General features: G+C 37.4%; 2 protein-coding genes across 4 annotated transcripts; one reads left to right on the forward strand and one right to left on the reverse strand.

The window, feature by feature from the left end:
- Positions 1–4,910: 4,910 nt before the first annotated feature.
- Positions 4,911–46,049, reverse strand: LOC127414269 (phospholipid-transporting ATPase VD-like). 3 transcript variants are annotated; one of them, XM_051652185.1, is made up of 24 exons: positions 45,813–46,049; positions 43,971–44,346; positions 41,924–42,118; positions 33,761–33,965; positions 32,369–32,454; positions 31,468–31,574; positions 31,177–31,308; positions 30,350–30,462; positions 27,280–27,532; positions 23,878–24,089; positions 21,811–21,987; positions 19,421–20,048; positions 18,953–19,050; positions 17,234–17,360; positions 16,949–17,133; positions 16,452–16,490; positions 16,217–16,352; positions 16,049–16,125; positions 14,432–14,557; positions 14,097–14,297; positions 13,873–13,953; positions 7,363–7,467; positions 6,648–6,835; positions 4,911–6,238 (listed from the first exon to the last, which is right to left on the reverse strand). In XM_051652185.1, the coding sequence occupies exons 2-24, from the start codon at positions 44,255–44,257 to the stop codon at positions 6,010–6,012; spliced, it is 3,987 nt and encodes a 1,328-aa protein (XP_051508145.1). In that variant the 5' UTR covers positions 44,258–44,346; positions 45,813–46,049; the 3' UTR covers positions 4,911–6,009. The 3 variants fall into 3 exon arrangements, with proteins under 3 accessions (XP_051508145.1, XP_051508144.1, XP_051508146.1); XM_051652184.1 differs by having other exon boundaries at positions 16,217–16,490; positions 45,813–46,044; XM_051652186.1 differs by lacking the exons at positions 41,924–42,118; positions 43,971–44,346; positions 45,813–46,049 and adding an exon at positions 38,803–40,565 and having other exon boundaries at positions 16,217–16,490.
- Positions 46,050–46,437: 388 nt separating this feature from the next.
- Positions 46,438–51,009, forward strand: LOC127414276 (COMM domain-containing protein 8-like). The gene is made up of 5 exons (XM_051652196.1): positions 46,438–46,742; positions 48,570–48,725; positions 49,087–49,239; positions 49,378–49,533; positions 50,500–51,009. Exons 1-5 carry the CDS (start codon positions 46,698–46,700, stop codon positions 50,518–50,520), a joined length of 531 nt encoding a protein of 176 aa, XP_051508156.1. The 5' UTR covers positions 46,438–46,697; the 3' UTR covers positions 50,521–51,009.
- The last annotated feature ends 21,080 nt before the right edge of the window (positions 51,010–72,089 follow it).

The raw sequence follows: 72,089 nt of genomic DNA on the forward strand, positions 1-72,089 counted from the left end.
TTTTGCTCATTCGTCAGTTTAGGGAGATCTAATTGTTCCACAAAGTTCCTAATATCTTCATCAGTAGAAGACGTGGAACTATAGCGATCAAGATAGAACTCTTTAAAAGCATTATTAATATCAATAGCCGAGGTAAATATTTCACCACAAGCAGATTTCACTGAGGGAATGATACAAAAAGACTCTCTCTGCTTTATATATCTAGCCAAAAGTTTTCCTGCTTTATCACCTGACTCAAAGTATGACTGTCTTGCCCTGAATAACCAAAACTCCACTTTCTGTGACAGAATAGTATTATATCTGTATTTCAAACGAGTCAATTCTCTGAGGCCATCAGATGACATACGGCGCTTCAGCTCTGCCTCTGCACTTTTAATATTTCCTTCCAACTCCACGAGTTCTTGTCCTTTGGATTTTTTGATGAATGAGGCGTACTGTATGATCCGACCCCTAAGAACCGCCTTAAGTGCCTCCCAAGCCACGCCCACAGAGGATACCGAGGACCAGTTGGTCTCCATATAAACACTGATTTCAGTCTTTAACATTTGTTGGAAATCAGGATTTTGCAAAAGGGACACATTAAGGCGTCAACTATAAGATTTATTTTTTTCTATATGTGGCATCACCTTTAAACTCACCAGAGCATGATCCGAGACTAAGATATTTCCAATTGAGCAATCAACAACAGATGAAATGAGGGATATGGATATTAAAAAAAAATCTATTCTAGAATAAATCTTGTGGGTGAAAAATTTATAGTCCCTACCAGATGGGTTCAAAAGTCTCCAAATGTCTGTAAGACCAAGATTTTTACACATCCTGTGAAGCGTCAGTGTTGCTCTAGGGGGTTTACACACTTTTGCTTCACTATGATCAAGGACAGAGTCCATCAAAAGATTAAAGTCTCCTCCCAATATTATATCATGAGGGGTGCCAACAGTTTGCAACATCCCTTCAAGATCTATAAAAAAGCCCTGATCATCAGCGTTAGGTGCGTAAATATTAGCCAAAATCAACCTTTGCCCTTGAATTTCAGCTAAAACAATAATTACTCTTCCTAATTTATCTTTGCTCTGTTTGAGACATTTGAATTGTAGATGTTTATTTACCAATATAATGACTCCCTTGCTCTTACTTGAGCCAACACTAAAGAAAACATGTCCACCCCATATCTTCCCAAATTTTTCAGCTTCCTGCGGGGAGAGATCATATTTCTTACGTTTAAGAAAAGAAATAACCTTCCTTCTTTTTATGGGGTGACCCAACCCATTCACATTCCACGTGGAGAGAGATAGTACACTCATATTAACATTTGACATTTTGATATAGAAGAAAAAATAAATTGTGTGTCAAAAACAAAATTATATAGACCACATTCCCGAATAGTGAAACAATCAACCCCTGAACAAAACAAACCGGCGACAATCCCTCTAAACTCAAAAGGTCCATGAACGCCCACGAGCCCCCACGACAACTTTGCCATCGGATTGCTCAATTTTGCCTCACAAATTTGTGAGGCAAAATTACATAACAGAAAATACTTTGTAAAATAAACCCAGTCAATAGGAAGAATGAACACTAAGAATGTGTAGATTCATTCACAGAACTGTTTTAAAGGTGTGATCTTCCACAAGACAAATTCCAGCTGATATAAAACCGTTCATATTCCTCGGACAGACAAACGAGTGTTCAGTGAGCCAGCTGTTACGAGTTCTGCGGATGACGTAATCATTCCAATGTCCCATAAAAAAAAAAAAACTCAACAAAACAAACTCCAGCCAGCAGGAGGAATAAGCACGAAGAACGAACAGATTAATGCACAGCTGTTCCAAAGGAGTGTTATTCAATAGAACAAGCTCCAGCCGCTAGGCGGAACCAATACAAAAAGAAACAACACCAGCATCCCGGTTCCCCGGATGGTCGAGTCAATTCACTCGGAGGCTGCATAAAAGTATATACCATGACTTACATAATCCGTCGGCTTCATAAAAAACATCCTTTGTGTGAGCAGCATGTAGATATTTTGCGGTCATCCGTAGTGTCCACTCTCAATCTGTCCGGGAACTTCAATGCAAAAGTAATCTTTTATCAATGCAAAAGTTTCTTTAAGGAAAAGTGTTATTCACAAAACAAGCTCCAGCCGCTCGGCGGAGCCAACGCAAAAAATCCAAAATGTCGCCCAGCATCCTCAAGAGTTAGTATAGCGAGTCAGGCCCACTCACATGAGAAACATCCAATGGTTTACTCAGTCATTGATTCTATAAAAGACATTGCCAGATTTGGACATGTGAATACTTTGCGACCGACCTTCGTTTCTATTCTCAGTTTTGGCAGAAAAACTAGATGTTTTTCTAATGTAAGAGTTTCTTACATTCCTTGAACCGATCACGTTTCTCTCTCGTCGAACTCGCAAAGTCTGGGAACAAGAAAATATTATGGTTCTTCCAAGAAATCTTCCCTTTGCTCCTCGCCTGGCGCAACACAAGATCTTTATCGGATGATCTCAGAAATCTGTCCAGAATCGATCTGGGCCTGTCTTCCTCAGCAGATCTGTGAGATGGGACTCTGTGAGCTCGCTCAATTTCCAGCTTGTGGCCTGTTATGTCGAGCAGACTCGGGAAAAACTCGTCTAGGAATTTCACCATATCTCTGCCCTCCTCAAGCTCAAGAATTCCAACAATTCGAACGTTATTCCTGCGGCTTCTATTCTCAAGATCTTCAAGCTTTTCAAGGAGATGTTCCAGATCAACTTTGGTCGCGGGTGGATTAGCGGCTAATTCTCTCTCTGAAGATTCCAGAAAATCGATTCGTTTTTCAACATCAGTCACTCTTGTACTTAACTCGGAGAATTTTATTTCCATCGCCGTGATCGATCGACGTATTACAGCGAGATCTTCCAAGTCAGCAAGAATCTTCGTCAACATCACCGACATGTTGGACAACTGACGCTGGATCTCCTCTCTTGCCGCGCCATCCAAATCGAGTCCCCGGTCTGTAGGCCTGTCGGGGCTTTCATCCTGAACATGAAAGTGTCTTTTAATGTCTCCCGAGCCCGAGGATTTTGACTTCTTTGCCATATTTTGCAACAAAAGGCAAATGTGTAACTGGGTGTAACAAATTTCACCAGATTATAATATGAAAATAATTGAAAATTCAGCAAAGTGCGCAGAACTCGTCGTTCACACGTCTGCTCCTTGCATGGCGTCCAGGGTGTCCCTATATCAGATATTATTAATAAAACAACTCATTGCGTGGGCATTTTTTGCCCCCATATTTTGAATTTCTGGGATATTTTTGTTAATTTATACAAAAATCCCCGTTAATTTCTGACACTATTGGCATAGTATATTCTCATACATGAATGAATGGCTTTTTTCCAGATTTAAATGAAATATGCAGAAAATCACAGTATTACAGTTCTTGTATAGTCACAGGGCAGAAAGTCTTGGAGAAGCTAGAGAAGAGAGGACACCACTGCTGTGCTCAGGATGCTGTGCCCTGCGGGCTTCCGTCGTGCTGTGCACAGTGTGTTTTAGTTTATAAACAAATTTAGCGCTTATAAATTTTTTCTTCCCAAAAATTCAGAAATGTTATGTATTTTTTTTGTACTTGAAAAATAACTGTAGTGAAGTGGAATACTTAATTTTTAATCAACTCAAGTACTATTATTTATTTATACCTAAAAAAGTATTGTAACTAGAGTAGTTGTAATTCGTTACTTTCCAACTCTGGATTTAATGCTTAACTACCCTAACATAAGAAGAACCAAGAGCTGAAGTGTTATTAAGGGAAGAAAAAAAGTATATGGCCCACAGATGAATGCCATCACAAACTAGAGAATCAGAAGCAGAAAGTCACAATTTAGAAAAAATAAGGTTATAAAAAGGAAAGAAAAGGGGGCAAATATCCATTCATGAAGTAACCAAAACTAATAATAATAATGCAGTTTCAAATGTTTTTTTTATTTTTTTTGCATTTGATTTGTTATAGTCTGAAAACAGAACTAATATGTGTCACACAGACCTTACTGGAGGCCTGGGCAGCTATTGATGCTGACTACCACCCCTGGAGTCACGAGTTCGAATCCAGGGCGTGCTGAGTGACTCCAGCCAAGTCTCCTAAGCAACCAAATTGGCCCGGTTGCTAGGGAGGGTAGAGTCACATGGGGTAACCTCCTCGTGGTCGCGATTAATGGTTCTCGCTCTCAATGGGGCGTGTGGTAAGTTATGCGTGGATCGCGGAGAGCAGCATGAGCCTCCACATGCGGAGTCTCCGCTGTGTCATGCACAACGAGCCATGTGATAAGATGCGCGGATTGACTGTCTCAGAAGTGGAGGCAACTGAGACTTGTCCTCCGCCAGCCGGATTGATGTAACCGCACCACCACGAGGACCTACCAAGTAGTGGGAATTGGGCATGCCAAATTGGGAGAAAAGGGGCTAATTATTATTTTTATTTTTTTTAAATCAGCATTAAGTCATCATTTTATTTGTACAGTGCTTTTCAAAGTCGTTTCAAAGCAGCTGTACAAAAAATTATACTATGACAGAAAATAAAGCTGTAATGTCTAAGTCATCATTGTGCGATTTGATAATTTTATTGTAGATTGTGCCTTAATAAGTCAATAATATTTGTATTTAGACCCCCTAGTGAGCAAACGACCGTTGCAAGGAACAACAACAACAAACAAAAACTCCACAAGATGTTGGTTAATGGAGAAAAAATAACCCTGGGAAAATCAAGGCTCACTTTGGGAGCCAGTACCCTTCTGGCTAAACAGCATAATATAATGCCAATAATTAAGTTAATTATAAATTAGTAATGACAGATTATCAGAAAGTGTCCCACTTGTATTTGCCCTACCTGTTGTGTACACATTTACAGTACTCATTCATGTCAAACAAAACAGACAAGTTTTGAGTGGTTTATTACAAATTTTGAAAATAGTACAAATGGCTTACATGAGATTTTCAGTGATAAATGACAACAAATAATACGTTTCCAAGTCAGTCACGTGAAATCATCCAAGATCAATTATCACTTTCAAAACTCAAGCAAACATTTTTGCCATAAGAATATTTTTTTTGCATTAAAAGCAAACTAGCGTTAGTTTGTCATAAAATACTGAATCTGCCCATTTGTGATTCATCTGGTAGACATGTTTGCTTTTCAGCATGAACACAGGAATTGAGTATAAAAGGACATTAAGTCACAAACACATTAGCTCATTTTTCTTTTCATTTCAGTTTATTCCTGAGCAGGAAAAATTCATACTGTCCTAACTGTAAAGGCATTGCAGTATGTTCTCCATGATAAGATTTTAAAGAGCAAGAAACAGTAATGCATTTCCTAATTACTTAGAGACTACCAGATCAGCAAAAATAAGTATGTGCAAATATAGTGACACTTTTTCATCCCAACATTCAGGCTGCTCATCCCTTCAATTCACTTCTTTCATTTTAAGTGTCCATCAAACAGTGATTATTAGTCACCTGAAAATGTTCAATTGATGCTACTGGAATTGTAATATGTTTCAATCATTTTTCATATTTAACCATGTCTGCAGACTAGCTCAAACAGAGAAGAAGATGGTAATTTACAGGCTGATTGAATGTAAAAGTTTAAAATAAGATTGTGTGGGAGTTATGCCTGTATTTGGTGTCAAGGGAAATGAGAATCTCATATGTAATTTAAAAGGCCACAGGCACAGCCTGTGATGTGTAAACAAATCTCTGCTTATCAGTCAGGAGACGCTAGACCACATTTAAGTCTATATAAAACCGACATCACAATGGACTCAGAGTTTGCAATGCAGTCCAGCTGTAAGCTCCAGCCCCCGAAGGCAAAAGAACCCAGGTATTTGAAAACACTCTCGTTGTTCAGAGGAAAGCCAGCTCTGAGGTCTGATTGGTCAGAGTACCTGCCAATCATTAAAGTGCAAAAATAAAGGGTCATTATTTCAACTAATGACCATGCTTATAAGGTTAAAGGCAGCGATTTTGTTATCGGTCAGGAGAGAACAGCGCCTGCTTCTGGAATACAGTCTGTTAAATTGGGGGCATCAGCATTCACAGTGAGGCTTTGAGGGATGTGTCTGGGGGACAATTTTTTAGTGGCTTTGTTGTCCCTCCACTGCCGAACACGAGAGAAATAGTCTTCTGGAGGAAGTTTCTCCATTTTCTGAGCTCTCACCAGGTCAGAAGGACAGAAGGTGTTACAAAAGACACGAAGCAGCATCCTGTGACAGAGGAACAGATATGTGAGAAAAGCCAAGGGTTAAAAAATACATCACATAAATTCTGCTCCGAAACCTTTTGAACTCTTGGACTGTCTACAATAGAGTTTGACATTAGCATGTTGCTTAGCTAAAAATGCGACACTTTAATAAGGACAAATATTTCTTAAAACAGTCTATTTCTAATTCAATTGAACTTTAACTTTTAATTATAAATATATTTCTTTCAATACTGAAAAGTTATCTTAGAAGGCATCAAAATTATCTACTCTATCCTTTTGGAAACATTCACATCAGGAGTGCACCTGAGATGCCTTAAAATGCTGTCTAGGTAGGTAGCTCACTATGCTTCGGTACTTTGGTACTGGTATTGTGAATGATAAAAGAATGAGAAGATATGTGTGTGTTGTACCTTGGCAGCAGTGCCAGGACTGTGGTAAGTCCACATACGAAATAGTAGAGTGGGTCAGACATCATTTTTGTCTCAATGCCAATGGGGTTTGCAGGGGAACTGCATGTCACACATATAACGCTGAACACGAAAACAAAGACATAATAGAACAGGGCACTGAAGAGCAGCAATCCAGCGTGTAGCCATGTCTGCAAAAATCACAAAAAACCATCATTAGCAGAAGATACACAGACACTACTCCAGACATATAGACATTAGTTACTGTGGTACATTGTGCAAATTGTGTTACAAAATCTGGTTTTGAATGCAATAATTATCCTAAAGATTTACTTTACATGTTACACTGCAGTCTAGTAACAATGGAGCCTTTTTACACTTCCGGGTTTTGGAACGCATAAGTAAAAAATTGCAGCGTAAACTTCGAAAGCGGTGAATGAGAGTAAACGGAAGACCACAGCAAATATAATTTTTGCTTACCCATTTGCTCCAACATCAAAAGAAAAATGCCACGATTACATTTCCACAACTTTCCAAATGAAAAAAGAATAATAAAAAAAAACATTTTAAAATAATTTAAAAATTGCAAATATAAAAAAGTTTGCCAGATTCACACAGCTAAATAGGGTGGAAACGCATCACAGTCTGTGAAAAGGGTCCAACCATATTGTGGACACATTTGCGTAGCACAACATTTTGTGAAAGCTGATAGGCTCACCAGTGTGCGGCTCTCAATGACTTGATGCAGGAGGATGATGAGGAGGGCGGAGCCGTTAATTGGAGAGCCAAAGGAGAATACTCCAATATCAGACCCTGCATATGCCTTCATAGAATACAAAAGACAGTATGTAATAGTTTATATATAAACTTGTTCTGAAAATTTTAATGATAAATTACATTTCAAATGGATGGCTAGAGATGTTTCTGGCAAGGTAAATTGCAAATACAAAATTTAAAGGTGAAGTGTGTAATTTCTGCGGCACTAGCGTAACCAAATGTAAAAGGTGACCTGTTTTCAAACAGGTTCCCAAACTCTCCCACCGTATCCCACTGGGGTTCAGCCAGTGCTGCTGTGTCAGGCTGGGCAACATGCCCAGACAAACCAAGCAATATTTTGATAGTACCACAGTGTTTACATTTTTTTCAGGGGAATCAACCTAAATGGCTTAATTATAATATGCTGCCCTGTATAGGCAAAATGCAGTAATTACACCAACACTGAAAATAATGGCTTCAAAGTTTTGTTTTATTGTCCATCCAAATGTGTTGTACATACACACAAGATAATGCACTGATTAGATATGAATACAGTTGAGACATAGGACCAATCATAGTCTATGGCTGCATTTACACTGTCAACCAATTCAGATTTTTGTTTAACACCGATATCTAGCACAGATCGGATCTTTGCTGCATTGGTGTAAACATCAAAAACACTTATGAGATTGGACTTTTTGGCATCCGCTTTGAGCCACTTCCAAGTGGTTCTAAATCTGATACACATCCAATATCTGGACATCTGACCTATGTCTAAACACTCGTATCTGATTCTCCTTGTATTTCAGACACTGATATCTGCTGAAACAGAATTTTCTTATTCATTCACTGAGTGCCCAACGTGGTCTTCTGCTGTTGTAGCCCATCTGCCTCAAGGTTCGACGTGTTGTGCATTGAGATGCTATTCTGCTCACTACAATTGTACAGAGCGTTATCTGAGTTACCATAGCCTTTCAGTCAGCTCCAACAAGTCTGGCTATTCTCTGGTGACCTCTCTCATCAACAAGGCGTTTCTGTCTGCAGAACTACCGCTCATTAGATGTTTTTTGTTTTTGGCACCACTCGGAGTAAACTCTAGAGACTGTTGTGCATGAAAATCCCAGGAGATCAGCAGTTACAGAAATACTCAAACCAGCCCATCCAGCACCAACAATCATGCCACCGTCGAAATCACTGAGATCACAATTTTCCCCATTCTGATGGCTGATGTGAACATTAACTGAAGCTTCTGACTCATATCTGCATGATTTTATGCATTGCACTGCTGCCACACAATTGGCTAATTAGATAATGGCATGAATAAGTAGGTGTACCGGTGTTCCTAATAAAGTGCTCGGTGAGTGTACTGTATATCCGTGCAAGTATAACAACGTTATTCTGGAGATACGAGATGTCAAGCAATTATTAAAAGTCAAACATGCATTTTGCATCAAAGAGACAAACATGACAAACATTAGAAGAAATTAGCTTAAATCAGGAAGTTTCACGGTACACTCAAGGCTGATTTGGCATGCATTATATTTTTACATAATGTGGAGGATATCAAAGAGAATTCTTTAGTTGAATTACATGTGCGGAGAGTATTTATTCTTGCCACAACTCTCTAGTATTTCCTGAAGAGAATAGCGGTAACAGAAGATGTTTTAGATTATTCTTAAAGGAATATTTCGGGTTCAATAAAAGTTAAGCTCAATCGACAGCATTTGTGGCATAATGATGATTACCACAAAAATTACTTTCGACATCTCTCTCTTTCTTAAAAAAAAAAAAAAAAAAAAAAAAAAAGGCAAAAATTTAGTTACAGTGAGGCACTTAAAATGGAAGAGAATGGGGACAATCCATAAACAGTTAAATACTCACTGTTTCAAAAGTATAGCCACAAGAGATAAACAATATCATGTTAACATGATTTCAGTGTGATAAAATCACTTACCTTTTCTGTGTAAAGTTATAGCCAATTTTACATCTTTGTTGTCATGGCGACGTAATCTCAACAAACCCTAAAACAACTGTAAATAATACAATTTAAACAACTTTGCAGCTCAAATAATACATGAGTTTAACAGAAGAGTTAATGCAAGCGCATTTATAAAATTATAAGCTTCACTTTTCTGTGTTTAAATCAACCAAAAATTGGTCCCATTCACTTCCATTGTAAGTGCCTTACTGTAACCTCAATTATTGCTTTTTTTAAAGAAGAAAAATTAATTTTTGTGGCAATCAATATTATGATACAAATGCTGTTGATTGAGCTTAACTTGTATTGAACCCGGAACATTCCTTTAACCACATATACAGTAGTTCTGAATAGATGTACACTCTTATAGAGCATTAACTCTTAATAGGGGATGTGGATATAAATGTGGTCAAAGTTACATGACAGACAGATGGGCTATGTTGTGAAATCATCACTTGGTAGCGCTCAGTTTGGTTAATTAATGCATGCATGAGAATCCTTACATATGAATCGTGGAGGGAGTCATCTTTGAAGAATGAATTGTATCTTGTGATGTTTTTTTGATTGTTCTAAGATCAATTGCAAGTAACAAAATAGCATGTAACATGAACAATTGCTGCTCATGTTAAACATATTAGGATTGTGACTTATGTTCTAACCATGCTAAATGATGCTGACTTACAGCCTAGTGCATCTTGGAGGGTAATTATTGTAAACAAGCAGGACCGATTTTTTTTATTTATTTTTTTGATATGGTCAAAAGATCAGATCTGTGCAGTATAAATGCAGCCTATGAGATCTGATGTGACCTAATGTGTAGTTACTGCACTTTGCCTTTGCACGGCAGTATAGTTTTCTCTGCATATTAAGGTGGGATAGGAAACAAATTTGCGCACTTCACCTTTAACCCTCTGGGGTTGACGGATGCGCTGGCGTGTCTTGCTGGTTTTTTTCCTCATAACAGCAGAAACAACTTAAAATACTCCATTTTTGGGCATACAGATAAGTGTAAGACATCATTAGAAACTATAAAGGGTCTACTTTTATTTGTGTACACTCACAATAACAACAAAACCTTGTGCTTTTGTAAAATAAAAAAATAATAAACAGGGTGCGCTTTCAGCCGTCTCTGTCTCTGCGAGCATCTTTCTAAAACACGTCAAAAAAATGAACTGAAACTCCGCGAATACTTATCACACAAACATGAAACATATGTCTAAAGAAAACTTAAAATGTCCACTTTTAACTAAAACAATTCAAATTTAAAACAAATATTCTCCTGCAATGTATACTGTATGAAACTAAAGAGATGTACAGTTTCTCCTGGCTCAGCTAATTATTGCTAATGTGATCACACCCACGCGCAGTGCGCTCTATTCATACGGTAATGTGCTGAGGCGATCAATGCAAATGGTAAACGCCCCCAACAATGCCTTAAAAAGCATCAAGTTCATTCACTTTTCTGCGCGTTTGGAAGATGGCATGCTACACAGGTGAGGAAGCTCCTGGATAGTGATGAAGAGCTCACATTTTCCTCAGAAGAAGAGCGGGAATCCGATGAGGAATGTTTGAAGAGCGACTTGATCCAGCCGAAGATACAATTTCGGATGAGTAAGTCATTTAGTTTTACTTACATATTAGTTGACATGCTATTTTATATAAATATGTACATATTTTACCAGTTGGACAATTTCCAGACTTGCCAGCCAGGATTCAGGGTATTGAAATATGTCTTAATAGGCAAGTTTTAGTTACATTTAAATGTTGTTTCGGCTAAAGCCGGTACTTAAATTGTATGCTGTATGATATAAATATGATATGTAATATGAAATAAAAATAATATGAATGTTTAGATAATATTTTAACTAGTGTTTATGCTGCCTCATTATCATCAACGAAGCTTGTGCTTGCAATTATCTGTTCGGGTGTAAATATGTAAAATGTGCTGTAAATATGCCCATATTAGAAAATCAGCATATCAGAATGATTTCTGAAGGATCATGTGACACTGAAGACTGCAGTAATGATGCTGAAAATTCAGCTTTGATCACAGGAATAAATTGCATTTGACAATATATTCAAATAGAAAAGTTATTTTAAATTGTACAAATATTTCACAATATCACTGTTTTTGCTGTATTTTGGATCAAATAAATGCAGCCTTGGTGAGCAGAAGAGACTTCTTTTAAAAACATTAAAAAATCTTACAGATCTAAAACTTTTATACGGTAGTATAGGTCTAAAGTTTTTAAGTGAAGTCTTTATGTAAAGAAAATGTATAGTCAGATTACTTCTTTTAACTTAAACTTGATTTTGTGAATAAGCTACAAACATTCATTCTCTCTCAGGGGAGGGGTCTTTGTCTCTTCAGGTGTGAATCACATCAATATTCGTGATCATCCACACCTCCTCGCATATGGCCTTTCTAACACTAAAAGTGTCTTACAAAAGTTAAATGACTACATTTTGTATGAATGAGCGATCAGGATGGTTTTCACATCACTTTATAGCAAAAACTCTAGGCTACATGATCCAGTTCTCAAAAGTCTTGTTAACAAATGTTTAGTATGTGTTATATGGCCTTATTTCAGTGACAAAATTTTTTTGTTTTTTCAAAAACCACGCATACATACATGTTGCTCACATACAGGTGCATCTCAATAAATTAGAATGTCGTGGAAAAGTTCATTTATTTCAGTAATTCAACTCAAATTGTGAAACTCGTGTATTAAATAAATTCAATGCACACAGACTGAAGTAGTTTAAGTCTTTGGTTCTTTTAATTGTGATGATTTTGGCTCACATTTAACAAAAACCCACCAATTCACTATCTCAAAAAATTAGAATACATCATAAGACCAATAAAAAAAACATTTTTAGTGAATTGTTGGCCTTCTGGAAAGTATGTTCATTTACTGTATATGAACTCAGTACTTGGTAGGGGCTCCTTTTGCTTTAATTACTGCCTCAATTCGGCGTGGCATGGAGGTGATCAGTTTGTGGCACTGCTGAGGTGGTATGGAAGCCCAGGTTTCTTTGACAGTGGCCTTCAGCTCATCTGCATTTTTTGGTCTCTTGTTTCTCATTTTCCTCTTGACAATACCCCATGGATTCTCTATGGGGTTCAGGTCTGGTGAGTTTGCTGGCCAGTCAAGCACACCAACACCATGGTCATTTAACCAACTTTTGGTGCTTTTGGCAGTGTGGGCAGGTGCCAAATCCTGCTGGAAAATGAAATCAGCATCTTTAAAAAGCTGGTCAGCAGAAGGAAGCATGAAGTGCTCCAAAATTTCTTGGTAAACGGGTGCAGTGACTTTGGTTTTCAAAAAACACAATGGACCAACACCAGCAGATGACATTGCACCCCAAATCATCACAGACTGTGGACACTTAACACTGGACTTCAAGCAACTTGGGCTATGAGCTTCTCCACCCTTCCTCCAGACTCTAGGACCTTGGTTTCCAAATGAAACACAGAACTTGCTCTCATCTGAAAAGAGGACTTTGGACCACTGGGCAGCAGTCCAGTTCTTCTTCTCCTTAGCCCAGGTAAGACGCCTCTGATGTTGTCTGTGGTTCAGGAGTGGCTTAACAAGAGGAATACGACAACTGTAGCCAAATTCCTTGACATGCCTTGACTCCAGCCTCAGTCCATTCCTTGTGAAGTTCACCCAAATTCTTGAATCGATTTTGCTTGACAATCATAAGGCTGCGGTTCTCTCGGTTGGTTGTGCATCTTTTTCTTCCACACTTTTTCCTCCCACTCAACTTTCTGTTAACATGCTTGGATACAGCACTCTGTGAACAGCCAGCTTCTTTGGCAGTGAATGTTTGTGGCTTACCCTCCTTGTGAAGGGTGTCAATGATTGTCTTCTGGACAACTGTCAGATCAGCAGTCTTCCCCATGATTTTGTAGCCTAGTGAACCAAACTGAGAGACCATTTTGAAGGCTCAGGAAACCTTTGCAGGTGTTTTGAGTTGATTAGCTGATTGGCATGTCAAAATATTCTAATTTTTTGAGATAGTGAATTGGTGGGTTTTTGTTAAATGTGAGCCAAAATCATCACAATTAAAAGAACCAAAGACTTAAACTACTTCAGTCTGTGTGCATTGAATTTATTTAATACACGAGTTTCACAATTTGAGTTGAATTACTGAAATAAATGAACTTTTCCACAACATTCTAATTTATTGAGATGCACCTGTATTATTGTAGCCCAGTTTGTGCTGAATACAGTGTTATCAGACTTAAGCCATTAATATATGTTTTTAAGCAACTGAAATAAGCACAAATGTCAAGGCATTTCAAAACTTCTCCAGGGCCCAAAACACCCTCAGACCCCAGAGGTTAAACAAACTTGCTCATTTTTCATATATAAGAAACTTTTCACATTTCCTGTTTTTGGGCACACCCAAGATATTGAATGTCAATAGGGAATAGTGCAAAATAGCTCAATTAAAATAAGTCACATGAAGAACGTGAGTATGACTTACAAAGTAAGGTATGAAGAAGCACACTAAGCTCTGATAAAAAGCATCCAGCATGGTCAGCCAGAATGTTGAGGGAAGGTAGGCCTGAAAGTCACACATATACAGTCAAGCAACCACAAACAAGCCACCATAATATTCATACTATCTATAACATTTAAAAAAAAAAAACACAAGATCACAACAGAAAAGCAGAGAAGAGAATAGTGTGTAAGGGAAAGAACGTCCACCTGAGAGTTCTGTCCAGACTGGTAGAGATCAGGGAGGTCTAGGAGTGTCCCGCTAGAGACATCTTTGTCCAGCACGCCGTAAACAAGTGGAGGGACAGAGGTGAAGAGCAGGTTAAAGAAGATTAGAACCCAAGAGTTGGTCATAGTGCTGCCTGAAAACCCACAGAAAAACTGGTACCAGAACAACAGGTTCACAAACATCTACATGGAAAGAGGAAACAGAAGAGGCACAATGAGGACAGCACAGGTTTATCAGCAAATACATTAAAATATTTATACAGACTGCTATAATAAGGGCTGTATGAGGAACTGAGTAATTGTGAATGTAACCATACCACATTCTTGTAGAAGAAATAGAGGATCATGTTGGCCAAGCGTGCATAGCACCAATGACCGTGAACCAAAATCAGCTTTCTCAAATACTTAAATCTCGAGATGGCAAAGTCACTGGACATCACTGCCTAAAGACAGAGGGAGAGGATAGAAGACCTTTAGTCTGATTAATATTAATTATGTCTTTCATAAAACTGTAAAAAAGGGAGTCCTTGTTTCAGTTTTTATACAGTAGATCTCTGTTATTAATTGTACACTGAACTCTAGTAACTGTTAAAGGTGCAATATATAAAATTTTTCATGTAATATTCGCCTTTTTTTTTGCCAATGTGTGAATGGCTTGTAACGCAACTTAAAAAATGAGCCCTTCCCGGACTTCCTAGGTTGCCTATCAAAGCCTGTAGACTGATTTTCATGTGAAGGGACGTTTATTTGCGCTCCCGAGAGCCTTGCCTCAGACAGTAATAGCTTCTCTTCCACTATTCAACAGCGACAACAAACTGCAACACTAGGTAACATTATCTTAGAGATAGAATCCAGCAAATGTCCGGCTCCCAGCACAACACCAACTCCTACACAAACTAAGATTAAGCCAAAAAACAACAACAACAACAAAAAAAAACAAAAAAAAAAACAACAACATTTATCTACTGAATTCCGACTGGCTAAGCAGAAACGGGATCGTGGTCGAGTGAATATTAGAGTGAACATTGGCAGGGCATTTGATTCCTGGAGGGACCTTCATTAGGTTTTGGGGATCAAAACCGACCCGGAACTGGCGTTCTTCTTATTGGACAGGTAAGATTACATAACTGCAAATCTGTGTAATTTTAGCTAACTTGATCTTGCCTGCACAGTAACTGTCATAAACAATGCTCATCTGTAATTATTCAGCAAAGTAAACTACAATAACACATGAAATGAATGCAAGACAATGTACAAGATAATGCAAAAAGACCAATTCATTAGTGCAATGTAACTTGGTTATACAGGAAATATATACAATCTATTATTATAAAACAATAGCGCATCGATATATCAAAATGACAGTTGTGATGGAATCACATCAATACTGAATTGTGTCAACATATTTATAATGTACAGTCTATTTTATAAACAGCTACTGTCATCATCCACCAAATTTAGCTAACAGCTATTGATAAAACTGGCTAGCTAGCTAACGCCGACATTAACTGCATTTATACGATAGCCTATGTATCATGCAAGAAAAGTGGTTACTTCAAACTACAGTCTGGCATAGTCAGACCTATATCCACACTTTATTTTAGCCCTGTTCCAGCACTTGAGAGTCAAATATAATATACAGTCTCAAAGTTTGTAGTAAAACAATCAGAACTGAGTAATTTTAATTATGCTACCTCATCTGTCTGCACGATGTCTGTGAATCATGTTGTCTCTTTGTACGTTATCTCATTGTTTTGGTCGATGCTCGCTCGTGTCCCTATGGAGTGTGTGCACGAGCAACAGGTAGCTGGCTGCAGTTCACTTAACAGCCACAGGTGTCATTAATAACAAGGGTTTCTGAATCTTACATACTGCACCTTTAAATTATTCAATGTGTTAATATATTCTGAACAGGATCAAAGAAGTGCATGTACCTGCATGCCCTCCTGGCCCGAAATGCCGATACCCACATCTGCCACTTGAATCATACTAACATCATTTGCTCCATCACCTGAGTATGAGCAACACATGTTACATTTCACATTCGACTATACACCTTCATTCCACAAAAGCCAATCACATTTTTCACTGCACTTACTGACCTATAGCCAGGGTCATAACTTTCAGTTTATTTCTGACGAGCTGTACCACTTGGCTCTTCTGCAGGGGGGTGGATCTGCAGCATATGACTGAGCGACAGCAGCATGTGAGCTCCAGGAACGGCCCCTGTAGCTCCTTCTGCAGAGCAAAGTCCAGGGTGCGGCCATCAATGACCAGCACAAAGTCACAACTGCTCCAATCATCTTCAGACTCGCCTCCCTTTGTGAACGGTCTTACCTCATGTTGTAACTCATGAAGTAGAGCCTCACTAGCCTCCTGATTGATAAAACAAGCACAAAAAGCCATTCAGATTTCAATCATTCAAAATGTCCAAGCATTTCAATTTAAAATGAATGGGGACAAAATAAATAGGGACTGTGGCGGTCGAACACCAAAAAAAGACAAAAAAGGACACTAAAAGTATTATAAATATGTTACATACAACTAACGTGCTACATTTTATATATAGTTTTTTAGCTAATAACTTGCATTTGAATTTTGGGCTGCTCCTCACACAAATCTAATGTGACTCCAGAAGACTTATAAACCACTTTCATGGTGCTTTTGTCATTTTGGAGCCTGACAGACCCAGTTGCCAATAATTTAACTTAGACAATCAGCAAAATATCTTTGTGTTTGAGGGAAAAAATAAATAGAGCTTTGGGACAACACGAAGGTGAGTAAATTATGAAAGCATTTTTCATCCCCGCCCCCCCCCCCCCAACCACCCTTACCTTGTTGTCACAATTGAATGTGAGTAGCTGGTCTGTAGGTCTGAGGAGTTTGCAAGCAAAAGCAATATTAATAGCAGTCTCTTGTTTGTCCCCTGTGAGGACCCATACTTTAATCCCAGCTTCCTGCAGAGCTTCAATGGTCTCAGGAACTTCCTCCTGGAGGCGGTCTACTATACCCGTCGCTCCTACGAGCCAAAAAAGGATTTAAATGACTCATAAAAGCAACACATGATATGATATAAATGGAAATTCTGATTGTTTTTCTTCATTGTTTCGGTGTCTCACCCAGTAATGTAAGATTTGTTTCCAGTCTCTCGGCAGATTCAAGCAGAAGCTCTTCTCTGTTTTCAATGCTGGTCTCGGCAAACTCATGTCTCTTCAACCAGACTTTGTATTCCTGCTCTTCCAAAACCTGTCAATCATACGCCGACAATTTCCTTTATGATTGTATTGCACAGCTTGCATAAGCAGCACATAAGATGCACATGTTCATATAAACAGTGTAACACTGCGCATGTAAGCAATGCAGTAATGCATAGCAGAAGCGAAGCTACAAGTAGACCTATTTAATAACACCATTTTTTTCAATACAGGCCTTTTGTATTCCATGTTTGAAATAAAAATATCTTTCTGGCTTGAAGCATGTTACATACGCAGTGACAGGCATCCAAACAGCACTTTCTATTCAGTAAATCCTGATCCAGACCATTTAAGCAGTTTATGGCAACACTTTGGGGTTTGTTTTGGTTCGTTCTGTATCCAGTAGATTAATTACTATTTGGATGTAAATATGATCATTGAAGAACAAGATTGTAGTAGTTCTCAATAGTCCACTCCTGAAAACCATTTTATAATTTATGGCTGTTATCTATGGAACAAAGTTATTAAGTAAAAGTTTACATTTCACCTATTTCAAGGTGCATTTCATAACGTATTTCAAGACGTTTTCATGTTAAGGTGCATTACCTGTTGTTTTTCAAGGCACATTTCATGTTGTTTTTATTTTACATACATGCATTTTGTGCCCTATTTATGTATTTGAACTCACTTTTTATTGTACTTTTACTTGCAACATTTCACAGTTTAAAATTATTTCATGATGTTTTTTTCATTTTCATTTAATTTCAAGGTGTCTTTCATGATTATTTCAATTAAAGATTTTTAATTTAAAGATATACTGCATATCATTTTTCTATTTTCCAAGAGTAAATGAAAACATTTTCAACATTATTTTAAATATATATACATACATATGTGTGTGTGTGTGTGTGTGTGTGTGTATATATATATATATATATATGTATAGGTATATGTGTGTGTATATGTGTACATGCAGTATAAACTTTTGTCTGTTTAATTCCTCTGCTGTTATCAAAGGACTTACTCAATGTGGTAACCCATAAATCAAGTTATGTATCCACAATCTACTGTATAACAGAGGCCTGTTTTTGTTTTCTAGTCTCCAGTGTTTTCACTCGCATTGGCGTATTTTCTTAGTGGATAATGTGATGTTTAGCATATTAAATTTGTAAAAAAAAAACAAACAAAAAACATGTGAATCCAAAGTGCCGATACTTTAGAGAATCGTGATGACCATTTTTTGACAGTGCCTTACTCGTCAAAGTTTAAGGAGTGGGCTGGGATGACATGAACTGACGTTAGTTACGTTGATATCATTAACTACTTTGAACTGATGAACCTGGACTCATTTTTACTACAACTAACACTTAAAGTGGTTGTTGTTCTCCATCTGGAACGCTCATATTGGTAGTTTCTTATGAAGACCGTAACTAGAAAAAAGTCCAATTGCAATTAGGATTATCTTGGCACCACCCAGTGGTTAGTTAGGATAACTGTGGATAGAGCCGCAGCTCGGTTATGCAGCTAAATGCTGTCAGTGTGAAAGCACAATGCATGCTACTCTCAGATCAAGTTTGACATTCAAGTATGCAGACAGATGATAATAAAAGTTGCAGAGAGGGGAAGTGAAAGAGAAAGGTGTACTTTTTTAGCCACACAGAGAGTGCGTAGTCCCTCTCTTGCATACTGGTCCAGGTGTCTCTGTGTCCGCTCTATAACCTCCCTAGAGATACCATCTTCACCTGCAAAACCATGTACACATACAAGTCAAAACAGAGAGATATGCATACCATGTTCAAGGTGAAAAATGTTTAACAATGAGATGATATTGCATCCAACTATACATAACAAGTTACACATATTTAAAGGGATAGTTCACCCAAAAATTAACATTTTGTCATCATTTCCTCAACCTCATGCTGTTCCAACAACATATTATTTTAATTCTTCCATGAAAGACAAAAATTAGATGTTAGGCATGGAAACAGAAGCACAGACATTCTGCCTAAGGTTTCCTTTTGTGTATCATGGAAGAAACAAATGCAGGGTTGGAATGGGGGTAAACGACAAAACGGGTGAACTATTCCTTTAGTGAGACTTCACCTCTCATACCTTCATCAGCCAGCTCCATGATAACATTATCAGCTCCTTTAGTGTACACCACCACCTCTCCAGTGAAGGGATGCCGCACTACCACAGACATCCTCTTGCGTGCAGAATGAAACGGTAGTACATGTAACAGAGGGATGGTGAGTGGCCCAGTGCCTGGAACAGCCACAAGGATTTGCTCTGGGGACCGGCCCAGCAGAGTGCACCCATAAGCCTTTGCTGCTTGCACCAATGCTGCCTCATCTGGACTCTCTGCCTCATACAGCAACTCTTCTGCCTCATCCTCATCATCACTGTCAGTCTCATCAGCACCATCATCTTTGGCCTGCTGTAAGTCCTCCACATTCTCTCCCCATGCCCCACTGTGCATCAGTGCCGGAGTCGAGGGGGAGGAGGAAGTGTTTGAAGAGGCGCAAATGGGTGTGGTAGGTGACTGTGGAGTCGTGATGAGTGTTTGTGGAGCAAAGTAAGATGTTGAACGACACCGGAAGAAGAGTTTCTTGGTCAGGCTAGAAGGGGTGTCTGTACTATGGTTTGGTGAATATGGAAAGCTAGGCAGATTCAGTTTCTGCAACAGGGCCTTCTTCTCCTCCAGAAAGCGCAGGGGAGTGCGGACCACAGGCATCTGAACCTGATATCATATTGTATATTCACATATATGCATAGAAACACAGACACACACCATGTCTCCAGTCACTTTAGGTGGCACAAGCAGTGTTGCCAATATGGGGAATTTATCACCAAATTTAGCTAATTTTTCATGGTTGCTGCGGCTTTTAATGATGTTTTGCGACAAGGAGCTATTTTGGCTATATTTATATATACACGCAAAGTCATAATATATGATAAAATCCAATCAGAGGCAGGTGCATATGGAGTCATTTGCATCAAGGAATTTGTCTGTTGCCCAAACTGATTCATTTTAATAATAATAATAAAAAATAAAAAAAAATGATTAAAATTGTGATTGGCCCACACTTAATTGGTGAACTTGTTTTATGCTCTTTTTATAAGCTTTTATAATATATACACACATAATGTATGTAGGCCTATATATAGTGTGTTTATAGTGTGACTGTGAAAAATTTTGACTTTTTAGGGTGGTTCTGGAGATTTTCTAAGGGAGGAGTTTGGCAACACAGGGCACAAGCAGTCATCACTTTCATAATCCATAAGGTATATTACAGTTCATACTGTCTAAAAGCTGGCATGCTTATTTATTTAGGAATATTTTGGTCATAATTTCAATTTTGCTGATACAGGAATTAGAAAACCTGTAATTAGTTGAATAAAGCTACTTATTGTACAGGGAACTCTCTAACTTGGATGCATTGCTAAATTAACATTTTATATTAACAATATTAGGCCAGCTCTGTTGTTGATTCACTCGTTTAAAAGATCATTTGAGATTCTTTAGTTAGCTAGTTCATCAAAAATGTGTAAAAGCGAAAATTAATAAATGTTAAGCAAAAACCTTTTTAGAACGACTGAAAAAAAAAAACATTGCTTACCAGTATAATCTTGGGATTTTAAGAATTGATACTGATTCTTAACCAGTGCTAATGCATAGTATTTATTTCATGTCAATACATTGAAGACGCAAATTTCTGCTCAGGTGGTCATAATTACATGGTATAAGTGACCAGCAATTTTGCAATATCCACTGAAGGGCTTATGTTCAGCTTTAAATGGTTTACATATTATGTAAATTTGATTTTTTAACTATAAAACGGTAGACTAAAGTAATAAAAAACACATGTTAGGTGAGGCATGAATTTGTATTTATAGGGATAGTTCACCCAAAAATGAGCTCTGTAGGTCCATTCAAGGAAAGTGAATGGTGGCCAAAACTTAGAAGCACATAAAGGCATCATAAAAGTCATCCATATCCAAATCCATGTCTTCAGAAGCGATATGATAGGTGTGGGTGAGAAACAGATCAATATTTAAGTTCTTTTTAATATAAATCTTCACTTTCACATTCTTCTTTTGTCTTTTTGGTGATTCTTCATGCATATCGGTACCTACTGGTCAAAGGTGGAGATTTATAGTAAAAAAGGACTTGCCATAAAGGTCTCACCCACACCCATCACATCACTTCTGAAGATATGGATTTAAACACTGGAGTCGTATGGATTACTTTTATGCTGCTTTTATGTGCTTTGTGGAGCTTCAAAAGTTTGGCATCCATTCACTTGCATTGTATGGACCTACAGAGCTGAAATACTCTTCTAAAAATCATAATTTATGTTCAGCAGAAAGAAAGTCATAAACATCTGGGAAGGCATGAGGGTGAATAAATGAGAGAATTTCCAATTTTGGGTGAACTATTCCTTTAATTTGATTTTGGGAGAAATCAGCTGAATAAGGAAAAAAAAAGTCTTGGATCGTACCATGTGTCTTGGCTGAGTGGGTGAGGAAACTACCACAGTGTTGCATACAGCCAGAGCAAGAAAGAAGTCCAGGATGTGTGAGAGTTCAGCAGCTTCCTGTCGGTGAGGGGAACACATTGGGGAAGACAAGGCACCCAGCCTCACCTGTAACTGAGGGTCTGGAACAACAGCACACTCCTATAGGAAACATGTAAAGTGTTTATAAATCACAGCACTGAGATCAGATTGTTTTGTAAAATGGCCACTAAACTGTATATTTGACTGTTGTCTTTATGTTACGCCCCCATTAGTCTAGGGGTGATGAAGGGGCATAAACATAAACTGGGGCAGATTAGGTAGAGCAATCTCCTACTAAATAAACTCAGGAAGACCACGAAACAAAGGCTTGAAGTGCAATCACCAAAGTGTTTACTAGTGCTTGAAGATATTTACATATTTACTATGGCATCAAACATGATCCAACAAAACAATCATTACAAAAAGAGAAAAAAAAAGATTGCCCAAGCAAAGAACCAAACAAAACCCATAAGCCAGTTAGCTGAAGTCAGGGAAGTCTACCTTATTAAACAGAAACACAACAAAATAAAATCTACCTACTCTGACTAAAACAAAAAGTACAATAGCTGGCAAACATGCCTTACCTGATGTTTCTAATATGAAGCACTACGTGATGCAAAATGTGCTGGGCCCCTGACCAGTTCCCAATTAAAAAAAAATAAAAAAATAAAAACACAATTCTAAAATGTCAGAAGACCTAGTCCAATAACGAGAGGAAGCAAAGTATGGAGCAGTACAAAAAAAAAAAAAAAAAAAAAAAACACACATGCACAAACAATCCAGCCAGCCAAACAAGCTAATATCTTCCGCCATCTTGGATCTTTATATAGGGTTGGAAGATCTCAGGTCCCCACACGTAACTGGTTACTGGTCAAGAGCCTGCCTGTGATTGGCTGAAGCAGGTAGGCACCTGTAGCAGGGAATGCACACAAATACAAGAAAATACCACAAGATATGCCTGGAGGGCGTAACACCATGGTAACGTACTGTAGAGGTCTACATTCCCGATTAGATTTCTTGTGGTGCGGGACTAAATGTACGAGCTGAAGGCTGTCATGCTGAATTCTGAATCCTAGTATGGTTTTGGTCAGAGGTAGGTAGGTGTAGGAGTAGGCTTTAGATATAGTGACCAATAAGGTAGCAAGGAGTAAAAATCTGGTGGGGAGTCAGATTTCAGCACAAGAGCGACATACATGCTTTGTGGCCAGATTTTGGAACAGAGATGGTTGGCGTTGAAACCGTTGTTAGTAAACGACATACTGTTCCTACATGGTTATTTAAAATAGTTTTTTTTACACTTAATTTTATTTTACAGTATACAGTTTTCATTTAACGTTCATACGTATAGGCCTACTTTTGAGTGACAAAGAGGACCCATTAAACCTAAACATGAAAAGACAAACAAACTATGTTGAGATATAATGATACTGTATAAGAAACAGCTCACAACTGTCTTGCGAGAAAGTTGTATTGAAGATAAATATGTTATCTTACTAATCCCAAAAATAGAGTAACTTGGATTCGCGGATTAATAATAAAACACAAATTAATACTGTAATGTTTTTGCAGTGCTCGTCTTATAAGGCCAATTGTTTTCTAAGTTGTAATGTCCTATTTTTCCTAGTGGAAGCTTTAAGCTAGTCTCCAAGATCATAATAAAAATCAGTTGAATTCATTATTTTATGTCCATTGATTTATTTGGTAAGAGGCTGTGTAATAAGCAGGATAATACACAGTCAGCCAGTCATTATTGCAAAATAAACCCTCTCAAACCCTTTCTTGTTGGTTTCTGATCTCCCAGTCAGGGTTTATCTTGCAATAATGACCAGATGGCTGAACATTATCCCTTACATACACAACTGCATTTCTGTGTGTCTGTGACAATAAATACTTGTTGAGGTGTGGCACAGTGAATTACACTGAAATTAATGGATGCCTAATACAGCTTGGAAAAGTAATAAAGTGAAGAAAAAGTACAATAAATGCAAAAGATAGCAGTGTGTTTCTCACCATGGTGCTGCTGAAAGCTCCAGGTGTGTGTCTGCGGAGTGTGTCATGGGGGGAATGTGTGTCAGATTCTGCAGTGAGGGTATTGAGGGACACTGAACTCCGGTTGCAGCTGAGTGATTTACAGCTCAGAGACTTTCTGCTAGAGCGTGATCTCAGGGTGTGAGAGGGATCTGCATCACCACAGGCCTGCTCATACTGTTCCAGAGATACCGCTAAAGACACACACCCAAACACGGTAAAGACCATACCACAAATAAATATATAAAAGGAGTAGTCCACCCAAAAATGAACAGCCTGTCATTATTCACTTCAAACCTGTATGCTGTTTTTTTTCTCTCTCCATGTAACACAAAATGAGAATTTTGAAGTATTTTCACATAGATCTTTCTGTAAAAGGTTTGAGAGCTGCATTAAAGGTAAAGATTATCAGTAAATAAAGACTTAATTTCTCACATAACACCATTATATGGCTTAAAATAACTTGGGATATAGCGCACTAACCATATAGTACTACCTTTGCTATTTGTGATGTTTTTAATGCTTTTTGGGAGTTTAACAGCCCGCACCTAATCAGAGATGTTTGTACATGATTTTGCCTTTCTATTAACTATTTTCAGAATGCAAAGCGAAACGAAATGCTTTAAAAGTTTTAGACTTTATGAAGTAATTTAAGCTTCATGTTAAAATATGTTTTATTTTTTTTTTTAAATATGAACCAGTATACAAATGTACAGTATATATTCAATTATTAAATAAATAAAATGCCACTGTGTAAATTTCTTTTATTTCAACTCCCTTATTAGAATCAAGCGAATTTACAGGAAAATAACACAAGCATTAGCTAGTTTCAAACAGAATGCCAGGGATTTAAATGTTTTTAAAAGTTTATTATAATAACTAAAGCCTTTATAAAATCACAGAATTTTTGTTCATGGAACCAGAGCAACCTGCAGATTTATGACGTATGGTCCGGTTCTGGCCCGCTTGGCAGTGAAGTGTCCATCAGTTGAACCATATGGAAATGCTCATTTAAAGGGCCCTTCGAAGCAGCTATTTATGAGCCCTTTGGTTTAGAACGACCTTTCAACATGGCGGCCACAATCGTTCACCCTTCGAAGTGCCCTTCGGAGGCGGATTTATCCCGTATGGAACGCAGGGAATGTAATCAGTGTTGTAGCGTTTCTCTATAAATGAACATTATGTTTTCTGCATACACCGTGATAGTGTGCTAAAGTACAGAATGAAAATAAGCACTGGTCTCCTTGTTTCATACCAACCTACAATTACGTCAATGGTTGCCAGGAAAGCAGATTCAGCTGACTCACCAGCACACATGGTATGTTATGTACTTTAGGCTAATGTGTTTACAGAGTGTGTTATGATTTAATTTCAAATAAAAAATATGTCCAAAGGTCCGAAATATCCCACGATCCACAACGTGAAGATTTATGAACTCAAATATGTAAACAAAGTTTTGTTTACAAGTTTTTACTAACAGTAATTCATTAACAGCAATTATTCCACGGGTCTGTTGAATGCTTGATTCTGATTGGTTGCAATTATTTTCCAGTAAACGCACGGCTGTGAAGTAGTTCCAGGTCTTGCTCGCACAAATTATTTAAGTTATTTCAAAAGATCCCTACAGGCTACCACAGCAAAATAACCATATAAAACAAAGACATTGGCTAGAGTAGATTGGTTAAGAATGTCAAAAAATGTCTATAACATCCTACATTTATTAAAATTTTGGTTGAAAACACCCTCGCTCGCCCTCGTCTCGCCCGCACTTACACACGCTCACACACATACATACACACGTGCACACGCGCACACACAGACACGCAAAGTCAGCACACCCCCACCACTCACTGGGATTGTAAATAGTTGTTTAGCAATGCAAAAGCTGTACAAGAATGGCAACACTCGCCGCAGCTGAGACTTAAACTTACACTTTGGCAATGTGATGTTATTCCTGACGGGAGCCACTTTAAACACAGGTAATTCCAAACGCAAGCTCTCTCAGTTTCTATCTTTCTCTCGCTCACACATGCACGCGCACACACACACACATACACACACACACACTACCTTGTTACTCCATTGAAGAAAAGCAGTGCCGTTACTAGTTCTAAAGTGACATTTTCGAACTAGTAACAAAGGCTCGGTCTGTATTAAAGCAAGACGCTGAATCCGTGGCGGAAGAAAGTAGTCCCATTAACAAGAGTGTTTTAGGGACGAAAACCAGAAAATGTCTCGAGATAAAACCCTGAAAGATGTCTTAAGGTGTGGTAACCGTGGTATAAGAGGAATAATTAAATCTGCTGCACGTCGTGACCGCATTACCACCTCGGGTGTGCATTATTTTTCAATAATTAAATGGTCCGTCATCAATTATTCCTTACTTAAATAATTCACAAATTCATACTAAACATAGCCTAAATGTAATAGCTCAGTGGTAAAGACGCTGGCTACCACCCCTGGAGTTCGCTAGTTCGAATCCCAGGGCATGCTGAGTGACTCCAGCCAGGTCTCCTAAGCAACCAAATTTGCCTGGTTGCTAGGGAGGGTAGAGTCACATGGGGTAACCTCCTCATGATCGCTATAATGTGGTTCGATCTTGGTAGGGCGCGTGGTGAGTTGAGCGTGGATGCCGCGGTGGGTGGCGTAAAGCCTCCACACACGCTATGTCTCCGTGGCAACACGCTCAACAAGCCACGTGATAAGATGCGTGGGTTGACGATCTCAGCTGCGGAGGCAACTGGGATTCGTCCTCCGCCACCCGGACTGAGGCGAATCACTACGTGACCACGAGGACTTAAAAGCACATTGGGAATTGGCCATTCCAAAATTGGGAAAAAAAATAAATACATTTACACCGAACTAATATTTTAAGAGGAAAATGCCAATACTTTAATTTCTTACATTTTATAATTTTAATTATATTTAAAGAGTAGGCTACATGCAAATATATTTGGAGTCCTCTACATGCGCTTTGCGCCATTAACGTTAACAATTAATCGATTAATTGATTGTTCATTTCCACAACGATCGATTATGAAAATGTCAGAAAACTGACATCCCTAATGTGGAGATTCTTCAAAAAAAAATTCTGTTTTGTGTTCAACAGACAAAAAGCACACAGGTTTGGAATGAAATGAGGGTGAGTAAATAAAAATTAAATAATGACAGAATTTTCCTTTTTGGGTGAAATATTCCTTTAAACCTCTGAACAATACAATATCTGATACGAAATTCACAACTTATTTCGAGCAGGAATAATCGTTCCGAGAATTAGCCAGCCATAAATCAATTTCATTTATCATATCCATTATTTTTATTAAAAGACAACATCTTTTACAGTGATCATTATAACTGGCACATGCTGAAATGAAGCAAACTGACCGTTCTCATGGTGAGGGTACTCAGTTCCTGCTACAGTACACCGACGGAACAACATGCGGTTCTCTGTAAGGGTTCCAGTCTTGTCGGAGAAAAGATACTGGATCTGTCCCAGGTCTTCTGTGATGTTCAGCGCTCTGCACTGCACTCCTGTGTCCAGTCGTGGGTTGTACAGATCTAAATCATTCTGGATAAAATAAATCTGTCCCAGCTTCACAATCTCTATAGACACATAGAGGGAGATTGGAATCAGCACCTGCAACACAGAAAACAACAGGAGGGAGAAAGGGGAGTGCATTATGAGGTATTCTGAGCACATTCTTGAGTACAAACATTCATACTCATCTATTTAAAGCTGCACTATGTAACTGTGCTCTCAAGCGACATCTGTGGTTGAAACTTAAAATTGCTAGCAATTTGCGGAAGAATACATCACGTCAGTCGTGTTCTGGCACTGCTCTTCTGGCAGATGAATCTCCCAATTTGAGCTTAACTGGACATCGTCTGTGTGTGATCATGACTGGAGCCAGAGTCATAATGTGCTGTTTTCATGTTGACATTACGTTATACAATTAAACATTTGAAACAGAAATATTGCTTGCATTGATGAAGATAAACAACACTCTTATTTACATAATTGAATGAATTTTACACTTAAATCACTTTTCTGACACTACACTCAATGCACTTCTAAATAGAGAACAGGGGACTCTCCTCAGCCACCACTAGTATATCTTAATATGATTATTCAAGTGTTTTATCTACTATTAATGTTTGAATTGTACTACATTTTTCAATTTAAGAGGTTAAACTCTTGGCTGATACGAGTTCAATAGAAGACTATTATTTTTATACTATATTGTCCAGCCTCAGTTACTATAATAGCATATAACAGTAACACGTAAATTAAAAACATAAAACGAGGATTCAATAATGATGGGGATAAAATATACTTTATTAAACATAAAATAAGCTTAAATATGCAATATAATAATTACAAGAAGTCAATTTCAGAAGGCATACATATTAAACATGTCACAGTAACTTCACCGGACAACGTAGATACATCGCGATCGGTTAACACACGAGTAAGGTTCAATTCAAAAAAGCATGACAAGCAATATAAGCTTCAACAACCTACCAGAAAACATATCCACGCATTATAGCAGGTAAACAACTTCGCCAAACGGCTAACAGATAAACATCCATCAAGACAGCAGTGATGCGTGTTACTGAACTGAAATGAACAGTGTAGTTAGTTTCTCCAGCCGGAACATGAGACAGCCGGTACTTCTTTCCTGTGTGTGCAAACATGACGGAATGACGCAAAGATGAACTACATAAGCCATCGATTTTGCGCCAAATCGAATCAGACAGCTCAAAATACAAATCATATTTATAGGCTTAAAGTAGTGAATCGGGGTAAGGTAAGGACATTGTTTTGAACATTGATTGTATATGTACTCAATCAATAATTGCAATTTGTTCATTTTTAACCAAAAAATCTTACATAGTGCAGCTTTAACTGAAGGACTGATTTGTGAACTATTTGAATGAACGATGGACCTGATGTACCAATATCTAATATTAGTATGTGAAAAAAGAACAATTCATGCCAATTTGAAAGAGCTAATGAAGAGATGACAAGAAATGATGGGGAATGAGCTAGAATGGAATTGGGAAAATAACAGAAATCAGACTCAAATTTATGTCGCCTGCATGAGCACCACAACTCTAACTCTTTTCAACAAAAAAGGCGGCAGTGCTTGCACTCAACTGGTGCTCAGCAGGGGGAGTCTGCAGATAACATTGCCACTAGAGAGTATAATGACAAAGTTACTAAATTGCGCGCACGCAGGCACGCACGCGCACGCGCACACGCACACGCGCACACGCACACACGCACACGCACACACGCACACGCACACGCACACGCACACACGCACACGCACACGCACACACACAGCATCACAGTCTTTGTTTTACTCTTAATTTTGAGAACAATTAATCCAAAGTAATTTAATTTAGCGTATTTATGCCAACATGAGCTGGCTTTGATGTAACAATTACAAGATATTTAAATAAACAGTGAATAAAATTCATAACACCTGCAGTATGTAAAGAGGATTTGTTGAATAATGGTTTAAAAAGAAGGTGATTTTAATTACAAAATATGTATGTTTACTATTGCAGTTATTATTTGTAAATGTGAAAAATGCACAGACGACATGACTTGATTTTAAAGGAATAGTTCACCCAAAAATTATAATTCTTTCATCATTTACTCACCTTTATGCCATCTCAAACTCGTATGATATGATGTAAATATCCACACAATGCAAGTCAATGGGGTCTTAAACTATCAAGAGTCTAGAAGGACATAAAGGTAGCATAAAGGTTATCCATACAATTTGAGTGGTTTAATCCAGCACTGTGCATGTACAGAGCTCTCTGCATGCCTTAAGCGCTAGGAAGTGTAATTGAGCTTCAAATCATGATCGCCCAGGAGACTGCAGTAGGCAAGATTTACAGTATAGTGAAAAATGAGTTACATTTTGATCTCACCCAAAACTGACCGTATTTCTTCAGAAGACATGGATTAAACCACTCGAGTTGTATGGATTACCTTTATGCTGCCTTTATGTCCTTTTTGGAGCACGAACATGTAAGACCCCGTTGACTTGCGTTGTATGGACAAAAAAACCTAATTTCACTCACAAAATATCTTTGTGTTCCACAGAACAAAGAAAGTCACACGAGTTTGAGGCGGCATAAAGAGTAAATAATGAGAGAATTATAATTTTTGGGTGAACTATCCCTGTAATAAATAGTATGTGAAATATATATATATATATATCTATCTCCAAAACTAATATACTAGAGTTTTTTGCTTGTAAATAGGGTTCCATATGCCTTTAATACAAAAACAGTGTAATTACACTAAATATATTTTTAAAATAGCTTGCCTCCTCATTTCAGAAGTCACCACACACCACTGATGTTTATACAGTGAATCTAGTTGTACTGTATGTGTGTGTGTAAAAGTCAGATGTTCCCACCCACTATCATTCACCTGCAGAACAATGATCATAGTCCAGAACATGTAAAAGCCTGCTAGGGCTGGGGGTGTATCATCAGGAATCATGAAGATGGTATCCTTTAGTCCACTCAACCAATGACCATGACCTAAAAAACAATGACACTTTAGCTATTAACCACATAGCGAAAACTAAAAATTCACTAAAGTTTGCATTGAAGTAAGAAAAAACATTGTTTAGTGTTAAAAATAAGTAATTATATAATTAATAAAATAAGTAAAGTTAAGTAATTATGTGTATATCAGATGTTTAAATTGCGCTGTGTTAATTTGATGTTATTGTAGATTGGTATATGTCTCATCACTGTCACGACTGCTATGTTGATCGGAACTGCACCCAAGAATTTCACACACCATTGCACTTGTGTATATGGCTGTGTGACAATAAAGTGATTTGATTTGATTTTAAAAACAACGCAAGCTTCTCTCATGCACATGCAATGGACATCAACATTTTTTACTGAAAACAGATTTAAGTTTCGGGTTGTTTCTCACCAAAACCTATCATATGCCTTCAGAAAGCTTGGAATAGGATGAGCGAGTCACATTGAATTTCTTTTATGATACTTTTGCATCTTTTTTTAATTTTAAAAGTGAGTCAATTTTAATTGCCATTGTATCAAAAACGATGGACCAGGACAATCATAAAAAAAATGTCCTTTTGTTTTCTGCATAAGAAATAAAGGTTTGAAACGATAAGTACATTTGGACAGAATTTACATTTTTGGGTGAAATATCCCTTTAAGACAAACATGGCTATATGGCTGCTATCTGAATAATAGCTTTAAGTGAGTAATACTGACCTACAGCAGCAATAAGGCACATGAGCAGTAGTAGAGCGACACTCCAGAGTACGTCTATATTGAGTCTACGCTCCAGTTTACTTTTCTTATAGCGTGGCCCGCTGTTATTCTGCATCGCTTTGGTCTCGTGACCTGCAAACACACACAAATATTTACTTAATTTATCTCCATGAATCTTTTTTATTCATTTATCTGTTAGTCAATAAAAACTCCAGAAGCAATTGCTCTTTATCTTTCTATACACTTATCAAATCTGAACTTTATCTCTGGGTGAAGAGATGTGAAAGTGACCTGCATAGACCACAATGCCGATCACAGTCTCTGTGTTTCTCACAGTGCAGCTCCTCAGAAGCAGATTTTCACTGTGTAGTCCAACCCGCACTTTACCAGGATGCTCCCTGTGTTGTCCACACAAACAAAGCCATTACCATTTTTATTCAAATAAGAAAGACAAAGCTTCCACCAGGCTTTTTGTTTATTATTTATTACAGCAAACAACTGGTGTGTCGCAGGTCTGTTCTGAAAGGGTTGACGACAAAGAAAAACAATTCTAAATGCAAATAATAAAATGCAATTAAACATATAATCATAAATATATGATATGTTTGGATAGTCATAATAAATAGGCCCATCAACTTAAAAAAAAAAAAAAAATGCTCCCCATATCTTGTGCTAATGTCTAAGGCGGTGCGTCCAATCAGAATGCAAATTCAGATGTTACTTGGTAAAAGCCACTCAAATGCTATGCTCTTATCCCCAAAAACCATGAACAAAACTACACATGAAAATACGGCCCAGGCTCTATTAAATACAGGTTCACTTGCGATGAAGATAAACGTCAATCAAGTCCAACCACAATGTGCTTTGTCTGGTAAAGTATAGGCTGTCAAGAAAATAAAACCATTGAAATTCATGAGACATTATGAGAAAATAGTCAATTATCCTATTCAGCTTGTCATGTTAATAATTTTGCATATCATTGGGCCCAAGCAGTTCATGGCTATATTAATACATTTTAATGTTTGATTTGAAAGATTTTTTACATTTTTGTTTAATTTGTATAATAAGCAATTTTGGTACTGTGTTAGGGCATCACTTCATGTCCGATGTAAAATATGGGCCCTGAAGCAAAACAAGTTAAGAATCACTGATTTACAGAAGCACTGATTTACAGATTTACACGTGTACTCACATGAAGCCTCTGAACCGTCTCAAATCATTGTTTGGATTTTCACACTCAATACGACTGTTGAAGTTCTCAGGAATAAATTCTGATTCCTAAAGGAAGATTACATACGTGCACACACAGTCTCATTTATTTTCATGATCAGTGGTGAAATGTGCGCTTGCAAGAAGACATACACTTAAAAACAAACCTTTAAAATTGTGTATTTGGGACAACGACAAATCTTGATTTTTTAAAAACACAAGTGCCAATCCAACCAAAGTGAGACACTCGAAAAGCGTCTGTATGATGCACATGTACATAGACGCATCCTTAAAAAGTCCATATATAAGTTTACCTCGAACAGATTGATGAATTTAATTGCAAAATAGATTGTTGTGGACTGTAGGCCAATGATTATATTCAATGATATGGAAATAAACAATAGCCTATATTACCTTCTAAAGCCATTTATTGTATCGTCTTATCGATGCTTTACTAGTCTGCCACAATGTATTGCAATGTATTTTAATTATCTGAGATATTATTTTTTGTATCATATTATATTTATATTGGTTCATAATTATTTAATCATTATTGTTATTTGGGGTCCTTTCTCTGCAAATATTGATATACAGTATGCGATTAATTTGATTAAATAATCTGCATGTCATGTAATTAATTCACTTTTTAATGAATTGACAGCCCTAGTATCATATAATCTTAGTTCTTATAAATATATTCAGGTTGCTTTTAATATTTTTTAAAAACCTTCATTTAAAAATAATTTTCAATACAATTCATTTCATTTAATTAAGAGTAATTAAATTATTTTTCAAAGTTTACAAGGACGTTTTCTTTGGGTCATAACATTTCACATGATTTCCATATCATAAAGTCAAATTTTCTGATATTTTAAGAGATTTACTGACCTCGACACAGATATGAGAATCCCGGGTTTTTCTCTGATGTGATAACTCTGATTTTTACTTAAACGTTATTTGGCAGACAAAAGTTTTTCAAATAGTAGTAATATTCCAAACAAAATTCTAAAACTGCTTCACTAGTAATTTTTTTCAAAATTAATAATGAAAGATTATGCCCTTCTACTTAATATAGTTTTATTTCAAGAATTTCACCCTTTTTATGATCTCACGTTGGTTACATCAGCCTGACATTTTTTACTTTACGTCCTAAAATATTTTTTATTCAGAAATTGCTCATCATAGAAGAAGTGTATTGAAGTCATTGTCTGAGTGAATTAAATCTGTAATGCTTTTTTCTCTTTTTTTGAGTCACATCATTGACCCATTAATAAATATATGAAAGCCACAATTTACCTCATATATTCATGGAGGAAAAATCAATGGTGTTAACGGTGATGGAGATGACAATAATAAGGACGTGAGAGCCAGTCACCTGTTGTGGCAGGTCATGAACAACCTGCCTCTGTTTGAGGTTAGTTTCTCCATCCAGGTTGGCCGTCTCAATGTGACACATGCCATTAGGATCAGACGAGTGAAGCAGCACCATATCAGCAGGAATGATCTCATTACAGCAAAGACGGACCAGATCACCGACACACACCTCTGCCCAGCGACGCTCCACATACCGCTGCTGCTTTCTTCAATGCACAAACACACACACTTTAAATGATTTATTTAGATTCACAATTAGCATTATATAATGGCAGTACAATAAAATGACAGTTCACTATGGATAGAGGTAACAGTGCTTTCTCCATAAGGAAGAACTGTCCAGGATAGCGGTCACAGAGCAATAGCGGTTTAACTCTTCCCAAAACAGAAATCTTATATATTGCTATATACTGTATGTAAACCACATAGATAATCAGTATGTTCGTTTTCATGTGTGGTTTCTACTGATATGCATATATGCAACATACTGTATAGTATCTTTATATATGTAACACATTTTCCCACATCAGAATAGGATTTGAATATATATATATATATATATGTATATGCCCAAATGTTTGAACTATAAGTTCCTATATGGCCATTTATCAGATTTCTGTATTGGTTTCTGTATGGGTTCATTTTTGTATTCACATTTCCTATGTACACTTGTGTCCAAGACTTAAGAAAAATTCCTAACACAATTGCACATTCATAACCGAGTGTATCCAATGCTTCCAGTAAAGTTTTATTTTACCAGATTGATTTTAAAACACTCCTCCATGTATAGGTTAAAAGAAAAGCAAGTTTTCAGAATAACAGTTCTGGTGTTGTTCATTAATCAATACAATATCTGGAGTGTTAAGCAAAGCATCAAATATACAGTGGTTAAGTGATGAAAACCAGTCCATTTTAACAATCTGATGAATATCGTTGTTAGTTCATATATCTATTTGCAACGGATGAGATCAAACTGTATGCGTTTAGAGCAATGTGTCAGCCATGTTGTCATACATTCGTTCAGGTATCAGCTTTATTTACTGATGCCATTAACACATGAATAAAGACAGACAATTTTTACTACAGTATATGTTAAAATAAAATTTATTTTAACATTTGGTTTGGATTTGAATCAAAATTTGATATGCAGTCTATTGAAACAGAAATTGTTCCAATTATTTTTTTCAGCTGAATGATGCAGACAAAAGCCTCATTTTCAGACTAAATCTATTGGTTTCTATATTAAATTCATGTGTTATTATGAGGTAAAACACATCCCTCACACTACTGATGGCACTGAGAACCAGTCTTGCAGGTGGTATTATGGAATATTTACAGAACTAGTGTGAAATTCAAACCTTCTATAAAAAGTTCAATGTCTACATGCTGCTTTCCACACAAACACGCCATGTATGCACGTACACATTTACTAAAGCTCATGTTTATCTGTCTTTTATACAATAGAAGGACAAATACACACATAGAATCTAAGATTATTCTTTACCAATATAACTCCTGCTAAACTCAATGCATCAACCTCAAAGTAATCGCTGTGCTTTATTGTCACCCACGGCAACAGCTGCACAACAGGTAAACTAATATGCGGCAAGGTGATCACATGGGAGCCTTTTTAAACCGAGCAGCATTAACAGTTAGAGCCAAATGTCAGATTTTTCAATGTTTTGGTACAATCAAACACAGCCTAAATATGACTCTTAGACTACTACACTTTTTCTTATTTGCCATTTACAGACAGTAGACTATACACTATGTAAAGCAAAGTGCTGTGAGTATGCCTGTAAGCCTTTTTAAATAGAGTATATTCCCAATCTTTAAAATATATGAGCCTAAGGCAGATTTTTGTGCCTTTGTATATGTCAACATCATTGTGTGCTTCTGAGAATTTATAAACTCTAAATACGGAAGATAAAGTATATGCATAGATACACAGAGTACAAAAAATTGCATTGTTCTCACTCACTCTAAAGGGGACATAACATAGACATCTATTGTTTTAATATAGAACAATGCTATTATAAATACTGTATAGTAACCAAACCAACACCCTTACTCTAACCATAGAAGAAACTTCTTGCATTTTTAGAATGTAAAAAGATCATTTACTTAATTCCTCAATCGATTTTTTCTATGTACACACGTGCACTCAAATACATGCGCACAGATAAACCTGCAAGAAAATTGAATCTCTGACCAAGAGATATCCACACAATTATAAAAGAAAAAGAGTTAAAAAAATAACTCTAATTCAAGCTAACCATTAAGTAACAGCCACACTAATAATTAAAAAAAAAAAAAAAAGACCTATACGGTTTTACAGCACATGGTACAGGTTGCATATCGCCTAAGTTAACTCAGCCTAAGTCCAGCAACTGTGCTTCAGTGACTTTGGCAACACAGAAAAACCATTTTAGCTGTGATGGGACACTTAAACACACGAATACTGGTTTCCAATGGCTGTCTCTGGAGAAACCAGCCATGTTTGTTGCATGTGACATAAACAACTGTTGCCAGTGTTTGGTTCAAGAAACTGTCAAAGCTGTGCATGGTCATGGGCATAGCAAACTCACAGCTAGGTTATATAATGCTTTAATTTTAAAATAAACATGCTGTTAAAAAACATACAACACAACGATTGGAGCAAAACAATAAAAAGGAAAAAAAAATACAATTTTATATATATATATATAAACAATCACCCAGCATTTAATTAATGTATGCTACCGGTCAAAAGTTTTGAAACACTTGACCGAAATGTTTCTCATGATCTTAAAAATCTTTTGATCTGAAGGCGTATGCTTAAATGTTTGAAAATAGTTTTGTAGACAAAAATATAATTGTGCCACCATATTAATTTATTTCATTATAAAACTAAAATGTAATAAAAAAAAAGTTTTTGAAATTGATGACTTGGACCGAATAATAAAGAAAAGCAGCCAATAAGTGCCCAACATAGATGGGAACTCCTTCAATACTGTTTAAAAAGCATCCCAGGGTGATACCTCAAGAAGTTGGTTGAGAAAATGTCAAGAGTACATTTCTGCAAATTCTAGGCAAAGGGTGACTACTTTGAAGATGCTAAAATATAACACAGTTTTGATTTATTTTGGATTTTGTTTAGTCACAACATAATTCCCATAGTTCCATTTATGTTATTCCATAGTTTAGATGACTTTACTATTATTCTAAAATGTGGGAAAAATATTATAATAAAGAATGAGTATTTCAAAACTTTTGACCGGTAGTGTACACCATTTAAAAGGCACTTAAAAAATGACAGAGATGTCATGATCCATTGATAACAGATATCAGCTGCCATACCATATACAGTTGTGGCCAAAAATATTGGCACCCATGGTAAATATGAGCAAAGAAGGCTGTGAAAATAATCTGCATTGTTTATCCTTTTGATCTTTCATTCAAAAAAATGTACAAAAATCTAACCTTTAATTGAAGTAGAACAATTTATAGAGGGGAAAATATCTCATCAGTAAATAAATATTTTTTCTCCAAAACACGTTGGTCACAATTATTGGCACCCCTAGAAATTCTTATGAGTAAAACATATCTGAAGTATATTCCCATTCATATTTTACACCTGGGTGACTAGGAACATGAAATTGTTCAGCCACAGGGGTTTAAATATGAGGTAACAACACAGGCCTAATTCCCTTAATCATCAATCACAGTGGGTAAGACTAAAGAATAAAGTTATGAGGTGCGGCAAAAGGTTGTTGAGCTTCACAAAATGGGAAGCGGCTATAAGAAAATTTCAATCAACTGAGATGTTAAGAATCGGCCTGGAAAAGGATGTGTGTCTATATTGTCTCCATGCACAGTGAGGAGGATGGTTCAAGTGGCCAAAGAATCTCCAAGGAACACAGCTGGATAATTGCAGAAATTAACTGGGTCTTGGGGTCAGAAAGTAAAAAAAAAAAAAAATTATAATAACTAAGACATCACCTACATCACAACAAGTTGTTTGGGAGGGTTTCAAGAAAAAAAGCCTCTGCTCTCATCCAACAATAAACTCAAGCTTCATCAGTTTGCCAGACACTACTAGAACTTCAAATGCGACCGGGTTCTATAGTTAGATGAAACAAAACCAAAAAAAAAAAAAAAAGAGCTTTTTGGCAGCAAACACCAGAGATGGGTTTGGCACACACAGAGATGAAGAAGTACCCAATGCCCACGGTTAAATGTGGTGCCGGATCTTTAATGTTGTGGGCCTGTTTTTCTGCCAGAGGTCCTGGACATCTTGTTCGGATACATGGCATCATGGACTCTATCAAATATCAACAGATAAAAAATCTAAACCTGGCTGCCTCTGCCAGAAAGCTTACAGTTGGCCCTGGTTGGATCTTCCAGCAGGACAATGATCCAAAACAAACATCAAAATCAACACAAAAATTCTTCACTGACCACAAAATCAAGGTTCTGCCATGGCCATCCCATTCCCCTGACCTGAACCCCATAGAAAACCTGTGGGGTGAACTGAAGAGGAGAGTCCACCAACATAGACCTTTGAATTTGAAGGATCTGTAGAGATTCTGTATGGACAAATGGTCTCAGATCCCTTGCCATGTGTTCTCCAACCTCATTAGGCATTATAAGAGAAGATTCAGAACTGTTATCTTGGCAAAGGGAGGCTGCAAAAAGTATTGAATACTTATTGGGTGCCAATAATCATGGCCAATGCATTTTGGAGAAAAATATTTATTTAATAATGAGATATTTAAAACATTGAGCTATTTCCCCTGTTTCAATTGTTTTACTTCAATTAAAGGTTAGAATTTTGTAAACATTTTTGAATAAAAAAAATCAAAAGGATAAACAATGCAGATTTTTTTTCACAGCCTTATTTGCTCATATTTAACATGGGTGCCAATATTTTTGGCCATTACTGTAGGTCAAAGTACAAAATGACAAATGTTGAATACGTGCAGCTCTAGATTAGAGTGTGCGTTTTATACCTGGGCTAGATTTTGAATCTTGGCATTGTTTCAGAATATTTATTGTGTTTACCTATCATACACATCACACAAGTGGTTATTGACCTGTTGGTCAGACTTCCTCCGACGCTGGTCCTCACAAAGGTCTTTAACAGCAGTAACAGAAATCACTAAGACAATAGGAATGATCGCGATTTCTGGCTGGAACGCATTTACAATAGGCACAAAGTTTAATGCACCCAAGAAGAGGAAGTATACATTGGCAAAACGATGAAGTTGCTCGAAAAGATTCTTGGGGATGAAGGAAAGGAAGGTGTACTTGGTCGTCCGGACCATATTTCTGCTGTACAACTTTTGCAGTTCCTTTGCCTCTTCATAATCAGTCCAACTTGGGATCACCGTTCTTCTCTTTTTAGTCTGATCTCTTGTGGTGCCACCTTGATCTGGGTTCACCGCCGAAGTCATGGCAACTGGAATCTGGATACCATTCAGCTCCAGACAGACAGTGTGTAAGAATATTGCAGCCAATTCAGGCAGTCTCTCCATGCCCAGCATGTCCAACAAGTCTCACCACCACTCCTCAAATTTGTTTCTCGTAGTCTTCATTCTGATCCAAACCAAGGTCTACACGCACAAAATCCGACACTTGAGAAGTGTTATAATCCAAAACCTTTGTCTCAAGCGAGTGTGTTTTAGAAACATATAATACTAAGCCTAACGATCAACGGCATATACACTGTGCCATATAGACTGTTCCAATCCTTGTCCAGGAAACACTCCCAGGCATCATAAACAAACTCAAGGTAGAGCTTTTTATGACTCAAAGTGGCAGATTTTAAACCGAGAAGACAAATAGGCTGGTAAATGAGTGACCAGCTTACAGTGTGACATTTATCTGGGACAGTGAACACACATTTACAATCAGCTAAGCAGCCCTGGACTATTAGTATTATTATCACATTTAAGGAAGGCTGGGCACAATTATGAGTATTACTTTAACAAAGCTAATATTAAATCAGTGTTATTATTGTTAATGAAAACTATATGATAAAAAATTTTGTTAACTGGAATAAAAATTAAAATAGTAACACTTTACAATAAGGTTGTAGTCATTAGCATTAGTTAACTACATTAGTTAACAGCAAACAATACTTTTACAGGTTTCATTAATTCTATAATTAATTTTGGTTAATTTCTACATTACGAATATACAAATATGTTTTACATTAAAAGTTGTATACTTTGGGGTGCCTGGGAACCTCAGTGAGTATTGACACTGACTACCACCCCTGGAGTCGCGAGTTCGAATCCATGGTGTGCTGAGTGACTCCAGCCAGGTCTCCTAAGCAACCAATTGGCCCAGTTGCTAGGGTGGGTAGAGTCACATGGTGTAACCTCCTTGTGGTCGCTATAATGTGTGGTTCTCGCTCTCAGTGGGGCGAGTGGTGAGTTGTGCGTGGATGCCGTGGAGAATAGCGTGAAGCCTCCACACGCGATACGTCTCCGCGGTATGCGTTCAACAAGCCAAGTGATAAAATGCGCGGATTGACTGTCTCAGACGCAGAGGCAACTGAGATTCGTCCTCCGCCACCCGGATTGAGGCGAGTCACTTCACCACCACAAGGACTTAGAGCGCGCTGGGAACTGGGCATTCCAAATTGGGGAGAAAAAAATAAATAAAGTTGTATACATTAACAGTAATTAATGCATGTTAAAGGTGCAGTATGTAACAATTTTCATGTAATATTCACCTTTTTTTTGCCAATGTGTGAACGGCTTGTAACGCAACTTAAAAATGAGCCCTTCCCGGACTTCCTAGGTTGACTATTAAAGCCTGTAGACTGAAATTAATATGTGCAGTAAAAAAAAACTCATTGTCATTGTCATGATACCTAATGCGTTGACTAATGTTAATGAATAGAACCTTATTGTGGAGTGTTACCATAAAAAGTAACATAACTGAAAATACTCATACTACACAAATATATTTTCATGAGTCCAAAACAACAAAAATAAAAATGAACAAGAACTAATTGTAGTTTTTAAAACACCATGCCAATACAGTTATAACCCTGAGAAATTTAACTGTAAACACAATTCAATTATATTAATAAAATGCCTTAACTTTGGTAGCAGTAAAATAATAGAGTTAAACTAAAATTAATATATTGGTACTAAAAACTTAAATGAAACTAGAACACAACTAAGCTAACTGAAAGGACAAATAGAGAATATATTATAAATCAAACTAATAAAAAAAATTTAAAACTATAACACTGAATTGCACTTTGTAGATAGTGTATGTGAGGTTCATATTTTGAGTATTTTACAATGGCCATATAGATTAAGGAAAAATTAAGACTTGTGTCCGATGTGCAGTTAAAGGAAATGAGCACTGGCCTTTGAGGTGTGAGGGACAAACAGAGACATCACAAACTCACAGCTACACTGAAAGTTTCACATTAAGGTACCATCTCTTATACAGTACATATCACACCATCCCATCAAGGAAATATTGAAGCATTCTTTTAGAAACGGACCCTTTATCTAACTTAGACTGAAGAGCAACTATAAGAAACAATAGGCAATCATTCATTCTTCAGTCATTAATACTAATGGCTAAAGCAGGTTTGCATGAGAGCTTAGAAGGACGTTTTGTATAATGTTTGAATTATGCAACATTATTTCTTAGAAAATAGCACCTTGCCTCAGAAGAGGAGTGTTTGATTTGTGAAGTCAATGTGGTTTGTGTTAACGGTCAACACTTTCCAGTTATAATAATAGTACACAGTTCCACGTTTATGGTAAAAAGTAGTTCTAAAATTTAAATAGCTAATTAAAGCTCAAATAATTAAAGGGGTAATATTATATAATTTTAATTTTTTTCTACCTGAGGTCTACTTACAATGGTATTACATTTTTTTTTTTTTTTTGCACCATAACAGTCATAATGCAGTTTTTCATGACCATTTTTCACCCTCTGCTGTGCCTTCATGATTTCTATACACCGTAAACAGATCTAATTATTTTTAATATGGGGACACAATCAATAAGGTGAATTTCTCAATGCAGACAGGACAAAAATAACGGAATGCATAAAAAGCCACATAGACACAGAAAATCTATCATTGTTCATGGCAATGTTGTCATAGAAGTTCCGCCTTAATTCATCCATATCAGACACGCATACTGACCCGCAGTAGACGTGTGTCAATGTGTTGTTTATTTTCTTGTCATAGCGGTAACGTCTGTAGTCTTCCATGGCATCTTTAAAGGCAATGACGGTGAGCACCACTGCAAGGGGGATCATGGTAATTTCCTTCTGAAATGCTTCAACCACTGGAACCCAATTCAGCAACACCAGGAACAAGAAGTACAGATTTGCCGCTCTGTTGCGATAGAGACAAGACACACTTGTATTAGTAAAATATTCTCAGTAGAACATAAAACCCAAGTCAGAAAATCATCTACAAACACACAATCAGATAATTTAGCCAATGGTGTAACTTCAAGGCATTCACAAGATGAACCTTCTTTGTTGTCATATTGCTATAAATTGTCATCTACTTATTTGTTAATGCTATTAAAGTGTGTAACTAGGTGTTTTCTTTTTTTTTGTTGTTCTTTTTTCTTTTCTTTTTTTTTTTTTTTTGACTGCAGGTACTTTTATGTCCCAGGAGGTGATTTTTGTTAAAACTAACAAATAAACAAAACTTACAATTGTCTTGGAAACTTTTTACAATGCCTTCATGTATTTTTGCTACTTTTCAAATGCTTTAGATCTATATATTTTATTGTTTAACCCTCATCACAGACCTTGGGCTCTATTTTTGTGAATGCGCTACGTCTTATTCAGTCTTCGGGAGCGCTAATTCTAGTAATAAATGGCAACATGTAATACAGTCCATGTCCAAACTATAAAAATATAGTGAAACACCAAATTAAGTCCCTGACAATCACTGTTGTAGCTGTTTTATGAAACAAAAATTTCAATAGCATTTATTTTTTTTAAAAAGATACTTGTGTCAAACTATGTAGGTTAAAGCCATGATTTATTTTTCAATTAATATTATTATGTTTATATTTACAATTGTATTTAAGATCCAATTTGTATTTGTAATTTTTCACTTATTGTCATAGAGTGATATTTAGGTCACTGCAAAAGGTGCCGGTGAAAGAAGTTGGAGAGGGGTAAAATGTTTGGATTTGGGGAGGCCATTGTATACCATTTTTTGACAACTTCATTATTTTGATTATATTTTAGTTTAAGTGTAATTCAAATTAAGAAATATTTTTGGTTTAAGTTGTCATGTTTCAACAAATTAATTTCATTTTTAAAGCAATATCGACTGGTAGAAGCCAAAAAAAAAAAAAAAAAAGTCCCTCGATCCACAGTCTAACCTGGATGGCCGATACCATTACTGTACTAGCCATGCATTTGTGTGTCACTTGATTATTATGAATACTTACATTCTCTGTAATTTACAGCCTACATCCAAATCCTGATAAGAATAACATTTTCTATTCTAATAAAAGGAGCATGTTACTGTCATAGAAATATGCCTGATATTCAACAAGGACGCAGTTGATGCACAAAAGAATGTATGTCCATATTTCTATTCTTCTAATTTATTGCATACAGCCCATTTACAACACCAACTTTTAATGAATGTGCTGTCTTTGTTTATATGGCTGGTGCTTGACAGGGAATTGACTATAAAATGAGACACAGACGTTGCAATAACCGGAGAAGAACCTCATTAGCACTTTGTGCACGCAATTTCACCAAACCCACTTGTGCCTAGACTTAGCGCATACCCACTGCACTTCATGACCATGCCCATTGACTTTGCACATATGACTTAAAGCATCTGGAGACTAAATGTCTATAATATCATTTCCACAACAGAATGCTAACACAATAAATAATTTGAGATGTGGTGGAAATGTTCATATTATTTCCAGCACAGACTGCTATTAAACAAAATACATAATTTAAGATGTGGTGGATATGTTTGTGATATTTGAGAAAAAAAAAATACAAAAAAGAAAAATCCTCTTGTGATGTATTGTATATCCACTGTTGGACATTGTTAGTGGACAAATTAAATAACCTAGTAAAAATGCAGAAAGTGTATTTAAAGAGAGTTTATTTTGTAAACGTCCAAATGGATAAACATGCCCATAGTTTAACAAATAACATGTAAACTATGTATGAAATGTTGAGCTTAAACAACTAACCTGTGAAACTGCTGGAACAGATTCATGGGTATGAAACTGATAAGGCTGTACTTGGTGGTCCGGATGCTATTGTTTCGGTAGCCCTTTGAGACGCTGTGGTACTCGGCATGGTGCGGACCCCATCGTGATACCACCACTCTCCTCTTGCCAATGAGCCTTTGAACCAGAGGGTCTTGAGTGTCCAGACTGCTCTTAGGGGGCAGTGATGAAGGAGAGTACCAGCCCCTCCTCGAGTCTGTGGATATCAGCTGTAGACATCTGTGTCGAACCCAATGGACGTGATCCATAAGGACGGCAGAGGGTGGACCAGTAAGATTCCAGTGCCAGAGCAGCCAAAATGACTAGGTCCTTTTCTGCACTACAAAGAGCCTTCCACCTAAGCAAACATGGACATTTTCACCCACACACAATTACTATAAACCCACAAAGTATTGCAAGTGGCTACAACTGGTAAACTGCCATTTCGTCAGTTTTGGACAGGACGCAATAAGTTGAACATTCTTAACTTGTGATAGATCTGAAATCTCATTGACATGTGATGAGCAAATCAGTAATGTCTTTATGCAGAAGTGCTTGAAGTTAAAGCCCTTTTTGTTAACCTCATACTTCCCTATGTATCATGGAAATAGGAAGGAGTTAGTTTCATTTGAAGCATCTTGTATTTTACATGTCATTACTGAGGTGAAAGAGTTGTCACTAGCGCAGACGAATTGCGGGAGTGGAATGAGGCAGAAAATGGAAGCAGAAAAGCATCCTAAAAAAGAACATTAAAACATGCACAATGTAGGCATAGAAGATGCTAAGTTTAATTAATTGCTTGAATTAAACATCAAACCCTTGGGTTTTGGGAACACATAAATGAATTTAAAAGTGCATTAAACATTTACTTTTTTCACTGGTAAAGGTAAATGGTGACAGAATTTTTATTTCTGGGTGAACCGTCCATTTGCGAAATACTTATTTTAATTGACCGTGCACAACATGACATAGATAACAGAGTTCTACTTACTTCCATGAAATGTTAAACAAATCATATCAGATCATTATGCACCACAGAATGTGTCATGCAAGTGCAAAATAAATAAATAACATAAAATACCGGAAATGTTTCCAAATTCACGAAACTTTAATGTACTTTCACTTTGTAGAGGTTATTAGAAACAATCCCTGTTCTAAGCTGCCACTGCAAAATTATAATTATGTTAATATAATTAAGCAGTTTCTTGTGCTGTTTTTAAATACAATATACAAGTTAGGGACTGTGCAGGAAGAACTGAAAAGAAAATAAATAAATCAATAAATAGCCACTGTCAGATTAGTATTGATGCATTTTATGATTCATTTCTAATGCAATATTTCTTTCTCAAAAAACAAAACATAAACTATATTTTATATATAATTCACTGATATTATAAAACTATATGATTTAACATTATATTATTTCTATTGCTGTTTATACAGTGTTTTCATCACGAAGTAAATAATATTAATACTATACTTGTGACAAAGCAGCAAATCACGCGCTAATCATTAAAAAAAATGCTCAGTTGCAGTTCGGAGGGTAAAACAATTGTGTTACTTTATTCATCTGTTTTCATCAAGTGTACTTACGGAAACATAACAGGCGACACCTATCAACACAATATATGTAACCTCGAATACGTGGGTACAATTAAGAGTCTGTTTAATCTTATCATGTAACTCATAAAACGTTATGTTGCAGTTATGGCGTTAGCATAATAAGATGTAGTTCTCAAAGCAAACAAGACTTCACAAGAAACTCGGGGAAACACAGCAGTAGACGCATAACCTCGAAGAAGATAACAAAGATATAAAACTTACCCTCGAGTCATCGAGTTGGCCACATGGTTGAACAATGATTAAGAGTAACTTCTTCCAGCTATTATGTGTAGCGGTCACATGAATTATTTGGTTTACAGTGACCTACACTGGAGAACTGCGCGGCCGCACGCGCATCAGCAGCTGCATCTCTCTATGACGTAGAAGTGCTGATTCATTTTCACCTTTATCCACAAAGTTCCTCCTTAAAAGTGCACAAGTATTATCATCTTATAGTAATCGAAACAAAGCATTGATAATTTTATTTCAACGCACAAACTCCTAATTAATTACCACTTCAAAGTGGTCTTGAGAAAATTATGGGGGGGGGGGGGGGGGGGGTATTACATTTTACGTCCATTATGTGTGTACTAACCTCATTCATGGTAAAAAATAAATAAATAATAAAAAAAAAAACATTTGGTCTAGTTAGGTAAAAAAAAAAGAAAAAAAAAAAAACAACAATTTTTTTTTTAAAGGGAAACAAGTACTAATTTCCAATTTAATTGTTCATCAATTAAGTTTACATTAAATTTACAGCATGTATGTTTGGTTGGAAAACTCTATAGTCTTTGGATTTATTAAACTTTTAATTTGAAAGTTCGTGAGCGACGCGTCATTTCCGGGAATTGTAGAAGAAGATATTTCCCGGGTCTCGAAAGCAGTAATCAAGAAGCGAAAAGTTGACAAAAACGTGTAAAAACAGGAACATAAATAACATCAGGGTTGTCAGATTTAAGTTGTAATGTGATTAAAATGTTAAATGTTTCTTCCAAGTAGAGACAACAATGCTGTGTCATGCAACATCTTGAAGGCGCTACAACAGTTCAAGTCACGTGACACTATCAGCTGACATCAGTGACGAGTTGAAAGACGACTGGCAGCACAATGATAACATTGCTTGACAAATTGCCGCCTGACCAATGTCCTAAAGTAAGTAACAACTGTGTAGTGTTTAGAATATTTTACAAATCAAATGATACCGATAAACAAATGTCGTGGTGATCCAGTTCTAATGTCCTTATTGTGATCTGGCCCATGCCTTCAGCACGAACTCAGTAATGCAGCTCATCGCATTGCAATGTCAGTGGTTGACAAGGGTTGCCAACTTTGGTTACCTGTTTGGAGTGAGTTTTGTTTTGTTTGATTGTTATCTATCTATCTATCTATCTATCTATCTATCTATCTATCTATCTATCTATATATATATATATATATATATATATATATATATATATATATATATATATATATATATATCTCGCCTGTAGGACGAATTACCCAACGGGAAAATGGCCAGTGCACCCTATTGCCAGTCCGCCCCTGATTACAACGATGTGGCCCGCAACACCTTATTTCTTTTTGCATCTGGCAATGGGTGCATTCAGAAGATGGAACATTTTGCTTTCAGAGGCTTTATCTGGAGTTGGGTGCATTTCTTACAGTTCTAAGACCAGTGCAGACAGACAGCACACGGAGGTTAAGTCATTCACTAAATAGGGAACAAGGGAGCATCCTATAGCTTCCCTAAGCGGCCAAGTGCTTACACGCCTAACATCCGGTCAAAAGTTCAGTTTCAGGCTGCAGATAATGTTTGAACCACTCAACATGTTTGTCAGACATGCGACAATGGTAATCCATACATAAATGCAGAATTTTAAAATGCTAAATTTTATTTTAACCTGGTTGGCAGTGATCGGATGATCCTGGCCATTACCTTGAATCAGAATTAATTATGCTAATTTCTGATTGGTAAAATGCTTCAGCACTGACTTTTATTTGTTTTTTTTGACAGTGCAAAGAGAGAACATTGAGATTTTGTTGCCAAAGTAGATTTTTTTTTTTTTTTAGCATAAGAGAAGAGTTAATGATCCCAATACACATTGTTCCAAGGCAGCTTTACAGAAAATCAGCTGTAATGTCTCAAAAACATGAAAAACCCCAAAAAATAAATAATTAAAAAATCTGACTTTTTATAGCTTGGTATTATTTAAAATTTCACAACTTAGTCCCGTTGTCCACATATGAGGACATCAAGTTTTAGGAAAACTATTTGCTAAAAACTATTTTTGCATGTTCATTAGGGGCTACTAGTTAGAAATAAAAAAGGGAAATGAAAAATACACACAGCAGTCGCGTTCGGGTCTCAGGAGGTTAATCTTAACAGATTGAACAGTAATTAGTTGTTGGCCTTAAAGTAGGTGGAGCTCCAGGTCACACTTACCGATGACGTGGACCAGTGCCAGTAAGAAAGTGTTTTTCAGCCTTTATACATTTTCCTGAAAGTTCACCCTGTTGCGAACCACCAAATCAAACTCAAAAACACCTTTTTTTGGACAGATTTTGTTCTAAATGACATCACATCTGTTTGTTCTGAGATTTTGCAGGAAGTATGCAGGGGCCTTAAGGCCAAAATGTCCTGACAACTATATGCAACAAAATCACATCTCGTACTGTACGTATCACACAGCAGGCTTTGCTAATCTTAGAACAAACTTGATGTTGATTATACGTTTATATTTTCTGATTTTCTCCTTCACCAATTATTGTGATAATATGCATGGTTATTTTTTTTTAATAGAAGTTAAAAGTACATTTCAGTTCATCTCATGTTTGTTAATCAACCAGTGTTTAGAGAATAAGGGAAACTGGTTTATTGTGGTTTCATTCTAATCAATCTGGATAAACAATTGCTCAGAGAATGTGTCATCAACTTGACTTTGAAAACGGAATATTTAATTTCCTTGTTTTCCTTCTAAGCTCTTACACAGGGTCGTGGATGGATTGTGCTGGAGGAGTGGTCCAAGGCGAATAGATTATGGTGACAGGTGGAGTCTGACAGAATGGATGGAGTTAATGGACAGTCTCTCCTCTCTCATCCGCTTTGCTGTAGGGAGGGGGTGCTCAGATCAAGAGGTGAGTAATGAAGAATTTGAATAGGCCTACAAATATTTTATTCATGTCTCATAGTTTAGAGTCAGGTAAAGGGTTCAGATACATGTGTTTTTAGTAAAAGTAATGTTTGCTGTTAAATAATAAAAGATGGTTTGCAGAGCACCAACTTCACCAAATTTTCTCTAATTTCTCTATGGCTGGTTTTACAAAACAGGCATGTAAATATACAAATAAAGTTAATTTTTAATTTGTAATTCTTTTATCCTTCTGTCGCCACAACCCAAATTCAGAAAAGATGCTTGCTTATGCACTTTCTTCAAGTTAAGGGAACGGTTTATGGGTAGTTTATGTGAGTTGTGATATTTTGTGCATGTGTGTGTAGGTTCAGCAACTGCTGAGTGATTTGGACACTGCACGTGCAGAGGCCGTTCTGCACTGTGTGTACTCCAGGTTTGATGAGCTCAGACATGCTTTGGTGGACAGAACCAATGCCATCTCAAGCACTCAGCTACAGGACTTCAACTGGCAGTTAAAGGTGCAACAAACACATACATACACTTCTCATGTATTTCAATCAAAGTGAAAAGAAGATCCACTGATTTTTCCATTTGTTAAAGTGTTGCTCCTCTTACTCTCTCCTCCCTTTCTTTTGTTAACCTCCAACTCACTCTAGCTTGCATTATCTAGTGATAAGCTGTCAGCTTTGAACACTCCTTTGCTAAATCTCAGTCTGGAACTAAAAGAGAATGGAATTCAGAGATCGGTAAACATAGAATTGAACAAAGAGGAGCTACAAACACTCATCAGTGCATTAGAGGCAGCCAATAAGGTAATGTAATCTTTCATGGATGGTTGAGTAGGTAGGTAGATAGATACTGTAGATCGGGGTTCTCAACGGGGGTGGTACCACCCCCCCAGGGGGCATTTAAAGGATGCCAGGGGGTTCTGAGAGCAAATTAGTAGAGAGGAGGGGTGTTAGGTTACAAATGGGGGGGCATTTATCAGTCATAATAATCAAATCTATCATCAAGTTCCTCTTTGCATTAAAACGTTTATCTAGACATGGAGTATACAGTTGGTTCTCAGTTATACTGGTTGGTACACATTTGTACTGCAGCTTATCTGATTTTGAAGTCTAGTGATGCATCTGAAGTATCTGTTTTAGCAGCGTCAAATACACAGGCGGAGGCACAACCTCTGCTAATACACCTGTATGGCTCTGTAGATGGATACGGCTCAATGGACAGCAGTGCGAGCACAAAGCTCTTAAAGGAATAGTTCACCCAAAAATGAAAATTTGCTGATAATTTACTTGCCCTCAGTCCATCCAAGATGTATCTGAGTTTCTTTCTTCATCAAAATAGAATTGAAGATTTTTAGGATTTCATTTCAGGCCTCCTCCTTTAAACAAGTGAATGTCCTCCATTTTTTTGACGGTCCAAAATGCATATTTAGGGTGCATCAAAATAATTCACAAGACTCTAGTCGACAAATAAAGTTCTTCTGAACCCAAACGATTGATTATTTTTAGAAACAAAACAATACTTAAATACTAATACTACTACAAATGTTCGCTTCCGTACATCTCTGTGACGCACGCTCATGAGAGGGATGACGTAAGCTCGTTGGTAAGGTCACGCGTCATGTGGAGGAAGAGACAGGAAGTGAAGGGAATGAAGTGGCCGTTCATGAAAAAAAGGTTGAGAACCACTGCTGTAGACAGACAGACAGATCTTTTAATATATAAGTGTGTCAAGTGTGCATACCTTTTCTGACATTATGTGTCCTTTTCTAGGTTGTGCTGCAGTTAAAATGAAGAGACCACATGTATATTCTCTCCTGTCAAACATGCATCTGTGCCATCTTACTTTCAGATAGGAATTCTGATGTCTATATAATGAGACAATGGAAAACAGGGACCTTATGGACAGAATCTTAAGTGAAAACCTCACTGTGTCTTTACTGTTGAAGCATTTATGCAGAGTTCAACAGACTAGATGTAAATATTATTGTTTACTGGGCAAAAGCTCCATTAATACTGGCTTTGAGTTGACTTGTTGCTATGCCTGATTAATGGGACTGGTTGATATAGAGGCACACTGAAGAGTTAAAGGCCTGCGTACACTTGTATTAATTTCCCCATGGACGTTTTTTAGACAATGCAAATGGATTTTGGTTTCATTTGATAGTTGCATTTTTATATCCAGAAACTAAAAACATTAAAGGCAAGTGTGAATTGTTCCCTTTTTTGCCAAAGAATGTCAACAGAATAATAAAAAATAAAGAGCCAGAAATCTCCAACACATTTTTTTTTCATGCTATCATGTGACATGACTCACTTGTAATCCTGATTAAAAGGTCAAAGCTTAGGTACCCAGTCTCCACACTAATTTCGAAGTGGGTTAAATCAAGTTCTCTTTATTCTTTTTAGTATGGATGTCCCATTAGTCCCATTCACATGAGAGCCGAGGCAATCAGTGTGAGAGCAATTAACCCTCAATTAAATGTGCATACACCCAGTGTTTTGATTCATTCCATAGTTCTGTGATTCCTAGACTACTCAGCAAATAGCACACACACACACACCATTTGTTGTTTATACAACAACAAAGCATGCAAGTACAAAAATCAACACTTCACGTAGTGATTGGTTTGGTGAGATATTGTATTTGAATTCATTTAAAATGTAAGATTTAAAATTAAGTATCCTTAAGAGCAATTGTGCTTGCAGTCCAGGGCTCACATACACTCAAGATTCAAGCAGTTTTCAATCTCATTCAGTCATACATTCTCCTACAGCATTGGAGTGCATGGATCAATAGCATAAGTGTAATTACATAAATCATACATGGTTAACAGCTCTGATAGAATACTGTTTTTAAAATAAGTCCAGTCATTTTTATTTGTATAGCACTTTTCACAACACTGTTTCAAAGCAGCTTTACAGGAAATCATGCATTAAAAAAAAAAAAAAAATTATATTATAGTAATATCTATAATGTCTTACAGTGATCACTGTGTAGTTTGTTTCAATATGATTGTAAAATGTGTATAGAAATAAAATAATAATTGTATTTAGAACCCCGTGAGCAAGCCGAAGGGGACTGTGGCAAGGAACACAAAACTCCACAAGATGTTGGGTTTAATGGAGAAACTTAACCTTGGGAGAAACCAGGCTCACTGTGGGGGCCAGTTCCCCTCTGGCTAAACAACATGAATATAATGCCAATTTTAGTTATATGTGTGCTGTGCAACTCATGGTTTTAAATTTGTAAATTAAGTAAGCATTAATGTCTAGTGTTTTAAAAAATAAAAGATTTTTTATGAATTTTAAGATTGATGACTAATGTCTTTGAAGTCCATTCTGGATTAACTGCTTAAGTTTAAATAGATTCATTGTCCTTTGTTAATTGGCTGACGAAGGCTTTTGTTGTCAATTAGAGTCTATGTATTCCATTTCAAGAGTGTAGTCCATCAATAGACAAAGGTGATGCAGGCAGAGATAAATGATGAGGTGCATCGCAGTTCAACCTGCAGGTCATTTTGGTGAGGTTCGGTGGGGTCCATCCTAAGTCCAAGGTTCAGACAGTGGCATATGAAGTATTTGATGTCTTGGAGTTGGCATCAGTTCATTCTAGCAGTGGAGTCTAACACAAAGCAGGAACAGAACTGGATCTGGCAGGCTCTGGTAACCTCGGGATATGAATGGAATAACGTCGAACGGAATAAGACATGGAAGCAAATAGAATAATTTTGGCGTAGATGCCATTCAATTTTATGCAGAGTTATAGATCATGATGGATGTTTCTGGTTCCGGCAGACCTAACTAAAGCAGCCTAATTGTGAGCTGAAGGATAAATTAGGTGTATGTCTGGCTAAATAAATGAGTCTTTAGTCTAGACTTAAACTGAGTGAGTGCGTCTGCATGCCGAACAGTGTTAGGGAGACTATTCCATAGTTCAGGAGCCAAATATGAAAAGGATCTACCTCCTTTTGTGGATATTTATCTTTATTAGCAAGCCAGAATTTTGTGATCGTAATGAACGTGACGGAATATAGCATGTCAGAAGGTCACTTAAGTACTCTGGAGTTAGACCATTCAAAGCTTTGTATGTAGTTAACAGACTTTTAATATTAATATGAAATTTAACAGGTCGCCAATGTAACGACGATAAAATTGGGCCAATATGATCATATTTCTTAGTTCTATTCAGCACTCTGGCAGCTACATTTTGAACCAATTGAAGTTTATTTATTGAACATGCTGGACATCCTTCCAGTAATGCATTACAATAATCTAGTCTTGAGGTCATGAACGTATGAATACATTTTTTGGCATCAGCAACAGAGAGCATGTGTCGTAATTTAGCAAAATTTCTCAGGCGGAAGAATGCTGTTCTACAAACATTGGAAATTTTATTTTCAAAGGACAGATTGGTATCAAATATAACACCTAAGTTCTTTCCTGAAGAAGACGACATAACAGTACATTCATCGGGAGTCAAATTATATTTTAGCGGCTTATTTTTTAGAGGTTTTTGGTCCAATAATTAGTACCTCTGTTTTTCGGAATTGAGTAGAAGGAAATTTCTGTCCATCCAGTCTTTGATTTCATTGACACTCTGCTAATTTGGAGAATTGTGAATTTACATTGGGTTTAGAAGAAATATAAAGTTGGGTATCGTTGGCATAACAGTGGAAACTTATTCCATGATTCCTGATAATATCTCCCAGGGGAAGCATGTATAAGGAGAAAAGCAGAGGCCCTAAAATTGATCCCTGTGGCACTCCATACTTAACTTTCGTTTGATTTGACAATTCCTCATTTACACATACAAAGTGGTAACAGTCTGATAAACAGGACCTAAACCATGCTAATGCAAGTCCACTAATGCCAACATAATTCTCCAGCCTATTCAAGAGAATGTTGTGATCTATCGCATCGAAGGCAGCACTAAGATCTAAAAACACTAGAAGAGAAATGCAGCCGCGATCAGATGATAAGAGCAATTCATTTGTAACTCTGATAAATGCAGTCTCTGTACTGTGATGGGGCCTAATCCTGACTGAAATTTTCACATATTCCATTTCTCTGTAGAAATTAACATAGTTGGGAAGACACTACCTTTTGTAGTATTTTAAACATAAATGGTAGATTTGAAATCGGTCTGTAATTAGCCAGTTCTCTAGGATCAAACTGTGGCTTCTTAATAAGTGGTTTGATAACTGCCATTTTAAAGTTTCTTGTGACATGTCCTAAGGATAGCGAGGAGTTAATAATATTAAGAAGAGGTTCTGAAATTACTGGGAATACCTCTTTTAAGAGCTTAATTGGTATTGGATCCAACATACATGTTGTGGCTTTTGCTTTTTAAGTTTTGTTAGCTCTTCATGACCTATGACAGCGAAGGATTGAAGCTGCTTGTGAGCAAAATTATGAGACACTGTTTTCTGAGGTGCTGTGACAGTTGATTGCATAGTTACAATTTTATTTCTGATTGTTTCAATTTTATCAGTAAAGAAAATCATGAAGTCATTACTATTGTGCTGCGATGGAATATCTGGTTCAGTCAATGCTTTATTCCTAACCAATTTAGCCACAGTACTGAATAAACACCTAGGATTATTGTGGTTATTTTCTATGAGTTTGCTAAAATTTGCTGACCTGGCAGTATAATGCTAACACGAAAGCACAGTTGAGAGGCTTCGACCTGTGACTTACGGTCTACTGTTATGTAATGTGCAAATTTCACTGCGTTCTCTCTTTGGTGGACGTAAGTGAAGTGATATGGCACCTCTCTGTAACATTTAAGCGTTAGGAGTTAAATAACAACAACAGCAGGTTTTAAGCAGACTATAGTAAATTTACCAACCCCTAATTCACTCTTAAGAGCACTTTCACACCACACTGGCTTATGTTTGGCAAGTTGTGAGAAGTAAATTGTCAAACAGAACCAAACTTTGAAGTAATGATTCAAGTTATTACTTTGGATTCTTATGCATACACATTGTGACAGAACTGGCACGTAGGATGCCTCACACGGGGCACCAATTATTATGTAGGGCTTTACTGGTTGTTTAGATCAGTGTTACTATCAGAAATAATTGATAATTATTTCTGTAGTTATTAATCAATATTTAAATTAATCAATTGAATCTAACTCATTAAAACCTCAAATGGGACTCCAGTAAATGTAGTGTGCTACATTTAGGAGCAAGTTTGGTTATTAGCAATAATTAATAATTATCAAAGATAATTACTAATTATTAAAATCAATAGAACATTGATGAGAATCAATGTTAGCTTTTTAATCCTTTAAAATCAACAATTATCAAAGATAATCGTTAATTGTTAACATCTATGAAACATTAATTAAAATTAACACTAGCTTATTGATCATTCAAATTCAACAATCATCAAAGATAATTATCAAAAATCAATAGAATATTAATAAGGATTAACATTGACGGGGCACCACCCTGAAATCAGGGACTAATAACCAAATAGAAAAACAGTCTCAATATTAGATTGTTTTCTTAGGAAAATCGACATCCGAAGAATATCGATTTTTGGGAAAAAAAAAGGTTTGAATCCGAGCACTGACATCCCGTCAGCATGACACAGGTGTATGCAAAACAAACCAAAACACTTCTCTTTGTAATATAAACAAAACAAACCAAAACACTTCTCTCTGTAATATAAACAAAAGTTTATTTATGCAGAAATATCAATTAATAATTAATACAATGCAGTCAATAAACTTCCGACTTACAACTACAAACTAAACAGTGATATGATTAGATATGGAAATAAAATAATCCTATAACACATAAGGTGTGTGTCTGTGGGGGTGGTTAGTAAGAGAGAGAGAGAGAGAGAAGTGACAGCCCTAAAGCCGATTTCGCGATCGTGGGAGAGAAAACAGCTCTCAGTTTATCACTCAGAGAGGCGGTGGACGGCTCGTAAACAGTCCCATGTTATTTGACTCTTTAATGGATGAACTCAGTTGCTGTCTCACCCGCGATGGCGAAATTGCACAATAATCCAATTTGGTTGGACCACAATACAGCAAAACAAATTTGTGATAATTAATACCCTGTGTATTAATATTGAGCGGACATGGCGGTCCGTAAACTGTACAAGCAAAAACCTTGAAACACAAGAATAACACACTATAATATTCTATCTCTGCCCAGACGTAAACCTCTTACTTAAATCGCATGAGGACACAGGTAGAATGTGTTTTCCTCCGTCATTTAACTTTGACCCGGTTCCTTGAGGTTCGTGTGATGACGGGAGGCCGTTTCCTCGCTCTGTCGGTGGGCGGTACGGCTGTTGATTCTCGGCGGGCTGGCGGAGGACTCAGAAATGTCGACTTGATTGAAGATGGAAGAGAAATCTTTAATCTCTTCACTTCTGTAGGCAAACGGATGAAGATGCGAATTGCTCGGCGGTCTCCTTCGGATCCGTTGGAGTGTTCGGTTGAACACAAAGTAATCTCAACTCGTCCAGCGAGATGGAGATGTATGGCTACAGTTTCAAGTCGGACATTACTTCCTTGTGCCACGAGGTTGCACCTGAGAGCAGCAAAAAGCTACGTCTATATTCGGTGAACAAAGTCGCTGGAAGTGAATTCTGGAAGCATTTCAGAGGTATTTCAACTCCTGATGATGTCATGTTTGAGGGACGTTCTGTTGTGTGCCTCATCCAATAGGAGTTGAGAGTTCGATCCTTTAGTGAGCAAGGCTTCATGGATTTGTAGTCTGTTTTGGACTCCCTTTGTTTGATTTTGGTGCGATTTTTATCAGTAACATTTACGACATGGAATGTGTGGGGGCTGAGTTAGGTTTTACGACTTGTGTTAGGCCTGCCTTTGTCTTCTATCTGAATACATGAGGCCCAACAGTAGCAAGGGCAAAAGACGACAGAGATTTTTTATGTATATCTGACTGTGTCATATTAAGCATTATTAGTTCAAAAGACTTAAACTTATATCCTATCCTATGTGTAACACCAAAAACTTCACTGTAAATTGTAGCAACACCTCCTCTTCAACCCTTCAGACGAGGCTCATATTTATAACAATAACATGGGGAAGTAGATACATTTAAACTAATATATTCATCTGGTTTAAGCCAGGTTTCAGTCAAACAGAGCGCATCCAAACTATGATCTGTAATAATTTCTTTTACAATTATTGCTTTGGTAGAAAGAGATCTAATGTTTAGTAGCCCTACCTTTATGAGACGTTTATCTTATTTTTTTATTTTTTTTCAAGGTTGACCTTAATCAATTTCTTTCTAAATGATTTAGTGAGAGTTTGGTGTTTGGTAGTTCAGGGAACAGACACAGTCTTTATATGATATCTAGGTGATACAGTCTCTATGTGTTGTAGTTTATGTGACCTATGTGACGTCTCAAGGCAGCTAGCAGGCAGTGGTGGCTGGTCTGGAAAACTGGTCAAGTTATCCAGAAAAGAAGGCTACTTAAACATGTTTAACATAAGTTAATTATATATTGCAAAATAATTATGAAATAAAATGTAGTTGTACTATGTTCCTGGTAGTCGTGTGTTAGCATTTATAAAAATAAAAAAATTTTTTATCAAAAAGTGTATTTGGTTCATTTCTGTGTGAATACATAGGCTATACTTCCGGTGTGCAGGGTGCAGGCCAAATGAGTGTGTATGTAGGTCCTTAAACTTTTGGTAAGCAGATGACCTGAGGCTGCTCTCTAATTGGTTGCTTCAGATTTTCCCACAGGGTGCAGATTTGTTGGTAACGTATCAGTATTGTTTTAATTTTTTTGGCCTCATGTGATTGGACGATTCACTTTCCCGCTCAGCAGCTCGTTAGTTGACTGATTGTTAGATTGTTAGTTGACTATTTGTTAGATTGTTAGTTGACTGATTGTTAGATTGTTAGTTGACTGATTGTTAGTTGATTGTTAGATTGTTAATTGACTATTTGTTAGATTGTTAGTTGACTATTTGTTAGATTGTTAGTTGACTGATTGTTAGATTGATAGTTGACTATTTGTTAGATTGTTAGTTGACTATTTGTTAGATTGTTAGTTGACTATTTGTTAGATTGATAGTTGACTGATTGTTAGATTGTTAATTGACTATTTGTTTGATTGTTAGTTGACTGATTGTTAGTTGATTGTTAGATTGTTAATTGACTATTTGTTAGATTGTTAGTTGACTATTTGTTAGATTGTTAGTTGACTATTTGTTAGATTGATAGTTGACTGATTGTTAGATTGTTAATTGACTATTTGTTTGATTGTTAGTTGACTGATTGTTAGTTGATTGTTAGATTGTTAATTGACTGTTTGTTAGATTGTTAGTTGACTGATTGTTAGATTGTTAGTTGACTGATTGTTAGATTGTTAGTTGACTGATTGTTAGATTGTTAGTTGACTGATTGTTAGATTGTTAGTTGACTGATTGTTAATTGACTATTTGTTTGATTGTTAGTTGACTTTGTTAGATTGATAGTTGACTGATTGTTAGATTGTTAATTGACTATTTGTTTGATTGTTAGTTGACTGATTGTTAATTGACTATTTGTTAGATTGTTAATTGACTATTTGTTAGATTGTTAGTTGACTGATTGTTAGATTGTTAGTTGACTGATTGTTAGATTGTTAGTTGACTGATTGTTAGATTGTTAGTTGACTGATTGTTAGATTGTTAATTGACTGTTTGTTAGATTGTTAGTTGACTATTTGTTAGATTGTTAGTTGACTATTTGTTAGATTGATAGTTGACTGATTGTTAGATTGTTAGTTGACTATTTGTTAGATTGTTAGTTGACTATTTGTTAGATTGTTAGTTGACTATTTGTTAGATTGTTAGTTGACTATTTGTTAGATTGTTAGTTGACTATTTGTTAGATTGATAGTTGACTGATTGTTAGATTGTTAATTGACTGTTTGTTAGATTGTTAATTGACTGTTTGTTAGATTGTTAGTTGACTATTTGTTAGATTGTTAGTTGACTATTTGTTAGATTGATAGTTGACTGATTGTTAGATTGTTAGTTGACTATTTGTTAGATTGATAGTTGACTGATTGTTAGATTGTTAGTTGACTATTTGTTAGATTGATAGTTGACTGATTGTTAGATTGTTAGTTGACTATTTGTTAGATTGATAGTTGACTGATTGTTAGATTGATAGTTGACTGATTGTTAGAATGTTAGTTGACTGATTGTTAGATTGTTAGTTGACTATTTGTTAGATTGTTATTTGACTGATTGTTAGTTGATTGTTAGATTGTTAATTGACTATTTGTTAGATTGTTAGTTGACTGATTGTTAGATTGTTAGTTGACTGATTGTTAGTTGATTGTTAGATTGTTAGTTGACTGATTGTTAGATTGTTAGTTGACTGATTGTTAGATTGATAGTTGACTATTTGTTAGATTGATAGTTGACTGATTGTTTGATTGTTAGTTGACTGATTGTTAGATTGTTAGTTGACTGATTGTTAGATTGATAGTTGACTATTTGTTAGATTGTTAGTTGACTGATTGTTTGATTGTTAGTTGACTATTTGTTAGATTGATAGTTGACTGATTGTTTGATTGTTAGTTGACTGATTGTTTGATTGTTAGTTGACTGATTGTTAGTTGAGATTGTTAGTTGACTGATTGTTAGTTGAGATTGTTAGTTGACTGATTGTTAGTTGACTAATTGTTAGATTGTTAGTTGACTGATTGTTAGTTGACTAATTGTTAGATTGTTAGTTGACTGATTGTTAGTTGAGATTGTTAGTTGACTGATTGTTAGTTGACTAATTGTTAGATTGTTAGTTGAGATTGTGAATTGTGAAGTTGAACCGTCAATTTTCAGGTTGGTGCAGCATTTCTTCAAATGAATGAAAATTCAGTTTTATCTTAAAAAAAAAAAAAAAAAAACTTTCACAAGGTGTTCACCTGAAGAAGAAAAAAGGATAAAGGAGCTTGGACCGGATTGGCCTGATTTTCAAATTCAGCAGTCATCAAGTGATCAAGGACGAGCTTACACCCGTGCTTTCTCCAGCTTGTGTTATGGCAAACGGAGTTGGCTAACTGGATGCGGTGTAAGTAATGCCTTTTATTGTTTTCCCTGCATGCTAAACTCAGAAAAAAAGAAACGTCCTCTCACTTTCAACTGCTTTTATTTTCAGCAGACTTAACATGTGTAAATATTTGTATGAACATAAAAATATTCAACAACTAAGACATAAACTGAACAAGTTTCACAGACATGTGACTAACAGAAATGGAATAATTTGTCCCGGAACAAAGGGAGGGGGGGTACAAAATCTAAAGTAACAGTCAATATCTGGTGTGGCCACCAGCTGCATTAAGTACTGCAGTGCATCTCCTCCTCATGGACTGCACCAGATTTGCCAGTTCTTGCTGTGAGATGTTATCGCACTTTGCAAGGCACTTGCAAATTCCTGGACATTTCTGGGGGAATTGCCGTAGCCCTCACCCTCCGTGCTCAATGGGATTGAGATCTGGGCTCTTCGCTGGCCATGGCAGAACTATGACAAACCTGTCTTGTAGGAAATCATGCACAGAACGAGCAGTATGGCTGGTTGCATTGTCATGCTGGAGGGTAATGTCAAGATGAGCCTGCAGGAAGGGTACCACTTGAGGGAGGAGGATGTCTTCCCTGTAACGCACAGCGTTGAGATTGCCTGCAATGACAACAAGCTCAGTCCGATGATGCTGTGACACACCGCCCCAGACCATGACGGACCCTCCACCTCCAAATCGATCCCGTTCCAGAGTACAGGCCTCGGTGTAACGCTCATTCCTTCAACGATAAACGTCCGACCATTACCCCTGGTGAGACAAAACCGTGACTCGTCAGTGAAGAGCAATTTTTGCCAGTCCTGTCTGGTCCAGTGAAGGTGGGTTTGCGCCCATAGGCGACGTTGTTGCCGGTGATGTCTGGTAAGGACCTGCCTTACAACAGGCCTACAAGCCCTCAGTCCAGCCTCTCTCAGCCTATTGCGGACAGTCTGAGCATTGATGGAGCGATTGTGCGTTCAGGCAGTTGTTGTTGCCATCCTGTACCTGTCCTGCAGGTGTGATATTCGGATGTACCGATCCTGTGCAGGTGTTGTTACACGTGGTCTGCCACTGCGAGGATGATCAGCTGTCCTTCCTGTCTCCCTGTAGCGCTGTCTTAGGCGTCTCACGATACGGACATTGCAATTTATTGCCCTGGCCACATCTGCAGTCCTCATGCCTCCATGCAGCATGCCTAAGGCACGTTCACGCAGATAAGCAGGGACCCTGGGCATCTTTCTTTTGGTGTTTTTCAGAGTCAGTAGAAAGGTCTCTTTAGTGTCATAAGTTTTTATAACTGTGACCTTAATTGCCTACCGTCTGTAAGCTGTTAGTGTCTTAACGACCGTTCCACAGGTGCATGTTCATTAATTGTTTATGGTTCATTGAACAAGCATGGAAAACATTGTTTAAACCCTTTAAAATAAAGATCTGTAAAGTTATTTGGATTTTTACAAAATTATCTTTAATATACAGTGTCCTGAAAAAGGGACATTTCTTTTTTTGCTTTGTTTATTTCAAAGTCCTGGCACCGAAGCGTTGTGGACAACGATGGGGTACGAGACTTAAAACATCTTTCTGAAAAATGCAAACGTCATGAAATCTAGGCAATGCTATGAGGCTACAGTTTTTTGGGAAGCTTAGCATTACTGAACAGCTAGATGAAGGCTACATGATTGGCATTAGAAGGCACAATGAAGAGGAATTCTCTCCATTCCATGGTTGACCAGTGTAGGTGGTTCTCAGCCAGCGAAGAGGCGTCGGTCACTCAGAGGTCCATGAAATGATTGCAGCAGAGGTGAGTTTTTGTTGTAGAAATCAGTCACAGTCCATGTTACAATGGAGTGTAGTATTTTTGTTTTAATCTTTTAGAAAGATGTGCTCCAATGTTAATATTTAGCAACAGATAGAGAATTGTTTACTATGCCATGTATGTATGATCAACGGGAGGAATTTAATTTAAATTATTATTTATATATATATATATGTCTTTAACTTCAGGATCTATTCTTTGCTACAAGATTTAAGCAATAATATTTTAAAATCATCAAAGACAAACACGTGAGAAGAAATTTACAAATGCCCACAGAAGGTAAAATAGGACAATGCTGTTTAACTGGAGGCATATTTATCAGAAATAAAAACCTAATTTGTTTTTTCCCACAATGTTTTGTCTATTTGATGTAGCATTGTTACCTTCATCTATTCTTCAGCAAGGTATTTGTATTATTCTGGTTGCACTGCTCTTTATAGGTGTGAAGATGGGGAATAAAAATATTTTCTAAAATGTGTATAAGCTTGTCCCAAAAAACCTCCCAAAATGCTGTAATATATTTTGTCCTGAAGATGGCAGCCAAGGCTCTGTAAATGCCCTCAGAGTTGGCTAATTATTGAAATTTCTTCCTACTCTCTTTATGACTTCATGAACTGTAACAGTGGCAGTAAAAATAACTTTAGTTGTTCCATATTTAGAAAGAATTCTTGTTGGTTGGTAATTTTAAATGTTGCAGGAGAAATTGACATTTTCTCATCACTACATAATTTGTATGTTTTTATCCTTCTCTCTGTAGGTCTGCGATACCATACTTGGACACACCAGGGAATGGTTCTCCTTCACAAACCATCTTGTTAGTGCCACCCTGCTTCAAGGGGACAGGTTTGAACAGTACAAGATGGCATTTCCTGAAGATGCACTGAGCAACACCTTGAAGGTCTATCTAGTGCTTAATGCTTAATGGAAGTAAGCTGAAGACAGAGCTTAGTCTCATCTACAGCAAGGAAGAGTTCAGAGCCTGTTGTGCTGCTGTGGACCTACTCCAGCTGTTTATGGAGAACAATCTTGAAGAGACTGTCACTCTCCTAAATATCATCGTCACCACACCCATGACCACAGCGGAAGCTGAGAGGTGCTTCTTAGCCTTGAAAAGAATTAAGACTTTTCTGAGAAACAACATGACCCAGGAGAAGCTGAATGCATTGGCCATGCTGTCAGTGGAAAAGAGACTGATGACTGAGATGACTGACTTTAACCAGAAAGTCTGAAAAATTTGCAGGCCAGAAGGAAAGGAGGGCAACATTTATGTTCAAGTAAAATGTGTTGGTCAGTGTTTATGCAACATTACAGTGTATTTTGTTTTTTGGTTTGTATTGTTTGTTATAACAGGACATTAAAATGTATATAATTAATATATTAATAGACACTAAAATGATTAAGCAAAAATTAAGGTTTTGGCATTAAAAAGACTTACATTTGATGTACTGCACTGGCATTAAGTGTTTTCCTTTGAGTTTTCAAAATATATGTTCCAACTGATAATTTGATTTGGTTTACATTTAATTCAGTTCTTTTAATGTAATTATTTTTTAAGGTTTCATATATTGTTGGTGCTTTTAAATGGGTTAAATATAGCTTTGAGTGGGTTTGGTGGTGTTGGAAAGAATTTTCCATTTTTTAGTTTTTTTAGTTAATTTTCAGTTTGTTTCCTGACCTGGGCCCCAGTTAGTCAAATACTATCATTATTAAGACTATGAGCCAAATTACTAGAGAGGAGAGCGGCACATTCCCTGGAGGGATGGAGTCCGTCTTTCTTTAGCAGTTCAGGTCTACCCCAAAAACTCTTCTAATTATCTATAAATCCTATGCTATTCTCCAGACACCACTCAGCCGTTCAGTGACACTAATCTACTATAAACCTCGTCGACACAACGAGTAGGGAGGGGGCCCGAGCATATTACAGTGTCTGACATCGTTTTTGCAAGTTCACACACCTCTTTAAAATTATCTCTAGTGATCTCCGACTGGCGAAGCCGGATTAACATTAGCCAGCACTTATAAATTTGATCTGATGTCAGATGCCCGAGCCCCTGAAATGCATTTAACAATGTTGGCTAGAGTCTCTATTTCCATGTTCCTTACAATAGAATCACCAATTATTAGGGCTCTTTCAACATGATTCTCAGTGGGTGCATCTCTGAGTGGGGAGAATTTATTGGAAACCCTAACAGGAATGGGAGAGTGGTGTCGCTTTGCTGAGCGAAAATATCGCCGAGATGTCACCCAATCACCCTGCTGCTGGGGCTCTACATCCGGAACCAAAGTGTGTGTGTTGCTCGCTGTTCTACCCGCATCCGAAACAGTATCTACCGGCTTCTCTTTCTCACTGACCTCCACTAGTGATCGGATGCGTGCCTCTAGCTCATTAACCTTCTCCGTCAGCCTGACTAATTCCTTACATTTATCACATGTGAATCCCTCACTGCTGACGGAAGAAGCTATAGTAAACATGTGGAATGTAATGCAGGAAGCAATAACATGAGTGGATACCATGATTTACTGCAATTGTTTGTTGTTGTTATGGTTGTTCTTGAGCGGCGAGGGTTTGAGATCGATGTGGTTCCTAATCAGCAGATGTTTGAGATTGATGCAATAATCCGTGTAAAATACAGAGGAAAAAACGAATGCACGCAGTCGAGATGCGAGATGTAGACAAGCGGGAAAAAGAAAAAAACAAGAGCAACAGGTGCACGCAGTATAATACACACAGATGAAACAGTAGAAAAGTGGAAAAACCAGAAGCACGCAGTAAAATGGCAAAGGATAAAACGATGAACAAATAAGAATAAGCAAAGCTAAGCAGGCTAGCAAGCTACAAACACTCATGCAGCGTGCCGTCAGCAACAGGTGTGTGTGTGAATATACTTTGTTTATAGCTATTCGAGAGGTGGTCTCCACAACGGACCGAGTGAACTGATTGGTTTTTAGACTCACCTCTGGACCGAGCTTCTCCCTGTCTGGAACTACCGTCGCCAAGGATATGGGGACCACCTCTCTCTATGGTTTTAGTAGGATGAGGTGGTAAATTTTATGAGCCCCGCCCCTATCCGTACACACTACCTCATAGTCGAATTTCCCAACTCGCCGTGTGACCTCAAAGGGCCCTAGCCACATTGTGAGTAATTTAGAGCTTGATGTAGGTAGTAATACAAGTACTTTATCTCCTTGTGCAAACTCCTGTAGCCGAGATCCCCTGTTATACAGACGGGACTGATGTTCTTGAGCCTGTAGCAAATTCTCCTGTGATAGACGCCCCAGTGTGTGGAGTTTTGCTCTCAGGTCAAGAACGTATTGGATTTCATTTTTGCTTCATAAAGTCTAACACGTCACGGGGCTTATACACATATAATAATTCAAATGGGGAAAACCCCATGGAGGCTTGCGGGACCTTTCACACTGCAAATAATAGGGGTTTGAAACACTTATCCCAACTCCGAGCATCTTTGTGCACGAACTTACGAATCATATTTTTTAAGGTCTTATTAAATCGTTCGACCAAGCCGTCCATTTGTGGATCGTACATGCTTGTCTGAATCGATTTAATACCTAATAATTTGTACAGTTCGCGTAGTGTACGTGACATGAAAATAGTGCCCTGGTCAGTGAGGATTTCTTTCAGAATCCCCACTCGGGAGATTATTATGAAGAGTGCCTCCGCAACACTACGTGGTGAGATGTTGCGAAGAGGCACTGCTTCCGGGTATCACATTGCATATTCCACCAGAACCAACACAAAGCGATACCCGCATGCTCACCATTCTAATGGCCTGACGAGGTCCATGCCAACTCTGTCAAAGGGAACCTCAATCAACGGAAGAGGGCGCAAATAGCTGAAATATTCTTCTAAAAATCTTGGTTTGTGTTCAGCAGAAGAAAGAAAGTCATACACATCTGGGATGGCATGAGAGTGAGTAAATGATGAGAGAATTTTCATTTTTTCATTTTCAGCATCATCTTGTCCAGGCTGGGACACAAGCTTAAACCAGCTAAGAGCAGTAAACCAGTTTAAGCTGCTGTTTTCAGCAGGGATGGCTTCTCAGGAAATCTTTGTACATTAATTCATGCTGCACTAATATTGATATGACAAGTACAGTATGTGTACTTCTTTTTGTATCAAAATAACAAATGTTATCATTCCCCAATCAAACTCTATTTAGTTAAATACAGTAGATGAAGCAGGTAACTGGCTGATAATTCATTGTAATATTTGCTTATTATTCATTCATGTGTCATTTAAATATTCTCTCACGATCTGCTTGTTAAACACCATTATTGCAGACACACACACTACAGCCTTCCTCAGCATTCCTTGTTTCTACCACTGTTTCTGAGAAATCTTGGTTTCCATCCCTCTTGATTCCTCTTGTGTGTAATTGCCTTAACAGTGTCTCAGTCGTGTCTGCAGCCTCTCTCTCAAATGCCTCTGGCTGCATCTTAATTAAGCTGAGCTTTAATTAACACGGAAACACACATGCAGTGGCCTTTCAGTGTGTGACTGCTGCACTTTCTGACAACTTATGATGGAATTGCTTCTTCATTCTGCAGTCCCACATGAGATTGGGTATAACACAGTGATACCAGAAGAACAAGCAACCTGGTCAGACAAAACAATAAGCGATAAGCCTAAATAACAAATAAGCTGCCTTGTTTTGGGGGGGTATGAGGGGAATGTTTATGGATCATGTCTCACTGTAACTGCGATTTATGCTTTTTTTAAAATAAATGAGGGGCGAATGGAATTTATTTTTTGTGGAAATCAACATTATGCCACAATTGCTGTCAATTGACCTTAGCTTATATTGAACCTGGTACATTCCTTACAATACAATAACTGAAAAGACATTTGCAGCAAGTTGCAATTTTGCTTTGTTGTCATGACAATGTAACGCCAGTCATCTCTGTAATCCCAGTAAGCGATTGTAGCACTTGCCATAGATGTGGCTGTCTTGTCGGGCACTTCTCACGCACCTTACAGTCTAGCTGATCCCACAAATGCTCAATGGGGTTAAGATCCATAACACTCTTTTCCAATTATCTGTTGTCCAGTGTCTGTGTTTCTTTGCCCACTCTAACCTTTTCTTTTTGTTTTTCTCTTTCAAAAGTGGCTTTTTCTTTGCAATTCTTCCCATTAGTCCTGCACCCCTGAGTCTTCTCTTTACTGTTGAACATGAAACTGGTGTTGAGCGGGTAGAATTCAATGAAGCTGTCAGCTGAGGACATGTGAGGCATCTATTTCTCAATCTAGAGACTCTGATGTACTTATCCTCGTGTTTAGTTGTACATCTGGCCTTCCACATCTCTTTCTGTCCTTGTTAGAGCCAGTTGTCCTTTGTCTTTGAAGAATAGTGTACACCTTTGTATGAAATCCTCAAAACAATGATTGACTGATGAGTTTCTAGAGAAAGCTGTTTCTTTTTTTGCCATTTTTGACCTAATATTGACCTTAAGACATGCCAGTCTATTGCAAACTGTGGCAACTCAAAAACAAACACAAAGACAATGTTAAGCTTCATTTAATGAACCAAATAGCTTTTAACTGTGTTTGATATAATGGCAAGTGATTTTCTTGTACCAAATTAGCAATTTAGCACGATTACTCAAGGATAAGGTGTTGGAATGATGGCTGCTGGAAATGGGGCCTGTCTAGGTTTGATCAAAAATGACTTTTTTCAAATAGTGATGGTGCTGTTTTTTTACATCAGTAATGTCCTGACTATACTTTGTGATCAGTTGAATGCCACTTTGGTGAATTAAATACCAATTTCCTTCTGAAACAGCAAAATCTGAACATTATTCCGAATTGACATAGACCGGATAAGCATCCCTCATTGAGCTTTAAATTCCAAAAAAGGAACATTAGAATAGTCAGGGGAATAGGGTCAGCTAAAAATACAGCACACACAGCTTACAACACACACACACACACATACATGTTGGTGCAGCTATCATTATGAGGACTCTCCATAGACATAATGATTTTTATACTGTACGAACTATAGATTCTATCCCGTAACCCTACCCCTAAACCTAACCCTCACAAAAAACTTTCTGCATTTTTACATTTTCAAAAAAACATCGTTTAGTATGTTTTTTTAAGCGATTTGAAGTATGGGGACACTAGAAATGTCCTCATAAACCACATTTATAGCTTAATACCCTTGTAATTACCAGTTTGTAACCTAAAAAAAAGTCAGTGTAAACCACTTAAACCTGCCCACACACACACACACACACACACACACATATGCAGACAAATGTATAGATGCTAGCTGGCAAATGAATTAAACAGAAATCAAAGCACTTATGGGAAGAAATTTGAAAATGTGTGATAAATACACACACAAAGAAACTGACCTGAGGCCATAAAGCATCATTCCGTCAGGGTGCAGACGAATCATGCGGTTCTTTACTGTGTCTCCATGAACAAAGGATTTCTTGTTGTTTATAAAGTAAGTATCAGGCACCCAAAGTTGATCGGCCGCTCGGTTGTCTAAAGTAAGATTGAGAGGGATCCCTGTGTAGGACAGACGCTTACCACACCATACATGGTGATGGTATAGTCCTGTAAGTCACACACATATACACACACACATAATTTATTTAATGCAGTGGTTCTCAACTGGTTTTGCTTCAAGACCCATATTTTACATTGGACATCAATTGGTGACCCAACACAGTACCAACTACCTTCTTTTGTGTTCCATGGAAGAAAGCTAGAAATACAAGTTTGGAGAGACATGAAGGTGAGTAAATGATATAACTTGATTTAATGAATGCATTTGATTTAATGCTTTAATGATTTAATGCATTCTTGTAGCTCATATATCACAAATGTGATTATAAACAGTACAACAAAAATACTATTAATTATATTGAAACTGCCTAGTAATTTAAGACAATGAACCATGTGTGTTCTTATTAGCATAAGCACGCACACCGGACACCACAAACACAAAGACAATTTTTCACACACTGACATTTATGACTGCTGTATATCTCATTCTGCCTTCTGTCCCTGTCTCTGCAACTCAAAGAGGATTTGTGCAGGCCTCTAAGATATGTCTACCACCTCAAGCTTATTTTTACAAGGCTGAGCTCCCCTTCCCCCAAGTCAAAAACTCTCTCACCAAAATCTCAGTTGAAGGTCACACAGCCATTGCCTTCAGATGTGTAAAAAGACATGCCATCATCTTAGATGACTAGCTCTCCAATTCTTTGCAGCCTAACACAACACAAGACAACAACTGCACAGCCCCGGTGCTTCATGCTTCATTTTGTGTTCTACTCAGCTAATCATCCAGGATCAAGTCATTATACAGCTAGACTTTTACAGCTCTCTCCTTGCTGGCTTAAACGTATCTGCCATACACTGTATGTTCCCCTGAGAGCATCCAAAATGTTGCCCCTTGATGGCAACAATGACCTGGTTGATTAAAAATCCCCCGGGGGTGGGGGGTTGTAGCTCATCGAGTATTGACGCTGATTACTGGGCTGGGCCATGAGGGTGCACTGCCGGTGCTGAATCAGATGATCAGTGGGAGAGTGAGATAAAGGGGAGCCAGAGATGCATGTGTGTGTGTTCGGCTTATGTTTTATGTTGTTTTAAGTTGAGTTTTACATTAAACTTTATGTTGACTGTTCAGCCGGTTCCTCCTTGCCCGTCCTTTAACAGTTACACCCCCTTTTAGGTCATTTCAGAGCACATACATACTGTACATGAATAACAAAATAAATAATAAGTATAGTCAAAGGGCTAAATAATATTACTATTTTTTAGCTATACAGTATCACCCAGTTCTACTTGGGATTACTGGTAAAGTCCAGATTTACACTATATGTATTCACTATTCTGAAATTTTTGCAATGGCAAAGAGGCTTCTGCTTAAATATAGACAAATCCCATCCTCCTATGTCTCGTCTCTGAATAAGTGATGAAGACAAATCAAGTTGAGATCCCATTAAAACAACATAAGTGATTATGTAAGGTTAAGCATAGAGTGGATTCTCCCTGTTTCTGACACAGCAGACACTTTTCAAAGTATTCACAGTCACACCGCTCATAATGCGCCTGTAATGCTGTGACAGTTGTCTAATTCTGTTGTCTTTCATTTAGACATGCCAGAGACTGTTGAGCAGAGATGGGCCACTTCTGTTAAAGTGAATGGGAGGAATTGGAACGCTCAAGCAAGCAGCTCTGAGTGCCCAACAGATGTAGAAAGGGAGTCCTGCCTTACAGTTAAAAGAGCCAATCACCTTTTAGATACAGACATCACCTGTCAATCATGCGCATAAGCTATACAAGCCTGGAAACTTGCTATTTTTAGAGTAATCTAAGGTAAAGAATCACAATTTCTGACACCAGTATTGTCATATTTTATTACTGATTTGAAATATGTTTTTTTATCGTAATCTTGACCAACCGTTTTTGAGATTTTGGTCTTTCTCCAATAGCCTCCCGAGAACATTCCAAAGATGGCCGACAGTGGACTTGCTAGAAAGACTTTGGACATCAATCAATCAATCAATCAATATTTATTTATATAGCACATTTAAAAACAACCAAGGTTGACCAAAGTGCTGTACAGTCAAAAGTATACAAACCAAACAAGCAAACATTAAGATGCACTCACAGTGAACAGAGAAGATTCAAGGAAGGTTAAAAGCCAAAGAAAATAGATGAGTTTTAAGTCAAGTTTTAAAAACCGAAATAGAAGGGGCAGTTCTAATATGAGTCAGGAGACTGTTCCAGACCTTGGGACTGGCGATTGCAAATGCACGGTCACCTCTGTTCTTAAGTCTGGATCTAGGGATAGTAAGCAGGTCAAGACCACTAGATCTAAGAGATCTAGATGGTCTAGGGTGCAACAACTCAGAATTATATTGTGGGGCCAGATTGTTTAGGGATTTGAACACAAATAATAAATTAAATAAAAAAAACATCCCTCCTCCCTCCCGGGTTTCGGCACCACTGTAACAGTATAAGGACAGGCAAGGAGGCGGGAACCGGTTGAACAGTAAACGTAAGTTTAATGTCAAAACTCAAAACAAACATAAACAAACACAGACACACATGCAATGCGGCCGTGGTGCCTTCATCTCCCCTTTATCCGCTCTTCCGCTGATCAGCTGATTCAGCGCTGGCCATGCATCATCACGGCCCGGCCACGCCCACCTCCTCGTCACAGTGACTCCCCGCATTTTTCCTATTATAAAATTTTAAACAAATAAAGGAAAAGCCCCAGAGGATTAAAGAGACCTTTTTATATCATCCATCAAGGATTTCTGGCAGGCCTTGTGGGAGATGTTTTAAAAGCACTTCAAATGTTTCAATTGACTGTTGGTGCCCAACTGAGGGGATACCTGCAGGCCCTGTCCCAGCACTGCTGCTAAGTCCCCAGACTTATCTGTGCTGCAAAGATTTGTTTAAGATTCTTCTCACAGAGCGCGCACACACACACACACACACATCATCCAGCCCAGTTTGCAGTTATTAAAAGTGCCTAGGCAAACACTTCATAACATAATCTTGGGGAAAAAACTTTGAGTAATGTTTTTCTCTTGAGATGATTTATTTTATGTATCCATAGCCCTACACTAAATACTGTAAATGTGACTGGAAACAATAAACAACCCATCTACTCATTGCGATCTACTTGTGTGTTTCATTGTGTGGATTCTTCTGAAGATGCTGCTAAACTGGAAGGTGCCAATCAAACACGCAAGCTGCAGTCCCATGAGGTTGTGAACATTTGAGTGTGTCTGTGTGAGTGTGGCAGAAGAGGAGAGAAAGCGAAGACAGAAAGAGAAAGACAGAGAATCTGAAACAGAGAGAGGATGGGTGTGCCTCATGTTCACGTAGGACAAATGCCCCCTTCAGCTTCTATTATTAGAAGCAGCTGTTGCACCTGACAACCATTTAAAATAATCACTTCAGCACCCCAACTTCTTTACTGATCACCCTGATGCAAACAAAAACAGAAACACAAATGCAAACAGAACTTCACCCACCCACACACACACACAAATTGGGGCCATACCTACAGTATCACACTCTCTCATGACCTCCTTTCTCCATGCCCATCACACTGAAGATATTTCACAGAGGAACAGAAGATACTCACCTGAGAGGGGAAACGGCAGGATTAAATGAGCAAATGAAAGAACAAAAACTGAGTGAAAAAAAAAAAACATATGAATGGCAAAGAAAACTGGCTAGAGAATGAATGGAAAACGATGCTCTGAAATTATTCTTTTCTTTTTTTAAACCAGTCTAAACTGGTTTGCTGGTCTACCAGCTTGCCGACCAGGTAAACCCACTGAGCTCCAACAGAGCCAGGCTGAGAGACCCTCTAAAACCATTTAAGACCAGAAAAGCAGCTTGTATAAGATGTTTTTTCCCCCAGCAATAAAGTTGGTCTGTTTGCTGGTTTTAGAGGGTTTTTGGCATTTTTAAACCAGCAGAGCACCCGTTTTTAGCAGGGTT

Source organism: Myxocyprinus asiaticus, chromosome 23, assembly GCF_019703515.2.
Source record: "Myxocyprinus asiaticus isolate MX2 ecotype Aquarium Trade chromosome 23, UBuf_Myxa_2, whole genome shotgun sequence".
Taxonomy (NCBI): Eukaryota; Metazoa; Chordata; class Actinopteri; order Cypriniformes; family Catostomidae; genus Myxocyprinus; species Myxocyprinus asiaticus.

What these genes read in the sequence shown, in the direction of transcription:
- LOC127414269 (XM_051652184.1), bottom strand. Translation starts at nt 44,257, where the DNA reads ATGGATCACGTCCATTGGGTTCGACACAGATGTCTACAGCTGATATCC. An exon ending in AGACGGTTCAGAGGCTTCAT is followed by an intron (nt 31,575 to 32,368) that starts GTGAGTACACGT and finishes TGGACAACACAG; the next exon opens with GGAGCATCCTGGTAAAGTGC. An exon ending in CGGGCCAGGAGGGCATGCAG is followed by an intron (nt 14,558 to 16,048) that starts GTACATGCACTT and finishes CTCTGTCTTTAG; the next exon opens with GCAGTGATGTCCAGTGACTT.
- LOC127414276 (XM_051652196.1), top strand. Translation starts at nt 46,698, where the DNA reads ATGATAACATTGCTTGACAAATTGCCGCCTGACCAATGTCCTAAA. An exon ending in GGGGGTGCTCAGATCAAGAG is followed by an intron (nt 48,726 to 49,086) that starts GTGAGTAATGAA and finishes ATGTGTGTGTAG; the next exon opens with GTTCAGCAACTGCTGAGTGA. An exon ending in CATTAGAGGCAGCCAATAAG is followed by an intron (nt 49,534 to 50,499) that starts GTAATGTAATCT and finishes GTCCTTTTCTAG; the next exon opens with GTTGTGCTGCAGTTAAAATG.